Source organism: Olea europaea, unplaced genomic scaffold (assembly GCF_002742605.1).
Source record: "Olea europaea var. sylvestris unplaced genomic scaffold, O_europaea_v1 scaffold2877, whole genome shotgun sequence".
In the NCBI taxonomy this organism is placed as follows: domain Eukaryota; kingdom Viridiplantae; phylum Streptophyta; class Magnoliopsida; order Lamiales; family Oleaceae; genus Olea; species Olea europaea.
This window is the reverse complement of record NW_019247309.1, coordinates 12,407-69,935: the sequence shown is the minus strand read 5'-3', so window position 1 is coordinate 69,935 and position 57,529 is coordinate 12,407. Positions and strand designations below refer to the sequence as shown.

At 36.0% G+C, this 57,529-nt stretch overlaps 8 protein-coding genes and 1 long non-coding RNA gene across 10 annotated transcripts; 3 read left to right on the top strand and 6 right to left on the bottom strand.

Moving 5' to 3' along the window:
* Positions 1 to 10,284: 10,284 nt before the first annotated feature.
* LOC111384240 (aminopeptidase M1) lies at positions 10,285 to 19,400 on the bottom strand. The gene is made up of 19 exons (XM_023008500.1): positions 19,126 to 19,400; positions 18,877 to 19,022; positions 18,129 to 18,231; positions 17,424 to 17,610; positions 17,244 to 17,337; positions 16,951 to 17,104; positions 16,700 to 16,804; positions 16,461 to 16,577; positions 16,228 to 16,341; positions 14,985 to 15,167; positions 14,573 to 14,855; positions 14,374 to 14,495; positions 14,187 to 14,284; positions 11,530 to 11,707; positions 11,328 to 11,442; positions 11,178 to 11,245; positions 11,015 to 11,089; positions 10,792 to 10,869; positions 10,285 to 10,672 (listed from the first exon to the last, which is right to left on the bottom strand). Exons 1-19 carry the CDS (start codon positions 19,354 to 19,356, stop codon positions 10,487 to 10,489), a joined length of 2,637 nt encoding a protein of 878 aa, XP_022864268.1. The 5' UTR covers positions 19,357 to 19,400; the 3' UTR covers positions 10,285 to 10,486.
* A 164-nt stretch (positions 19,401 to 19,564) lies between these two features.
* Positions 19,565 to 20,415, top strand: LOC111384241 (uncharacterized protein At4g33100). The gene is made up of 3 exons (XM_023008501.1): positions 19,565 to 19,709; positions 19,841 to 19,925; positions 20,022 to 20,415. The coding sequence occupies exons 1-3, from the start codon at positions 19,618 to 19,620 to the stop codon at positions 20,124 to 20,126; spliced, it is 282 nt and encodes a 93-aa protein (XP_022864269.1). The 5' UTR covers positions 19,565 to 19,617; the 3' UTR covers positions 20,127 to 20,415.
* A 165-nt stretch (positions 20,416 to 20,580) lies between these two features.
* On the top strand, positions 20,581 to 21,935 carry LOC111384239. The gene is made up of 2 exons (XR_002700866.1): positions 20,581 to 21,499; positions 21,713 to 21,935. It is a non-coding gene; the product is annotated as an uncharacterized LOC111384239 (long non-coding RNA).
* Positions 21,936 to 24,024: 2,089 nt separating this feature from the next.
* LOC111384236 (protein PLASTID MOVEMENT IMPAIRED 1-RELATED 1-like) lies at positions 24,025 to 28,476 on the top strand. Its single transcript, XM_023008497.1, has 3 exons — positions 24,025 to 24,296; positions 24,859 to 27,088; positions 27,215 to 28,476. Exons 2-3 carry the CDS (start codon positions 24,882 to 24,884, stop codon positions 28,227 to 28,229), a joined length of 3,222 nt encoding a protein of 1,073 aa, XP_022864265.1. The 5' UTR covers positions 24,025 to 24,296; positions 24,859 to 24,881; the 3' UTR covers positions 28,230 to 28,476.
* A 456-nt stretch (positions 28,477 to 28,932) lies between these two features.
* LOC111384244 (probable WRKY transcription factor 50) lies at positions 28,933 to 31,077 on the bottom strand. 2 transcript variants are annotated; one of them, XM_023008504.1, is made up of 3 exons: positions 30,627 to 31,077; positions 30,359 to 30,503; positions 28,933 to 29,258 (listed from the first exon to the last, which is right to left on the bottom strand). In XM_023008504.1, the coding sequence occupies exons 1-3, from the start codon at positions 30,874 to 30,876 to the stop codon at positions 29,132 to 29,134; spliced, it is 522 nt and encodes a 173-aa protein (XP_022864272.1). In that variant the 5' UTR covers positions 30,877 to 31,077; the 3' UTR covers positions 28,933 to 29,131. The 2 variants fall into 2 exon arrangements, with proteins under 2 accessions (XP_022864272.1, XP_022864271.1); XM_023008503.1 differs by having other exon boundaries at positions 30,359 to 30,506; positions 30,627 to 31,065.
* A 3,494-nt stretch (positions 31,078 to 34,571) lies between these two features.
* Positions 34,572 to 35,439, bottom strand: LOC111384243 (17.3 kDa class II heat shock protein-like). Its single transcript, XM_023008502.1, has one exon. The coding sequence runs from the start codon at positions 35,251 to 35,253 to the stop codon at positions 34,780 to 34,782; it is 474 nt and encodes a 157-aa protein (XP_022864270.1). The 5' UTR covers positions 35,254 to 35,439; the 3' UTR covers positions 34,572 to 34,779.
* A 2,137-nt stretch (positions 35,440 to 37,576) lies between these two features.
* On the bottom strand, positions 37,577 to 38,472 carry LOC111384245 (18.8 kDa class II heat shock protein-like). The gene has a single exon (XM_023008506.1). It carries the CDS (start codon positions 38,288 to 38,290, stop codon positions 37,820 to 37,822), a length of 471 nt encoding a protein of 156 aa, XP_022864274.1. The 5' UTR covers positions 38,291 to 38,472; the 3' UTR covers positions 37,577 to 37,819.
* Positions 38,473 to 49,154: 10,682 nt separating this feature from the next.
* Positions 49,155 to 51,038, bottom strand: LOC111384238. Its single transcript, XM_023008499.1, has 4 exons — positions 50,795 to 51,038; positions 50,579 to 50,683; positions 50,171 to 50,416; positions 49,155 to 50,086 (listed from the first exon to the last, which is right to left on the bottom strand). Exons 1-4 carry the CDS (start codon positions 51,036 to 51,038, stop codon positions 49,155 to 49,157), a joined length of 1,527 nt encoding a protein of 508 aa, XP_022864267.1.
* Positions 51,039 to 54,716: 3,678 nt separating this feature from the next.
* On the bottom strand, positions 54,717 to 56,830 carry LOC111384237 (ankyrin repeat-containing protein BDA1-like). Its single transcript, XM_023008498.1, has 2 exons — positions 55,748 to 56,830; positions 54,717 to 55,614 (listed from the first exon to the last, which is right to left on the bottom strand). Exons 1-2 carry the CDS (start codon positions 56,372 to 56,374, stop codon positions 54,808 to 54,810), a joined length of 1,434 nt encoding a protein of 477 aa, XP_022864266.1. The 5' UTR covers positions 56,375 to 56,830; the 3' UTR covers positions 54,717 to 54,807.
* Between the last annotated feature and the right edge of the window lie 699 nt (positions 56,831 to 57,529).

The following is a 57,529-nucleotide window of genomic DNA, read 5'->3' as shown; positions in this document are numbered from 1 at the left end:
TCATCAAGCTATCAAAGCAAGACATTAATCAATCAAGCAAATAATAAAACTGATAGCAGCCAACTAAACGAAATTGTTCTGCTGGGCAAGATAAGACTGCCCATTTATTGATGCGGCAAGGGAACCTTACTAATTGTAAGTATAGTTCTCTCCAAGTGGGCAAGATAAGACTTATCACTATGGGCAGGATAACATTTCCAACCAACTACAATACGTAGACCAAGAAATGTAAAGCACTAATTTAAAAATAAAATAAGCAACTATTTCGAGGGAAACTGAAATTTCTTCCTCCTCTACCACCTTCCTCTCGGTGCACCCTTAGTGTCACATAAACCATGTTCTTCAACCTATTAATTCGTAAGACATACTTGATAATTTAAAACCATCAGAAGAAATAAAAAGAACCTTGGGATGTTGATGTATGATAGAGTTGGTATTCCAACAGAGAACTTATAAGCAGTAGTAGAGGAGTAGATAAGCAACAGAGGAGAAGATAACCATAGCAAGAAGAAGTATGGAAGAAGAGAAGAAGAAGACAACAATAAATGGGGGAGAGCTGGAGAGAATGGGGGAGACGTCGGAGAAGAAGAGATCAAAGGGGAAGGAGATAACATTGGCTGCAAGCCAAAACCAATTTCAATAATTCATATTCATCGACTGTTTTTCCATGTTCAATACAAGCCATATATAAATAATATTATAAGCCCAATAACGAAACTTAAAAATAAAGGATGATATCCGCATCAACTCTCCCAGGGTGGAAGAAAAACTCCACTTAAAAATAAAGGATGATATCCGCATCAACTCTCCCGGGGTGGAAGAAAAACTCCACTCCGTTGAGTGGACAAAACATAAAAGGCTGCAGTCGACCTGATACCAAAAAGGTTCTACATCATGTCTCCATTTAGTGCTATGCGTCTGAACTCGTACCACAAGGGGACGATTTTTTTGAAGAATCAAGTATCGAAATTCAACGGATGATAACAGTGAAAGCTATTGCTTATATTCAAGGATATGATCTACCCAAGGAGGATGATCTCTCTTTTTAATCAAATACCGATATTGATCTTCAAATAGTAAACGCTCATGTAACTCATCTCCAAAATCTTCATGTGATTGTGCATAATGAGGAGCGTAAGAAGTCAGCACCAAAGACGGGTGATGAGGACATCACATATTTTGGGTTTCTACTTATATGTTATTTACTTTATGTTTTATTAGTTGAATTGGGCTGTATTTATGGGTCGGCCCAAGGCCCTTTTATGCTGTAGGTTTGGTCTTTTTTCTAAGTTTGCTTTGGGCGAGTTAGTGTTTTGGTATTGGGCTTGCAAGCCTCTGTATATTTTGCACTATATAGGTAGGCTGGCCCATGCCTTTTATATTTTAGTGTTGCTATATATTCAATCCTATTCTGTAAATGGAGACAGATATGATGGGAATGAATTGAAAGTTGCAGACTTTTCCACCGCCCTCTTCTCTCCTTCTTCCTCTTTCTTTTATCTAGTTTCCCTCCTTCTTCCTCTTTCTTTTATCTGGTTTCTGTTTCGCCCTCTTCTCCCTCCACGTGGTTGCTTTTATGTCTATGTTATGCTACATCAAAGTGGTATCAGAGCCAAACTTGGGAAATATTTCAACTCCTACAGCCCCTGCTCTATCTGCTGTAATTTCCACCAAGATATTGTGAAGAGAATAAACTAAACTGTCCACTACCATAACACAATCGGCCTTACCACCACCTGACCATCGATTTCAATCCAAACACCATTAGTCACACCAATAACCGCTGTTGAAACTCCAACCCAAACAATTTGACATACCCAATCCTACAATTAATCCGTTACAACAGCCGGCAGAATCTTCATCATTGGCATGTCAACCACAACAACCGACCCCACACTCACCTCATACCACCGTATCGGGAACAAAATATAAGCATCCCAAACCTGAATTCAGATACAACCCAAAACCCAGTAACCTATTAATTATGCCACAGTCCATGCATAGAAATCTCTAATCCGCCCCAAAATTCCTCGACCTTCTTCGAGCTGCGCCACTCATACCCACCAGCGGCTTCCACCCTGTAGACGCAACCACCTTATTCCGTCACCTCCCCTACAAATAAAGTCAACAGGCAAGTTGACATAAGATTGGGTATTTAATTTCAGTTGGGCTCTACTTATGGTTGATATTTGGGCCTCAGTTTGTGTATTTTGGAAGAGTGGGCCTCAATTGTTAGTTTGGGCCTTAGTTATAGAATGTGTTTGTTTGTTGATGTAGAGTTCTATTAAAAAATAAATAAATTTGAAGGAAAAGAAATAAAAAAAAGGGTGAAAAAAAAGAAAAAAGAAAAGAAAAGAAACCAAATCAAAAAATAAAAAATCGAGAATTTCCTAACATTGTTTTGCAGGTATATTTTAGTTTGATTGATCATTACCGCGTCTCGATGAACACGGAAATTTTCTATCTTGGCATCTCAACGAATCAACACAGCATCTCTATGAACGAGAAAAATTACTATTTTATTTATCTTTGGTTTATATTACTGTTCATTTTAAAATATCATTGATTAATTTCTTTGTGCTTCGGTATTCCTCACTTTTACCTAAAATTCACATAACCGACACCCTAGACCTATTTAAACTCTTGTCTTGTTCACTTTTCATTTTTTACCTTTTACGCCATTACGGTGTTGACTAGTATTCGACCCATGCTTTGTTATTTTACATAGAATAGCAGTATTAGCTTGCCTCATTAGGATCTACATAATCCCACAAAAAATAATAATAATAATAATAAAAAAATGCATAATTGCTCAAGTCTATATTATCTTTATGTGCAATTGTTGTTCATTGATCTTCTCATACATTGCATTTAGTCGTTACTACATTGCATGCAATTGCGGGTTGTCATCTTGTCATCCGTAGTGCTAATACTTTGACCATGGATCCTTTCCAACTTGATGCACTATCACGACAATTAGCCCAACTTGTCACTAATCAACAACAGTTTCAAACTCAATTAGCGACTATCCAATCCGATATAGCTGCTGCTCGTGAGAAGAGAAAGAACCTAGCTGCTAAAATGAGCCATTTTAATCAAATCCCTTATTCGATTGACATTCATAAATCTAAAGTGATCCGTAATAGACAATATCATCATCGACAGAGTGATAAAAAATGCTTCCGACACGATCGTAGGGATAGGGATCAGGTTTGTGAGCGAGAACGAGGTTGTAATCGTCATAGTACTCATTCACTTTCTCATTATAAGGAGAGTTTCTTTAGAGACATTAAATTAGATACTCCTACTTTTGATGGTTGCTTAGATTTTGAAGTTTTTACTCAATGGACTGCCCTTAAACAAGGGAATCAGTTAGTGACCAAGTATATTGCACAATTTGAGGAATTTCGAACCAAATGTCATGTCATTGAGGATGAGACCACGACTTTGAGTAGGTTTAGCCAAGGTCTCAGAGATGATCTTAGGCATGAGCTTTTCCTTCGAGGTGTCACTACTTTTGATCACGCTTATTCTTTAGCCCGAGATTATGAGTTAACTATTAGTACTCCATATGAAAAGTGTGATCACCATCATTCACCATATCATTAGAGCCACCTCAACATAAGTCTGTCATAGAGCCTTCCCCGTCTAGTGTTCCTTCCATTTGGGAAAATAGGTGTAAAGGTTGTGATAGTCCAAGCCCCCCTTCTCCATACAAAAGGCGTATTGACAACCATTCCTCTATTTCATTGGCTCTACTTCCTCTCGTTAAATCCCTTCTAGGACCTCCCCCGTCTAATGTTCCTCGAGTCTTAGAAAATAAGGGTAAAATTTTTGAAACTCCAAGGACTTCTTCTTCTCACTTGCTATGCATCAGCTGGAATGACTTTAGCCACATCTCTTCCAAATGTCCTAACCAAGCCTTAGTCATAGAAGAACGAAAGAATGTACTAGAAGAGTCATTAGAAAATCTAGTATATGAACCTAAACTTGAAGATGTTAATGATGATAGTAAGGAGACCTCCTTAGGTGGCATCCAAACTCTTCCTAAGACTCTAGATACTATATCCCATGATTTCACTAGTCACTCTTGGAGAATCCAATCGCATATGGTTGGCACTAAATCGAAATTCTCCACTGCAAACCAACCTCAAACTGATGGTCAAAATGAGGTCGTTAACCAAAGTCCTAGCAATTTATTCAAGTCTCTAGTCCAGAAAAATCTTGAAAATTGGGACTTGATCCCCCTAACTGTTCAAATTGCTTATAACACTTCTGTGAATCGGTCTCTAGGTCTAAATCCATTTGAAGTTGTTCATAGTTATAAGTCTAGGCGGCCGTTAGATCTTATTTCCATGTCCCCGCATGCTAGTGTGTTGTTGTCAGCTGGAGTATTTGTATATCATCTTCATGACTTGCATACTAAGATTAATAAACAACTTGAAGCAAGTAATACATCATATAAATTTCGAGTTGATTTGCATAAACGATATTTTGAATTTAATATTGGGGATTATGTTATATTGCAAACCCGTAATACTGGTCCTTATGAAATTTTAAAGCATGTTGGTCCAAATACACATGTAAATGATCTTGCATTACATTATGATCACCATCCTATTTTAATTGTTAAGGACTTCGTTGCTTATAAAGGCTATTTTAACCATTTTGATGACCATTTTCTATCTCCACATGGGAGCTCCTACACTGAATCTTTTACTATGTTTATTCGAATACCATCTATTACAGCACAAAACGATAAAATTGATGTTATTTTAGATGAGCGGATTGTTTTGACCAATGATAGAGAGATTCGGTGCTTTCTTGTTCGTTGGGTGGATCGACCTGAGGTTGACTCTATATGGATTGTCAAAGCGAAGCTCCAACAAATCTGGATCAAGCTTGAGTTTCGATATTTGGTTTTTCAAAAAGATCGTCCGCCGTGGTTTTTTATGATTTATCCACTCGACAGAGTCAAGTTTTTCCTCCCATTCTGGGAGAGTTGATGAGGACCTCACATATTTTGGGTTTCTACTTATATGTTATTTATTTTATGTTTTATTAGTTGAATTGGGCTGTATTTATGGGCCGACCCAAGGCCCTTTTATGCTGCAGGTTTGGTCTTTTTTTCTAGTTTTGCTTTAGGCTAGTTAGTGTTTTGGTATTAGGCTTGCAAGCTTTTTTATATTTTGCATTATATAGGTAAGCTGGCCCATGCCTTTTATATTTTTGTGTTGCTATATATTCAATCCTTTTCTGTAAATGGAGACAGATATGATGGAAATGAATTGAAAGTTACAGACTTTTCCACCGACCTCTTCTTCTCTCCTTCTTCCTCTTTCTTTTATCTGGTTTCTGTTTCCTTCTCTTCTCCTTCCATGTGGTTGCTTCTATGTCTATGTTATGCTACATCAACTGGCTTATAGAGACAAAAGATTGCAATATCGAAGGCTCGAACAGGCCTCAATTAGGAAACAATTCTTCTACATTGAAAATATAACTTTTATTTAAGTGGGATGACCAGTCAAATAGGAAATCCTTATATGAGCGATCAACAAGCATTTTCTTCACATTTTTGGGAAATCGGATAAAAGAGACGTGCAATAAAGTATACCATTCATCATAAGAATACCCTAACTAATATAGCAAGTTGAAAGTATGTTAAAAAATTTGATGATTGGAAATGATTTGACCTTTTAACTTATCATGAGATTTAGGAACATTATCAACAGAATGATAAGCTAATACAACATGTCGATAATTAGTGGGTAACCTCCTAATGTAGCAACCCGTGAAATCTCATGTAACTGAGGGAGAACTTAAACAAATTCAACATGAAAGTCGTACAACATAGTCGGCACAAGATCTAGGACATAAAAAAATGTTTGATTTCGATGGCATTGCTTTAGGTACTTTCTGAATTATGTTAATGTTGAATGTATCGACTGCAGATGTGGTCACGATAGGGGACACAATACACAGTTTACGACTCTCAACTTCTATGAAAATGGAGGAAAGAACTGCACTATAATCATCTAAACAAATCCCTAATGATTTTATAGATTGTGACATGTAAGGTTTGATTGTGTCAGCGCACTTCTCAAATATTCTTTCCACTATACTAAATGCAGTCGGAGAAACCTCCTTATATTTATTTTGAACACAACCCAAAAGAAGGATAATCAGGTCTAGCGGAATATTGTCAATTTCCTCCAATGTAAGGGCCATAATAGTCTCTATGGACATGAAGACATTCTCTAAATGAGTTCTTTTTAAAGCTCAAAGAAAGTGTCGGAACATGTCAACTATCATTTGCTCACAATCTAGGTCCAAACTGATAAAGAAGTACTTCGCCTTAACCATAAAATTTAGTATCCTAACTACCATAGCATACGAATTAATGGATGTTCCCATAAGAAATGCAAATGATGATATAATCACGGGAAAGATATCTTGCATTAATTCATCGTAGAAGGGAGGATCGGATGCAGTAATGCGGAATATTTGGCCAAGACAAGAAACTGCTTTTTTCATAGCAGAATCAAGATGTCATAATAACTTATTTGAAACCAATGATGTGCTAAGTGTATTAATAGACATAAGCATGGAAACGACAGGCAATTGATCCACTCGTGAAAGTAAATACTTAGTGTGTTCAAACGACGACGAGAGCTCATTAAAAGGCAACAAAGATTGAATAAATTTTCTTCCATTTGTTAACAAGTGGACTCCTAACGCTCAGTATTCATGCCACAACATTTTTTTTTTTTAATTGTTAAGCCAAAACATTAAAATAAAAGTAAATGTTCAACATAATAAAATTGTTACCTTAAGAAACTTAAAAGAATCACACAATGCCATAATAACAATTTTCATATTAGCACGAGTATGGTGGCAAAACGGCAACGGAGTCGTCTGTGTAGCTATCAATCACAGGAATAAAAGATTACGTATAAATAATGTCAAAATATTTCCCTCATTTTTTTCTCATTTTTCATTTTTCATTTTTTTTTTTTGCCTTTTTCTTCTCTTTTTTTTTTTTTTTTTTTTTTTTTTTTTCACTTTCAACAACTAGTATTTTATATTCAAAATATCGAATTATAAACCAAAACGAGTCCAGCAGCAGTTGTGGGTTTAGTATAATGGGCTACTACTGGGCTTTTGTTTATGGCTTACTTTTTGGCAAAAATAATAAAGAGTGGCTATTTTATATGGACTTGAGAACAGTAATGAGGGTTACGGGAAATGGCTGGCTATTTGCTGCATCTGTAGCTTTTGTTTTCCCGTAGATTGATATATATATAGTGTAGGCAATAGAACTTTAGGTGGCAGTATGGGTGTCGTCCGACGACGGTGTGGCTAACAGTGTGGGTTTCCTGTGGTGGCGAAAATGCAATCAATGAGATTTTTGTGGGTTTTTGTCGATGTTGGAAGGAAGTCGACGACAGGGGGGGTCAGTCGGGATCAAGGATGATTTTATGGTTTCCATGGATGAAGGTATGTGGGTTATTGAAAGGCAACGGTTTCGATGATGGACTTATGATGAATAGGTAGTTGGGCGGTGTTGTAGGCTTAGTGTATATGGGTTGTGAATTTATAATTGGAGAATGGTTGAGGTTCATAACTGTCTGGGATGATTGTATAGTAGTGGGGGCTGGCAGTTGCAGACGAAGGCGGTTGGGTAGTGTGTTTCCGTGTATTGGGTTAGATGTTTGTGTGTGGTTTGGAGAGGATGGATGGGTCACCTTCTAGGCAGGGATTTATGGTGTGGAACAGCAAGCTGAGGATAGCAATTTGATTGAACTTTTCATCACTTCTATGACAATATTTGACTCCAAATTTCAGTTAAGTATGTTGAAAACCAGGTTAAGCACAGACACCAAATTTAATGTAGGATATATTTGGTATTCCAACAGAGAACTTATAAGCAGCAGTGGAGGAGTGGATAAGCAACAGAGGAGAAGATAACCACAGCAAGAAGAAAAAGCAGGGAAGAAGAGAAAAATAAGATAGCAATAAAGGAGTGGAGAACTGGAGAGAATGGGAGAGAAATCCGGAGAAGAGATCAAAAGGGAAGGAGATAACATTGGTTGCAAGCGAAAAACAATTTCAATAATTCATATTCATCAACTGTTTTTCCATGTTCAAACAGGCCATATAAATAGAGAAATCAACAAACCTAGAAAGTATATGGGCTTTGGCTAACCCAATATTACAAGCCCAATAACAAAATATAAAAATAAAGGATGATGTCCGCATCAGATGTGGCTGGGAAAACTTCCATTGAAACCTTGATTGATTTTTCTCGAGTTCCAATCCCAAAAAATCTTCACAACTAAAATCCACCACAAGAACCAATCGATCCAGGTAAAAGAAAGATATCAAATCACAACTAACATTTGCAAAAGGATCTCTAGAACAAGAACAGTCATACAACCTTCTTAAACGTTCAATCTCCAAAGATTATCAAAAATAAAACAGTGAGATAAAAGGAATCACTACATACAGCAAGCATAAGTCTATGCTTTACCCCCAATAAACTTATGGCTGGCTACATAAATTCTTTTTCTGTATTCCGTCCAAATTACATTCAACCCCAGAAATACAATTTAAAAATAATGATAGTCAGCTATAATCAAACCTACAATGTAATAATATAAGATGTAATGAGTAGTTAATTCGATTTAATCAGCACTTCAATCAGCTATAATGGAATCCTAATAAGGAGGTAATAATAGATACAACCAGCTCAAATACACTTGTAAACCAAATAAACAAAGTTAAACCCTGATTTATATAAAAGAAAAAAAAAGAAAAAAAAAAAGGTGCAATTGAATGTTCCCATTATCAGGAATACTGCCAATACAAAAATTAAATGATTCGTACTAATTAATTTGAAAAAAAAAAAAGAAGAAAAAGAAATAACTCAAAAATTCACCTGCATGCAGGTTTCGTCCCAGTCGTGGCCGAATCGGATGATGACAAGGCGTTCCTCCTCAGCGAGGATAGCTTGATCCACCGCCCATCCCGAATGGAGGTGTGGTAGCATATACGACATAGTTTCACTCTTCGAGAATTCTTGTTTGGGTACTGGTATTTTTATTGTCAGGAAAGACGCCCTCGCGTTTGTTCAACCTTTTCCTTGCAACTTGCTCCTCTCTTGTTTGTTGCACTGCAATTTTCTCCAATTGAACTTAACCATTTTATTTGTAATTTCAAAACTGTCTAATCTGATTTCAAACTGCAGTTAAGATACAAAAACCTAAACAAAACCATTTTACATACTGCCCTGGTCTGATCATTCTCGATTCTAAGACTCAGATTTAGATTACTTTCAACTAGAACCAAAAAATCGACCTTTTCGTTCCGATTTTGACGTGGGTCTTTCATTTTAACAATTCCCAGCTACTTAGGCCCTGTTCTCTTTACCGTTTTCGGGCCGTTTTCTGTTTTCGATTTTTCAAAACGGTGAAAACGTGTTCTCTTTCCCGTTTTCGAAAACGAATTTTCGAAAACGAAAAAAAAATTTGTGAAGAAAACACAAAACGACTTTTTTGTCATTTGGGCGTTTTCAGTGTAAAACTTGAAAAAACTGAAAACGCGGGAAACACCTTTTTTTTTTTCGGAGGTGGTATGGTGATTCTCAAAATTTCAAAAAAAAAAAATTTTAAATTATTATATATATATATATATATTCTTTAAAACATTTTTTATTGTTAAATTTTATTAAAATTCATATTCATCTCAAAGTTAAATTTTATTAAAATTCAAAATTTCTCTATTATTTTCTACCACACAATCTTCCATAAAATTATATTCCACGTAAATCAAAATTTTTTCCTTCCTTTCCAACCACTCATTTTTGAAAAAAAAATACTACTCCACCCATTTTTATTTCAAAAAATAGGAACCAAGGGGTACTATATTAGTAGAGATGTAAATTGACAAGTGTCAAGCCAATATGGTCAAACTTCACTTAGCCCGAACATTTTTTTTAGAGGCATGCAAGGCTGGTCTAGATTGACTCTCATGGGCATAGGCTGCCAGCCTCTATAGTTGAGCCTGGCATAACTTGACCGCAAGTGAGCCCGCCACAGCATTCAGACTTGGCCATCCCGACACATTTTGGCACATTCATTTGAAGGTACTGAACCTCGAGTAGGTTTTCCAGCACGCTATCTGTTGCGGGTAGTATGCTTCCCGCGGCCAAGGTATTCGAATTTGACAAGCCTTGATAACAAATTATACGGCACTGCTAGATTTCACAACAAAATGGAGAAGGTATTGCACAAAACACAGTTCTGGGCGTATTATTTCACTTAGAAACACAAGAAGATGCAAACTCGAGATCATAGATGAGAAAAACCAATTACTGTTTGTTGCATGCCTGTTGGTTGTTCACGATTCATTCTCTTAGGCTTCAAATTATAACAACTTAATAAGAAAATTTCACGACAAAAACACAAATAACAAGCCATTGCCGGTTCTAGTATTTCCTGTATGCTAGCTCCTGCACAGCATCAGCAAGATGTTTCTCCTTCTGAATACTCTGCACCCACTTAGCATTGATGTGAACCCTCTCGATGCTCTGCTTCAAGGTCCTAGCTATATAAGACTTCATGCGGCTTGCAAAATATTGTTCTACTTCTTCTGCCTTCTCGTAGGAAGAAAACTGAGGCAGAATAGGAAAATAGAAAGGACGACTTTAATCAGTTATCATCATAACTTCTGATGTAGCTTGGTATTAACAAAAAGAACAAAATTGGATGCAAAAAGAGAGATGTCACAAACCTGTGACACAATTGCACTGATGAAGCGGGTTATTAGGAAACCCGAGCCATATGTTTTAGAAATGTGGTCCCAATTTTCCTGCATCATAAGATTATGGGTAGGTAGCATTTCTTTGTAAAAAATATACTTCTCCGACACAAACAGCAGAAGTATATGTATCAGAATGACTAGTATAATAAAATCGATACAGATAACGTCACGGACGGCAATTTGCTGAACTTACTTTCAACCAAGTCCAAGCCGTTTCGCGTCCATCCCTAGTAACGGAGAGTCCAAAAACAACATCTTGACTTCGAACCTATATTTAGAAAGAGGGCAGCTCAAAAAGGTCTGAATAATATTCTATGGAAACTCAGGTCTAAATAACTCAGCAAGACAAATAGTACCTCGCTAGACAACAAAAAGTTCAAAAATTCATGAATAATTTCAGGATCCCGACAAGATGCTAGTGAACCTGTAGCAAGGATGGGAATCCATTTAGTTGCTACAAAATGATTCTGATTTTGATGCAGATGAATTAAATGATAACTTTATACCCAGAATTCGTGTCTTTTCCTGGCTGAGATCGGTTTCTCTATAAACTCTCAAAAGAGAATCATAGCCAGATCTGTTTGATTTACTCACATTCTGCATTATAGCCACATATACAGTCTGGAAATGGGAAAAGAAGACGAGTAAGTGAAACAGGCAATTTCACAGTAACATTTAAACTTATATATTTAAGTTAATCTGTATTACTCTTCTCAAATCAGGAGGAAGAACAGGCGTGTTACTGTCATCCAAAAACATGTGGAAGCGCCTGTTTGCTTCATTTAGCGTTATTTCATGTCCATACGAAGCCAATGCAGTCAAAAGTTCTCCTCTTAACAGGGAGTCAAGGTGACCTTCCCCTTGTTTAGGATCCCAACCAAGTGTCCTGACAAAGAAATACAAAAACAGCCAAAAGAATTATAAAATATTAGGATACAAAAGAATTAAAATCATAAACACAAAAAGGAATGCATTTAGTATGTTATAGTTGATTCTAAGTATGCACCAGTTCCGTTGCTCTACACGACTGATATGCCACAATCTCATGGGGAGGAAAAAAACAATATTTTTTTTGCCAACTGTTGATGCTCAATGTATTCACTAATGATAAATACTAGGAGGAAAAAAATTGCATGGATCTCTCTACTTGGGCTATAAATGCCTAAATTTTAGGCTAAATGACAACCCAAACATCTGAAAAATAGGGACAGCTTTGAGCAAAGAAAATATCAAACAAAATAGTCATTTTTCTTGACTGTCATGAAAATGCAAAATTGGGATCCATTTCTGCTCAATATCTGGCATCAAGCCTCTTTGCCAATCGAACCCCAACAGGCAACTGGAATCTAAGAATATTTATTGTAAATTTGCCCAACAGGCAACTGGAATCTAAGAATATTTATTGTAAATTTGTTTAAGTTCTTAATATTACTGTTGTAAATTCACAACCACAACCAAGTTCCCTAGGATTGGGAGAATTCTGCCACAAGAGCAATAAAAACTGCATCTGGTCAATCACAATGGTGCAAGACAATAGCAGCCAGTGTAGGACAGCATTGGGCATCTGATATGATACTAGACAATGGACCAAGGCTGAACAACAAAACCACCAAACCCCAAAATCGAACTGAAATCGCTTTTTTGAAATCGTTGGTTTGGTTCCATGTAGATCCGTCAACATTTTGGTTTTGAACCAAATCAAACCGCTTTAAAGTGATTTGGTTTAGATTCAATCTTTGTAAATCATTTCAAACAATTTAAAAAAAAAAAATGTAATAAATTAATTTAAAATTTTTTCCAACCTAATTAAAATTAAACACATCTCAAATAAAAAGATACATCCATAAAATACATAACCCAATTAAACCCAATACCTAAATAGACAAGTATTCATCCTAATTAATTAGTTAAATCATTTACAAATACACATCAGTCATCCTAACTGTGAATGCAAAACCCCCAAATTGAGTGAAGTATTGAACAACTGTTGTTGAATCATTCATCGATCGTCCATTACAATTGAACAGGCAATTAAATTTAGATTTTAATTTAAATTCACACATTTCTTTTTCTTCAACTAATAATTTTCTTGAATTTCATCCAAAATTTCTTATTTATTGGTAATTATTTGCTATATTTTATTGATATCGTGTTGCTATATTCTAAATTGTGTCATGCTCTCTTAAATTTTTGGCAAAAAACATTTTTCGTTTATTCGCGTCTTAACTTCCTAGTCAAGTAATTCAATTAATTATTTACATTTGAACTTAATTTTTAGATTTTATTGTTGATTTCTAGAATCTAGCAATTGATTTAGTGGATTACTTAAATGGTTGTTTTAAAGATTTGACCAATGAACATTTTGACGTATTATCTTGGTGAAAATTGAATGCAAATAACTACAAGATTGTCCCCCTAAATTGCATATTCACAATTGCTAGTAGTCGAATTTGTGATTCCTTTAAGAATTCGTAGAGTACATGTATGGTTGAGACGGTGGTTTGTCCTAAAATTGGTTGCATATAAAAAAGGAACACAGTGATTCGTCAATATTTGGATGAGGTAGGAACATTGAATGATTCACAATAAGTTATCGAAGTTATTATCGTATTTGATCTTTTCTATTCATTTTCTTTTATTAGTTATTTTAAATCATTTAACTATAATCAATGAATTTATGGACTATATTCTGATCTTTGAGAAGAGAATGAATAATGTATTACAATTGTAGATGATGAATAATGTATTACAATTGTAGATGTTGCGCCAATTAGTATCAACTAAAAGGTGAAATATATCTATCATGTTTATTATAATTATAGACTTTGGTTTATAATATTCTTGATGATACTATTTATGTTTTAACGTAAAATTTTAGACTAATATTTATGATATAACATATTCAACATATATATTTTTTATTAAAACGTGATTTTAAAATGAACTAAACCGAAAAAAGTGGTTTAGATTTATTTAGTTTAGAAATTGAAGTGGTTTTGGTTTGAAAAAAATTCAAGTATCTTTAAGTGGTTTGGTTTAAAAATTATCACAAGTTGCCCAAACCGAACCATTTTCAACCCTACAATGGACAGTGGAAATACCGGGTGGAATGTTTTATTATTATACATAAACAAAATTTTGATTATAATTGATCAAGTCATACTTATTTAATGGATATTGTTTGAGCTCTTAAGTATTTTTATTAGTATTATAGGTGCAGCAGGTATTTATGCCACATACTTCATTCATGTGCATACAAAAAGCAACTGAATCTAGTAGAAGAATATCCTAAAATTGACGTATCAGACCAACGAAACTTTTAACAATCTCATTAATAATCAATAAAGGTTGATTAAAAAACATACTCTGCAGGATACTGGAAAAGGTTGACAAAAAACAGCTTGACGTCCTCTAATATTTCAGGAGCAGCATCAGCCACAATTCTTGAAACTTTATAACTTATCTGTAAACAAAAAATAGAGTCCAGGGAAGAGATTAGAAGTGGTGGCATGCTTGAAAGAAACATAATGAATGCAAAATACAGAACATTACACTGATCAAGTTAGATAGAACAATGTAATCACGTTCCTCCCTGTAAGCACTCATCAAGGTAAGCAAAGAGGTCAAAGACTGATGACATGCCATGGACAATGCATAATAATCATCCAATACTCCTGCGAAGGAGAATATAACATTACTAATTTAATCTCTTGTTGAACAAGATGAATATCCAGTCAAAAATTGGAATTACCAAATTTATCACTTGTAGACAGGCATTTTCTCTCTATTGCAAGTCTAAGTCTAGCCAATAAATCCTCATCGTATTTCACCCTATAAAAACCACTCTGATCCACATTAACTTTAATCCAAGAACTGACATTTGAAACTGAGGCACAAGAGAGCTCCTTTAAATCAAGACTTTCAGATACTGTTTGCAGCAGGAAACTTTTACGAGAATCATAAGAGCAGCAGCACAACGTTAAAGGAACTATCCATTGCCCATCACCACGGGAAGCACTCAATAAAAATTGAGTCTGTCACCAATGGATAAAAAGCTGTCAGAACTTCTAAAAGTCATCCAATATACGTCATACATGAAAGGAAATTGACCTTGGAGAGGACATGAAAGTAAATAACTATAGGATCTCTGAACACGAGATAACCTGCTCAAACTCCAATTTTTGGCCTTTGACTCTCACTGAGACAACAGGATAACCTTTTTGCTTTGTCCATGAGTTCATTAGCTTGTTCACCGGCTCACCAGATTCTTCTTGAAGAACTGACCATAAATCTTCAGTCTTTGCATTTGAGCAAGCATATCGTTTTATGTATGAAGCAAGTGCCCGCTGGAAGAAGTCCGATAAAACATTCATAAATTCTCAAATGAACTGATAAAGAGGTAGAATGAAAATCTATAAATGGTAATAAAGGAAATTTTTAGAGAATTAGAATAGATAAAAAGAATTAATTAAATCGTTGAAGCATATCTTACATTGACCTACATGAATCTCATACTTCCAGGAACAATGCAATCCTGGTAAAATAACATTGAAGAAGGAGATGGAGAAATATACTATTGTTGCAAAACATTCTAATTCTTTGGAGGTGACAAAACATGTAGGGCTAGATGCCTAGATCAAATAATGTGGCAAAAAGGGATATACGCCGATCCCACATTTATTATTGGGAACAAGGTTTAGCTTGTACCTTTTATGATATTTTTAATTCAGTTCAATGTCTAATATCTCAGACAACATATTAGTTTTATAAGGTTTTTAACCATCTAAGCTAACAAATAGTTGTTATGTAGTCGACAACGAAAACAAAAACTCATTCAATAAAAAAATTACAACTATATTTTGAACTTCTTGTACTTTGAAGTTCTATCAAGTCACTGGACTTTGCAAAGGTCTACTTTGTAATTGTAGCATCCAATTCTGAAAAGGTGGGAATTAATTGGAGCCATTCAGGAAATTGGATTGGCTTCTACTTGGCAATGAGTAATGAATTGTTTGGAGACCTATTTATGGCTTTGGCCAGTGGTCTAAAGGCTGATGGCTGCAGATATGATATCAAATTATAAGGACTGACCAAAAGTAGAGAACATCAACATGCACAAGAAAGTTAAGAATCCAGTAATGTTAGCAGATTTATAAGGCAATTCCAATCCTTAAATATTGCACTTTCTTGCATTTGAGATGAAATAATTTTATAATATCAATGTCTTGATCCACAGGTCAAGTAGGCATGACAAGAGTACAGTTCTAGGTTCATACACAGAAACACAGCCCAAAACAAATACATAACTAAAATGACAAAAGCACCAACCTTAGAAACATCTTGGAATTGGAACAATTGCACAGGAAAGAAGTTGAAGAAAATGACTTTAGAAAGCAAATAACCAACCTGAAAACATTCGGGGCCAAGATAGCTCTGTAGCATCCGAATGACAGATGCACCCTTTCTGTAACTGATTGCATCAAAAATTTCATCAATTTCATGTGCATGATTTATATCCACCTGAATAGAAGATTGTTGTAACATTTAATTATTAAAAGAAAGACTAGTGATGAGAAAATTGATAATGTCATCGTCATTTCTAGCGGGCACCAACTAATACTAAAGCCACGATTGCTTACCTCAATGGGGTGAGATTCTGCAAGCCCATCTAGTCGAAGCCCTTCAGTACTTTCCTCAAGAAACTGAGTCCAAATTTGCCATTCTGGGAACAAGCTATCAGTAGCTAAGTAGCTCACCTGAACGGCAAAAGGCCAAAAACAAATAATTATAAAGCAACTAATAATGTAAATGCATAAGCATGCATGAGTACCCAAAAAATAAAAATAAAAAAATACAAAAAAAAAAAACACCAAAATACCCATGTTGCAAATCCCTCGTTCAGCCATAAATGTGTCCACCATTCCATGGTCACAAGATTGCCAAACCACTGGTGTGCAAGTTCGTGGGCCACAACAGTGGCAACCTAAATAGGGTATAATTTTTATGATTAAAACACGAATCATATAAGAGAGCTCCAATGACATTATATTAAGTTCACTAATTAAATTTCTGGAAATTCACTAATTAAATTTCTGGAAATTTGATAAATGTCGACATAGTTTGTTTCACCCTTTGCTTGTTAACAGCTGCAGAGTGCTTATCATCATAGAGCAAAGCAGTTTCCCGATATGTAACTAGTCCGTAATTCTCCATAGCACCAGCAGCAAAATCAGGAATTGCAATCATGTCCAATTTGGGCAGCGAATATGGCACTCCAAAGTACCTATAATTTTTATTAAATGAATTTGAAGAGGAATCAATAATTTCATTCTGTTGTAAGCATCTAAGTTGTATCCACTAATGGAAACTGAAAATATAACTGTTATCAAGTTATGAGCAATGATAAATACAAGTACACTTACTCCTTGTAAAGGCCAAGTGTTTTAACAGCAACATCCAGGGCAAATTTCCCTTGATTTCCCTTGCCGATTTGGCAGTATACCCTAACAGTGATTCCTGTAAAATGTGATATTGTTTGTGATTAAGAAAGGACAATACACATGCAGAAAAAATACAAGATAGAAGGGTAGTAACAAATATACCATCAGGGGTGTGATCTTCGACATAATCAAACAAGCCAACAACAACTGCTACCAAGTATGTGGACATGATAGGTGATTCTTGATAATATACTGCCTTCAGATTCCCATTGATTTTTTCTTCAATGACTGGCATGTTGGAAAGAGCTACGAGTTCTAATGGCACTTCCAATGTAATCTTGAAAGTAGCCTGAATTGCAAGTTTAGAATGAAGCAGAAACAAGGGTCAAACTTTCAAGATTTGTAGAGCAATTTGAACAAAAAATGCAGTTAGTTAAATAACAACTCCATTCAAATAAGCTAAAACTAATTCAGTAGTTAATGATGGGATTGGAATTGGGAGGAGTGAGATATCTCAATCAGCAAGTAAACTGAACAGTTCTATATTGTGGTTGTCTTATTAGATTAAATGAATTTAATATTATTTATTACTGAGTATTACTCAGACTTCAGATACAGTAAAATACTATAACGTATAAAGAAATTATCTAACCATTGTTGTCAAGACGAAATTGTCATGGCTACTATACTTGGAAAACTAAAGGACGGCCTTTATATTTCCTTTTGGGAATTTCTGAAATGTTAAGGGCAGCCAGGTTTATGCATTCCATGATAAGCTTATAAGTATCAAGTGTTTTCTGAAATCAACTCTATAATGGTAACCACAAGTACCAGTGCACATGCTTGGCAGCAGAGTAATGGCAATACCTTACAAGCAGGCTCATCCCAACATGGGAAGCAACGCCTTGCATCGGCTGGTTCAAACTGGGTAACAGCCATATTTTTCTTCTCCCCATTATGCTCATAGGTGCTGGACAGACACAAGTAAATCAAGTGAAAACCAAAAAATTATTTTCTTGTCGATTTTATAACTAGCAAAAAGTAAAATAAAAAATAACACACACATGCACACCAACATTTTTTCCCGTATTATTTGACAGGTTAACAAGTTATCAACTTGCAAGATACCTATATCAATTATCAAGAACACTTTTAATCAACACACTGTGTGCCTCTCCATCATATAATGTAACTGAGATTTTAATTTGAGAAGGTAGAAACCATTCTTGACTAATGCTGGTGGGAAGATAATATACTGCCATTTCAGAATTGTCCTGAGAAAAGCACGGGCATGCATTTCTTCGTATCCACTTTTCAAAGGCCAATTTAATAAGAAACCAATAATCGGCTGTAAATCTCCAATAAACCTAGTAATCTACTAGACATATATAATCTGTCGCAAGCACAATCAAAAAAATTAAATTGTACACAAGGCAAATCATTTAAAAACCTCAATACATGCCACCCTAAACTGAAATTACAACTGAATCTAGCCGCAATTAGGATATCTAACAAAAAGTACCCGAGAAATGTCCTGCTATAGGTTATTGACCACACTAACATAACTATGTATACTATATTCATCTATGCATATAAATAAACCATAAAAATATACCTTCTGTAAAATCCTTTCATCCTATCATTCAGAGTCCCCTCGAAATCCATGCTTAAAACTCCAACTCCAAGCGGCAAACTCTCCTTAAACTCCAACACCATTATCTCATCCTCCTCACACATCTCCACATCCACCGCTTCCACCACCTATTCAATTAAATCAAATCAAATCCAAATGGAATAAATAAGAAAAAGAGAATTCCACATTATTCGAAATAATTAAAGGAGGGCATTTTGCTTTAGCCACGACCTTATCATTGGATGTGAATTTGACAGAGTCAGGGATGACTGAGAGTTCGGCGGCGTTAAGAATTAGGAACTGAGTGTCGGATACAACGTCCACAGAGATATCGACCGCGCCGGTGAAATTGCATGCGGTGAGGTCGGGTTTCAGTTTGAGATCATACCGTTTGGGGAGTGCGAATTTGGGAAGCCTTGGCTGGCCTTTGAATTGGGAGAATTTCTGCTTCTGCTGCTCCATTTTTGTGCAAAGTGAATTGTGAATTCTACGGCAAATTCTGGATTGATATGTGTTTATATAGAGTTGCGAGAGCGAGCGCGTGAGGACTGATGCATTTTGCGTGCAAGTGAAAATTTTTTTTGCAATTAAAAATGTCATCTTGGGTCCTCTATCTATAAAAAATATATCAATTAGGTCTCTAACTTTAAATTCATGTCGTCCTTAAAGATTGCTTGGCGTAACGTCTTCAAAGATGATTTTTGTAATTAATTGTCAGTAAAAATGGGTATTATGAGAGAGAAGAAAAGTCCATCTTCTTCAGCAACTTCCCCTTGTGCCCATCTCAGGACTGCTTACCACAACTGCTTCAACAGGTGAATGATTAAATCATTTTCTTTTTAGTATCCCCTCTATTATTTAAGTTTTCAAGAGCAGTTTTTCTGTCAATTTAATTCTCCGGAACCCTAATTAAACCTCGGAGACCTGAAATCGATGTTATATGCAGGTGGTATGCAGAGAAGTTTTTGAAGGGTGAGTGGAACAAACAAGAGTGCGTTTCTGAGTGGGAGAAATACAGAGAATGTCTATCTGTAAGCTCTTATTAACTGAAATTTGAAGTGAATATCTATTTGCAGATTTTTAGAAAAGAAGGATCTTAGTTTTCGGGTTTTTCTTTTTTATACAAGCAACATTTGGACGATAAGCATCTGAGCCGGTTCTTGGAAGCAGAGGGCATTATCGATTTCACCAATCAAGCTGAGTATAAAAACCCCACGGGTGTTTCCAATTGATTTTTGCCAAGATTCTACAAGAACTTGATTAATTTGTATACTACATTACATATGAGAGGATGCATATTTATATTTCTACAAGAAAATTTGTTCTTTACATGTTTCCATTAACACTGTGCATCTAGTGAATGGCAAGATGAGAAACCCCGGCCACAGGGGTACTTCTTATGTAGTTCAAAGTGTTTTTTTGATAGATGGCATTTTAAGGATAAATGCTGGGACCTCAACTACCTTTCCTGCTTGAACTCACTGTTAAATTTATGACAAAAGTCATCTATTATTTCGTTGAGTTGCTTGTTTTCTGATCCTTCCTGTGGACGGAATATAAAAGTGAATTACAATACACGCTTCTTTGTCCATCTTGGAACAGCTGATATACGTTATTATAGATTCTGCTAGATGTAAAATGGAAACTGGAATTTCCATTCATGTTCTTTTTTTCACACTGAACTCACTGTTAAATTTATGACAAAAGTCATCTATTATTTCGTTGAGTTGCTTGTTTTCTGATCCTTCCTGTGGACGGAATACAAGAAGTGAATTACAATACACGCTTCTTTGTCCATCTTGGAACAGCTGATATACGTTATTATAGATTCTGCTAGATGTAAAATGGAAACTGGAATTTCCATTCATGTTCTTTTTTTCACATGTCTGCAAATGAAAATCTTATTCTCTTAGGTTATTGAAGGGAACCAGAACCCATGATCCAAAGTCTAATATAATCTCCTAGGCTATTGAATGGAACAAGAAGTCATGTACATGAGATATCATTCTTACACTTTTGACAAATATCTCTACTTCTTAAGACGTGCTTTATCTTGGATTCTCTGTGATTTGCTCTTTAAAATCATATTTTTTTGCCATTTGCGTGTTTGCAGTAGTTTTTGTTCCTGGACCTGAGAATACCTTCCTCAACCATCGTGCTAACTAACTTTATGATGTTTAAATGAGAGATAATTATCTTGTTCTTAAAATTTGTGTCGTTTCTCTTGTTGGTATGCCATTAACCATTGTAAAAACAATAAAGAGTGATGCCACGAGCTATAATTATATCCACTTAATTTTTACAAATTTCTCTGTTCTCTCTCCTTTTGGTTTTTGCATTCTCTCTCTGCATTCTTCTCTACAAGCATTTATACATAGTTCTTGTTAGATCTCTCAGTTTCATTACCAAGAAAACACCCACAAAAGAAAATCACAGACTAGTACTGATAAAATTTAACCTGTGCTACTTTCAGAAGGAAAAAACCATAGATGAGAGCAAAGCCTTATATGTGGTGGAGGATGAAGAGCAATTTATTGAAGATTGGTCTTAATTCATGTATCCAAAATGCCATCCAAATTATAATTTTCAAGTAGGATTGGGAAAGGTTGGATCATTACCAAGAAAACACCCACAAAAGAAAATCACAGACTAGTACTGATAAAATTTAACCTGTGCTACTTTCAGAAGGAAAAAAACCATAGATGAGAGCAAAGCCTTATATGTGGTGGAGGATGAAGAGCAATTTATTGAAGATTGGTCTTAATTCATGTATCCAAAATGCCATCCAAATTATAATTTTCAAGTAGGATTGGGAAAGGTTGGGTTTTAAGATATTGGGCTTGCAACAGAACCTCTTAAGACTTACTATTCTGAATTAAGATTAGATTCATTAGTGGCTCTTAGAAGGTATATATTTTCTCAATAATTCGTTGATTTGCCAAGCTCAATCCTAGCGTAAATGGAACCAATACTGACAATTAGTTTGTTTATTTTTTTCTGTTACAAAAACCTATTCTTTTCTTGGTTCTAGCGTACTGAAACCTGGCCACAGCAGAGAGTGCATTCTAATGTAAAACCTTCCTGGGGATCTAATACTTAAGCCACGACGTATTTTCATTTTATTCAGGCATCCACTGAGAGTAAGTTCTGGGGATCTTGTAATCTTATTTAATGTAAAACCTCGTTGACTGTAAATCTTGTAAATCCTCGTTGGCTGTAAATTCTAATGTAAAACCTTCCTGGGGATCTAATACTTAAGCCACGACTTATTTTCATTTTATTCAGGCATCCACTGAGAGTAAGTTCTGGGGATCTTGTAATCTTATTTAAAAACTTTCTCGTTGGCTGTAAATCTTCTCCCTTCCCCTTTCTCATTTATTTTTTGAAGTCTTTGCTCTTGTAAAGGCCTCGAAGATTTGACTTTGGCTTTTCATAGGTTTACAGTAATTATTTTTTATATTTGCTCAACTTTCTTTCAGAAAAGCTATTAAGTTGAAATCTTGTTGTTACAGAATTATGTACTGTCTAAACCTTGATTCTGGTGGCACTGCAGCTTGCGTTGCTTCATTTGATATGTTCAACTGGTCTTTGACACATGATTGTTCATTTACGAAAAATAAATTTTGGTTTATATTAAATTTTTTGTGTTCATAATAGAGTGGGTGGATAAACAATACCGTGAATCGCCCCATCCATACTCACAAGGAGAATTTTGGTTTCATACCCCTGTTCTAACACAAGGAGTACGCAATTCTAATATGTCAAGGATGATCCCCACATATCAGGCACTGTTATCGAGCACATTGAACTATCTACATGGTTGAAAGTCCTCATTGTTCAAACACAATGGCACAATTATTAGAGGCTTGCGCTACATTTGAGTTAATAACCCGTCATGTGAGCCTCCAAGGGGGCTGCTAGGCCAAAAAGGATAGATATCTCATCCCTCTCTTTCCTTTTTTCGCCCCATATAGCCACATGGGATTGGGGAAAAAAAAAAAAAAAAAAAAGGAACCTATCAACTCGTTGCCGTTGTGGTCGTTAAAAATCTAATAACATTGGTTCTTCATACAGATTAACTGTTGCATCGATTAAAGCTGTTTTCATGTATCCAATCTCAAATTTATCAAGAACACGATCTAGCGATAACTTTATCCATGCATGTAATTTCGACGTGTCTCCATGGTTTGTGGTATTCCTCCAAAAAAGATTTCTTTCATTTTTGTATTATAGGAATGCTATATATTCATGATGGGAGAAGCTTTGATCTGAATGGAGAAATACAGAAGTTAGAATATGTTGTGCCTTTCTTGTTTAGTTTAAATAAATACATTTTCTTAACGAATAATGTTATTTATCTCCATTAAATATAATCACCTGTCGACGTGGCAGTTGACTGAAAACCTCAATTATATGAATAAGAGATTCATGCTATTGATCTTATTATTAATGTCATATGTGATCAACGATTAAAGATAAATAAAAATTTTCTTTCTCAACGCACGGAACTTGTGAAAAAAATTAGGAAATAATTTTATCAAACCTTTTTCCGTTAAAATAAGAGAATATTTTTTTATGCAAACTAAGAACAAAACTGGCATTGAAAAACTTGAAACATTTTTCTTTTAGTTTTCGGAAAGTAAGGAAATTGATATCTAGAAATATGATTGGCTAGGTCCATTCATTAACAAAATTAAGATAAAAACTTATAAAATCCCTGTTATATTCAATTAAAAATAATTGAACATGGGAAAAACATGATAAAATTTTTCATATATCGAACTCTTATTCAATATGACATATTTTGGAGTGTTGCAATAATTTTTTGAATAACATTACTCATCATGCTTTCATCAAAATAGCTAAAAACATAATATGCAAGTGAGAACTTCTTTCATTACTTGGGGTAATTACATGAACAAGATTAGAAATAAATTTTTACGTTCGATTTTGAACAAGAAATTTTAGAAGTATTTATTTCAGATATGACCAAAAATCCTAATTTCTCGTGAATATTATACGAATATGAAATTCAACTTTGAAAATGCAAAACCCGTCTACTCAAAACTTCAATGAAATTGTGAAAGATCCGATAGAAATAGAATTATAAGTTTTTTTCAATTATGTTTTACGTTTTTCCAACCACAATGGGCAATGGTCCCAGGTAGCCTATAGCACAAGACCACCATCATTTCTTCCTTTGTGAGACAGGACCTAGAAAAAAGAATAGAAAACTCCTCCTTGCAGCAATCCAGTGGTGGCTCAGCCGTGTCGACAACGCCATCCCCGATAACATACCGGCCTAGCTCAAAATCAGTGCCAACAAATTCCATTCTTGCTTCTGCTGAACGCTGAACCCAGTACCCAACCTCGACTTTGCTGATTGAATTTGCTGATTTCTTGTGAGTTTCAAGTTTTTTTTCCTTTTTCTTTTTCTGTGTTTCTTGTTTTTGTGTCGGGGATATGCACGATTAATTAATTCTTCGTGTTTCTGTAATGGGTGCCTGTTATACGTGCTTGTATATATATCTGTAACGTCTATATGTGTGGTTTTAATCCAAGAACGTTGAAGATTTCTTGACTTTGTGCTTATTGAACTGTTTGGTTTAGTGGAAAATAAAATGTTGAGCGAAGCATGAATGAGGGATTTTGACTTGAATTTTTCAATTTAAGTAACTATGTGAATCGACCAAATTATCTTCACTTTGCTTGGGAAGGAAAAAAAAGGGAGGAATCTACTAATTTTCTTCTAAAAATCATTTACAGAATTCTTGATTTTGGAAATAAAAGATCCCAAGCAAAAGAAACGGATTCAAAAGGCCTAATTTAGCTGCTATCTGGACTTGCTAAATCAGAATAATCATTTTTCCATTTTATAATCTTTCTATGGTGGTTTGTCCATTAACAATCAATTGTGCAGATCATTTTGAACTTCTGACTGTTATCTATAATTGTTTCTTAAAGATTTTGCTTTGGGATTAAAGAGGATGTCATCTGAAGTTGAATCCTGGAAGAATTATGCTGAAGAATTTAACAGTGGACATTTATTGCGTGATATTGAGGAACTTAGCAAAGCACTTTACTTGAACCAAACTCTGCCTAAATCATTAAATTCATCACCAAATCATCGCCCTGACGTGGCAGCTAAAACTAGGTCGCCGGAACGAAAATCTGAAGTCGTTATTCGGGATTTGTCATATAAGGACAAGAAATCATCAATATGGAATTGGAAGCCCTTAAAGGCTTTGACCCACATTGGTAATCGCAGGTTCAACTGTTGCTTCTTTCTCCACGTGCATGTTATTGAAGGTTTACCTTCAAATTTTGACGGCCTTAGGTTGTGCGTAACGTGGAGGCGCAAGGGGCATCTGTTGACAACTCGCCCTGCTCGGGTCAGTGAAGGAATGGCTGCGTTTGAAGAGACTCTAATGCACCGGTGCACAGTTTATGGTAGTAGAAATGGCCCTGAACATTCATCAAAATATGAGCCCAAGCTCTCCTTACTTCATGTCTCTGTGATTGGGGCACCGGCACATGACATTGGGAAGCACTGGATTGATCTAACAATGTTGCTTCCTCTTACTTTTGAGGAGTTGGACGAGGACAAGAGGTGCTCAGGTAAGTGGACTACAAGCTTTAAGCTCACAGGCAGGGCTAAAGGTGCCATGCTAAATGTTAGCTTTGGGTTTTCTATTATGGGGGTTAATTCATTTAAACCAGGTTGTTATGTAAAAGTTCCTAATATTGTGAGAGAAAGAAGACCACTAGCAACAGACCATCTTGCTGATTTTGATGGAAACAGCCTACATATGCTCAGTAGTGTACAAAGAAATTCACGTCAAGGATCACATCGTCAGTCCCGGTCTTTAGATCTTCAATTTCTTGAGGAAATTTCCCCAAATTGGAATCCTCCCCAATCTGTTAACCTATTGTATCGGACAACAGATGAGGTGAAGATGGGAAACTCTGAGGAGTTTGATTTCTTTCATGGAGATATAGAGTCCCTTACCTCAAAGTCTGGCCTGTGTTTTGAGTCTGGTGATGGAACTACCATAAATATGTTTGATGATACTGAGTTTACTGTAATTGAGCAGGGTGTGGAAGTATCTTTGAAGGATCAAGAGAAAATGGGACAATATGCTTGTCAAAGTTTTGACAGTTCAGTAATTGAAATCATTGATGTTGCTGAGATTTTGGAGGAAGAAGGCGTCGTTTCTAATGAGAATGCAGCTCGGAATTCGAAGCTTGCAGTAAATGGTAATAATTGTAATAAAAATGCCAAGGATTACGGTGATTATAAAGAAAGTATCATGTGCTATAAAAAACCAACTGGCGAAGAACTTGATTCATTGCTATATATAAGCAAGCAGGACGAGCTAGGGAATTACAGGAAGACAATGTCTAGTTACAGAGGAGGGAAGTTTGTAAAATCACATAGCTTGGATGATGTTGCAGAATCCATAGCCAATGATTTTCTCAGCATGTTGAGCATTGAGCAAAATCCAGATGACGAAGTTTCTGATAGTGGGCCCGAGTCTCCAAGAGATCGCCTTTTGCGACAATTTGAAGAAAACACCCAGGCTTGGCAAAACTCCATATTTGATATTGGCGTAATGGAAGAACATGAATATAGTTGTCTTGCTCCTAACGGCTGTTCAAATGATTTTGATTTGTCATTCACTATTCAGGAAGGCGAAAGGAAGCATGGTAGTGGAAACCAGTCATTGATGAGTAAAAGAAATGCTAAAAGGCTCGAGAACTTGGAAACTGAAGCTTTAATGCATGAATGGGGTCTGAATGAAGAAGCTTTTCTGAATCCTCCACGCACTAGCTCTGGTGGATTTGGAAGTCCTGTCTATATTCCAGCAGAAGAACCACTGAAATTACCTTCTCTTGGAGAAGGCCTAGGTCCAATTATTCAGACAAAGGATGGTGGGTTCTTACGGTCAATGAATCCATTGCTTTTCAGAAATTCCAAAAATGGTGCCAGACTAATCATGCAAGTGTCTGCTCCAGTTTTGTTACCTGCAGCAATGGGATTCAGTATCATGGAGATACTTCAATGCTGGGCATCTGAGGGAGTTGAAAAGATGTCTGCTCAGGCAAATGAATTGATGCCTTTGGAAGATATCACAGGGAAGACAATACAAGAAGTGTTGTCGGAAGTTGAATCTAGATCAAACGCATTTAAGAGGTCGTAAATTTCCGTTATTGACATTGAGAAATTAAATTAAATTCTGCAGCAATTCTATTCTTAATATTCTGATTCTAAAGCATTTTTTCCCTGTGTTTCTCTTCTATACATTTCTACAATGTGCAGATGGACTTTGCAGCACGAGAAATGGCCACTTACACAGGATTTGAATACCCTGCTCTCATGCTCAAATTGCAAGGATATAGAGTCAGATTATGTATGTTATGAAGATCTTGTTCCCTTGGCATTAACAAATATTGAAACTCTTTTAATTGAAGGGCTCAAGATTCAGTCCAACATGCCAGATCAGGAAGCACCTTCAAGCATTAGGGTCCAATGTGCTGGGAAGTTGGCTTTCTTAGGTAAGAGTGTTCAACTCAGCAGGGACTTTCTTGATGTTGATGAATTAATGAATTACTCTGTGTCAATGGAAGAATGGTTGAGACTGGATGCTGGAGATTTTGATGTTGGAGATAAAATTAACGAAAGAATTGTGAAAATCTTAGCAGCCCACCAAGCCAAATCCATAGAATGGTGTAGTGGACAATTAAGAAGGGATAACGGAAGTTGTGGTGTTTTTGGTAAAAACTTCACAATAGGTCTAAAAGTGCAGCTTAGGAATCCTTTTCGTAATTATGAAATGGTTGGTTCCTCAATGCTTGCTCTAATTCAAGTAGAGAGGGTTTATCCCCACCTGCGACGAGAAGAGAATGGAGAAGAAGATGGTCAGGACAATCAATTGATTCAAGAAAGGATCAATTTCGAACAAAAACAGAAGGAAATCCATGAACACCACGTTCCTTGGTTTAAAATATTGGACGTCCATCTTGCCGGTCTGAATGTTGAGCTTAACGATAAACAGCTTTGGGGAACCAGAAGACAACATCAATCTGGATCCCGTTGGTTGTTTTCTAGTGGAATGACTGCTAATAACAAACCATCAATCTCCATTTCAAATGCAATTGTAAAATCATCAACACAGATAACGAGGAAGGCATGCCCTGGAGATGTGTTGTGGAGCATCTCCTCTAATGTTCAAGATGCAGCAGCTACCTGGGACGAAGCTGTTGCACTAAATATTTATGTAAGAAATCCTGATATTCATTTTCCAAATGAATTTGTTAGATCTCCGAGATGGTAGAATGAGCACAACTTTTGGTGGGACTATTCAAGCTTTTGTTTTTGCCAGACGCTTTAGTCTGGGGTTAATAAGTTAATAGCATTTGTACTTTGTAAAAGAAACTGTGCAAATTAGCTCAACATAACAGAACTGTACATCCATTTTAGGAATGTAGTCCAGTTCATTTTAGCATTCTTTTATACAACGAAAAAGTTTTTGCTATGGTCATAATTTTTTCTTTAATATATACTCAGATTTTGTTTATACATCCACTTTGAATTGTTCTTGTTGGATTTTATTAATATGAATGCTCTTTAGTTTTTGTTTATATCCATGATATATGCCAATTCTGCATTTTGTCTCCTATAGCTGTAAACTTGTGGCCAAGACAGTGTGAGGCGATCATACATGCGTTTTCGTTAAGGATGGATACATTTTGGCTGGAGATAACTAAGCTTTTGTCTAAATAAGTATTGAATTAAGCCCGTCTGGTACGAATTAAAATTTGATTTTAATTTAAGTTTAAATCAAACAATCAATATTAATTACATCTTTCATGGATCCCACAACTTTTCGACCACACATTTCAAATATATCTATCACAATCTATTAAAAAATTTAATTTTAATTCCCGTCAAGCACCCTATTAAAATTCGAATTAGTGAACTTTTTAGCTTGGCCGAACATACTCCCTGTGAAATTTTTTTATCAGCCCACTAAAATCTGTTTTTATATTATATCTGATAAATATTCACTTGGAATTTACATAAATTCTGCAGGGATCTAACATTACCAAATGCCCTTCATACATTTTCTTATCATCCCATTACCTCTTAAATACTAAAAGATAGCTTGGAGTATGGCTAAAGAAGGATCAAGTTCATAACTAGGAACTCCTTGTGAAGTTATTTCAGAATTTTCTATTAGAGCTGCGGACCTTGGTGGTTGTGGATGCCCTCGTACGTTGTTACTACGTACCTCTGATCATCTTTGTCTCTTTCAACTCGCTTCTTTACTGTGCAGCCTTCAACTGAACACTTATAATAGTTCCTGTTTGATTACATGATACGGTAATTAGAGCTCGACTCTTTCACAAACGTTCTCAAGTCAACACAATAAATAGAGAGTCCAACATTTTTTTTTCCGACTAATCCCTGTCCAATTTAAAAAGTAGTCTGTATATAATAGTTGAAGCCCAAAACGAAAACTTAATGAGCCCATTTCACTCAAACTCAAACCTAACCCAGACATCCGTCTCCATCTATTTTCTTATTTTTGTGTCGTTTTATCTACCACCACTGAGCAGTACTCATTGCCAGGTTTATTAAGAAAAATAATTTGCATTCCCTTTCAGTTGAATTTAAATCTTTTTTCGTTTTTTTTTGGAGGATTTTGATTTATTTATTTATTTCGGAGGTGGATTTGTGATTTTTTTTTCGAAACTGAGCCCCTGTTTGATTTTCATTCTTTTCTTATTAAAAGGAAAAATATGACCGTTATCTATCACATCAAGCCATCAAATTTTAATTTTTATCTCTTGTATGGGATCCGTAACGACTATATTTTTTATTCTCATTCTTCTCTCATTCTTTAAAAAATGAGGAACAAACGGGAGCTGAAATTCGTTACAGTATTTGAAAAAGAACTAGAACCCTTTCTACGAAGTCTTACAACGTACTCTTCATCTTTCACTTTATCTTAGAGCTGTAAATCATTTTTCCGCTTCTTTTTTTTTTGTATAATATTTATTTGATGAAAAGTACCAGAACCCTATGTGAAATAGTGAATTAGAGAAGTAATGACTGATGAAGGTGTTTTGAATAGAAAAGGATTAGTTTCGGCCTCATTTTTCTTTATTCTGATATAAGCTCATGGTTCAAACAGAAAACATAGTTCTGGACCTTTCGATCTTTAATCTTCACTTAATTGTTTCGAATTTTTGGATGTAGATATCCATTGTTGCACCAGTAAATGTTTATATCTTGAGATGCATTTGTATCATATGTCTATGTTTGAAATTCTCGACCCAAATAAATAATATCTTTTGATGATTTTTTTTCTCCCGATAAATTTTATTACATTGATTTTCCTAAATTTTAGCCCCCTTTACCAAAATCTTGAATCTGTCCCTGATAGAGATAGTTGAATACCTTGGATTTGGGCTGTTTTTCACCATCTTTTTCCCGTACTTCCTCCATTTGAAGCCATCATCCAGTATCTCAATCTCTGATTTCGTTTTGAAAGCAACCTTGTCTAACTCTTTCAATTCTTTCTTCTCCCTGCGACTCCCTCCACCTGCTAGTGACACAAACCCAATACAATAAAATAAATAAATAAATATATATATATATATATATATATACACACACACACACACACACAAGCATTTTTAAATAATGACATTCAAGACTTGCTTACTGCTACTATCTCCTTCAAGATAGACACTACTGTTTCCACTGGAGTTAGCAACTTCATTGACTGTATAACCTGGATTCTGAGGTTCACCCGACTCAACAAACGCTGGATCTTCCTCAATCCAGTCATCGAGCTCGAAGAAATCAGAAACTTCGAAATTCGTCTCGGGGACGGTGTACTCACTCATCGGAGTGTCACCGGGAATGTTTGCGTTGGGATTTTGTTTATCCATGCTTATCAACTGAACTTTCATGCTGTTTATATATCAGCTGGGGACACTTCCTGCTTCCTAGTATGTCGAAAGAAACTTCGTAGGAACTTCTTGTTGCTTAGCAGCGGTGGCCAAGTCACTTAAATGTGTAACATCACAAAGAGTTGGAGGCATGTGCGAAGACTTTCAGATTTTGGTGTGAAATCAACCAACACTCTCGTGCTTAGACCAACCCAATCCCAACGGGTGTCGATATTCCGTTCAATTCTCATACTAAACATTTTATTTTAATTTTTTTTTTTTGGGAAACCGTACGTTGAGGTTCATTGTTTTAGATCTTATGTGAAATGAAAGAGACATCCCTGTGACTTAAGGCAAAGTTAGCAGACTCAGTATTGGACCACATTTTTTGGTCGAAATGATTAAGGATGACAAGTTAAAATTTTAAATAATATATCATTATCTATGGATTATGGTATCAGGAAATAACCTGGAAATCGAAAGTTTGGGTCCACTTTTGATCAGCCGTGACGTAGCGCAATACTAAAAGTAGTGCATTCCCGTTGAAATAAATCAGATTATGCCGTTTTATGGGTTTTGAGAAAGATGCTTAGCCCTGTTTGGTGGGGTTTATAATCAGATTTTTAATAAGTTTTTTTGATAAAAGTTAATGAAATATACTATTGAAAAGTTATGAATTATATAAAATATGTGTTTAAAATTAATGATTGACATTGATTTAGATTAAAATCGTGATTTTAATTCCTACCAGACAGGGGTTTAGTGTGAATGTTCGACTTTATAAACATAAGAGTTTGGACTTTCTTTTACGTCTTCGATATTATTCAATATTTAGTATTTAATCCTTATGCCAAACATAATGGTGGTGCTACCTATACAAATTAATTTTTGTGGCTAAATTGACTTGCGTATGTGCACATCAAGTTTTCATGTGTACATTATCTCAAGTGGTTAATCAAAAAGATTAATTTTTTATTTTTTCTTTGGCAATTTTCGGTTTTATTTGAAGCTCAAATGTCTTAAATACTTAATTCGAAGATTGAAACTCCATAAAACGGGTCTATTATGATCATTTGTTTTATATTTTAAATTATGAACATTGCCACATATATATCAAGGTTTACATAATGTCACATGATACTCTATCATTTATCAACTTAAAACGCTGTCAACTTTTTCATCCAATTTTTTCCGTCCACATTGTTTTCGGTAACGACTTATGTAATATTTTTATGTACAAGTAGCAAAATCCAACATATTGTCCAATTCTTTGCTCCATTATGAATAGGATATTTGATAAGCTTCTAGGAAGGAAGACGAGGCCAGATTTCAATTAGGAAGTCCAGTCAACAAGTCAATAGGAGGTCAATTGGGCAACTTTTATTAATTTACGAATATTCTGTTTTCTACCGGCACTAGAATTATACATCAACGACTCAACGGAATAACGTATGGGTTCTCAACGACTCATTCTTCTGTTTTTAAAGCCGCTAGACCCAATATCCACAAAGAAATTTTTATTTCTGAGCCAATAGTCACCTTAAATATAAAATGCTTTATATATATATATATATATATATATGAAATTCAATAGACTCTTATTTAACTTTTTAGCATAGAAAAATAAAATTATATTGATTACATTTTATAAGAGGAGAAAACAATATGTTGTTGAAAAAAGGCAAAATGAAGGGCTAATTTTTTGGTGAATTTTGAAGATGAATATATTTTGTCAACTGACTGCCGAGTGTATTTCACTCGTACTTTAGAAACCGTCTAAATTTGATATTTAGCTCATTTCTATGAGTTTTAGAGCGTTCTAATGTGTTTTTTGATTTGTGATATAGGTTGATGAAATTGAAGAAAATAAATAAAGTTGGCAAAATTGGAGAGGTCTAAAGTGCAAATACTCAGAAGTTGTGTCGGACCTCACAATGAAATTCGAGAGTGCTATGAGTCAATTGGATAATGAAAAAAGACAGAGATTAAGGGGGCGTTTGTTTCCTATTCTTGTAAAAATAAGAATGAAAAATATATCAGTTATGGGTCCCACACAAGAGATAGAAATTTAAATTTGGTGGTTTGATGTGATGGATAACGATCATATTTTTCATTTTAATAGGGAAACAAACGGGTGCTAAATATAATCAAAATATGATCATTATTTTAAGTAATCTTTCAAACTTGTTTTGATATGGTTGAATTCGTCACCATATCCATCATTAGATTAGTTTAAAATCATTAATCTTATAATTCGATTTTCAAGATAAAATAAGAGTTATTGAATTATAGTACTAGTAGAATTTGAATTACAGTCCATGTAGGTTCGACATTCTTAACTCCATTAGTATATTACAAAACATGATACTGTACACTTGCAGCATAAATCACTATCTAGAAAACGCGTTACACTGACGGATTTTTGAATTAAATCGACTAGAAGTCCGCCCACATTTATTAAAGATTTGGAAGCTTGCAAATTTCCCTTGTTTTAATTAATTGAAAGTTAAACATACTATTTTGCTATTTTAAAATTGATTAAATTATGATTAAGCGTCTGACTTCTAATTAATTAATTTTTGAATTGAAACCATTTGAGGACCCTTCAATCTCACAATTTTGAAGGGTCTTCTTGATCACTCTCCCTTGAACTTGAACTGGTCAAGAGATATGAATCCGCACTAGATCATGTCCTCTTCCCAATAGTTTGACATTGTCTTGGGGCGATTTTTGTTTTATGAGAGATTATGAGCTATGTTAATATTTAAAGGACTGAGTACAATCTGCATTGTGTTGAAAGGTTTGGTCTAAAAATTTCCCAATTTCATTTGGAGAGAGAGAGAGAGATGGCAGTCAGATGGAATGGTTTGACAACAATGATTCGAGCCCCACGTTTATTACAAACAAAAAGTTTTCAAAAGACCAAATCAGCCAAGCGCTAAAAATCAAACCAAACTCTCTAGACCAAACACCAAGATGAGTAAGAGGCTGCAATGCTGTATATGTATGCCAGGATAGGAAAATGCTTCTTGTATATAATTATTTATATAATATTTTACATATTGATGATGTGTCAAAATGTAAGTGAAGAAACTATTTGATTAATGAGATTTTGATCCACTTAAATTTCATCATATCATATATTGATAAATAGTAGTGTAAATTGTTATATACATTTAGCAAACCCGCCATGATGCTTTAGGATGTATCAATTGAAAAATAAATGATCCAATAAACTGTCTAACCCTCATATTAACAGTCACATGTTGACCGAGTCTGGGCACGTGACTAAATTACACAAACTTTAAATCCCACCATTTAACGATGTCTTATGAGTTCAGGCCTGTTTAGTGAGAATTAAAATCAAAATTTTGACAAATTTTTCATAAAATTTAATGGACTTTGTGGTTTAAAAAATTGTGAATCCCATATATTAAAATTAATTACTGATTTAAACTTAAATTAAAATCTAAAATTTAATTTCTAACAAACATTGTTCTAAAATTAGACTAAACTTCCCTTCTACATCGAAGAATATTTAGTTTTTGTACTAATGAATTTATTCCAGCAATTTTAAAGTGTTGAATTGTGTTTTGAGACGAAAATTATGTCAACTAGTAATTTACAAACTTTTTCAAACTTCAATGATCAAAACTCGATATTTTAAATTTAAGAAAATAATCGAAGACATAGATATAAATTAAATTCAGGAACCATTGAAACAATTAACTCCATAAAATCTCATTACTCGGGCTTAGAATTCAGATAACACTACCGGGCAAAACAAACATAAAATCTCATTACTTCCGCTTAGAATTCAAATACCGTACATAGACCACAATCCACATTATTACAATCCCAAACTTGGACAACTACTAGTAGCACTCATAATTAAAAATAGAAGACCCAGCTTAATTTCAACTTTCAAGCAACTTTAACCTCAATAGTCTTGGGATTCTTGGGTTCAGGAGGCGGCAATTTCTCTACAGTCACACTCAAAACCCCATCTTGACAAACGGCTTTAATGGAATCTACATTAGCATTTTCCGGCAGCACAAATTTCCTCATCAATTTTCCTACTCGCCTCTCCATTCTCACATACTTGGCGCCCTCTTTTTCCTCCTCCCTTTTTCTCTCCCCACTTATCACAAGCACATTTCCATCCTCAATTTGCACTTTAATGTCGCCTGATTTCAACCCCGGCATGTCGACCAAGAAGACGTAAGAATTTGGGTACTCTTTCACGTCAGCCGGAGTCGCCGCCATGGCCTTGGCGTCTCGGACGTAGGTTCTGGTTGGCCCAGTCATTGACTTGTCGGATTCTTCGCCGGTGGCATCGAGCATGTCGTGGACGGCGTGTAAGATGGGAGCGTCAAATCCCAGGAACCTGAAATCCATCGTTTCTTGTATAAAGACTAATCTGCTGTTCCTTGGTGCCTTTGCTTATTTTGTACTGCTGCTTCTGCTCAGAACAACTTGCATTGTTGGGATAGATGACTGGGTATATATACGAGAGGGATGAAAGAAGAATGAGAAGTTTCTGGAGGGTAATGGAATAACGCAGTGACGTTTCTAGGAGATTCTGTAATTTTGTTCTATACGCTTCCAGAAAGTGGCAGAATGCGATTAAAATCGCAAAGAAATCTCAAATGTTTTTAGAATTATATTGATGCCCTTGAAGTTTTAGCAATTCAGCATTGGCTCCTACGCGCTTGTCCTTTCTTGATTCACATCCTATGAAAAGTAAAGCAAAAATTAGGGCTGAGCTCTCAACATTTCCTTTATTGTAGCATTAGATCCGTAACCTTTAAAAGTAAAGTTTTGGCTCCCTAACTTATTCGGCGTTGTGAGGTCGTATCTTCACATGATGAAATATATTGAGGAGGCAACGACATATTAGATCTTCAATCGTCGAGATGAGGATTATGGCAATCGGATGAGAATGGATGGTAAAGAAATTCGGTTTTTTATCTTTAATTTTTCTACACAAAATTCCATGAAGCATTCGATTCCCATCAAGATTCGACCCTAATACTAGATAAAATATAAGCCATTTCACCCCTAAAATCTTTCTAACCAATTGATATCCTTGAACATAATAGTTACCCACTTGGCATGAATTGCCAACAAATTTGCTTTCAACAAAAGTCCCACCGAATAGGATAAGCCTCTTGAAGAATGACCATGTTGGTTGCACGATTTTGTCGTCCTTGGTTAACGAGGCAGTCTTGGAGCCTTGTTGCTTGTGAAATTTTACACCCTATTACGCTCTATAGATAAATGTATTAAGTCCATGTTTGATTGGCCTTGAATTCTATGGAAAATGGAAAATGAATTCCATTTTTCAATTTTTTTGGTGTTTGATAGAACATTTTTTTCACAAAATTTGATTTCTTTGTTTGTCTTGAAAATTGTGATTTTCCTGGTTTTTCAACCCATTGTTCATGTTTTTTAAACTTTTTTTTTACAATGGAAACAAATTCTAAGAATTATTGTAAAAAAATATTTCCTTTTAATTAACAATTTTCATGTAAAATAAAGTCAAATGAACAACAAAAAATAGATGATTTTCTCGATTTTTTTTTGTTGGTAATGTAAACAAATTTTATCTCCAATACCAGTAAATTTTATCCTTTTAATTGACAATTTTTCATGTAAAATAAAGTCAAACGAACACTAAAAATCACTTTTATTTTAACATTTTCCACGCGAAAAATTATAACAATCAAACACAATAATTTACAATTCACAGGAAAACAATTTCTAAACAATTCAATTCCTTGAATTTGTTTTGTTTTCAATTCAATTCAATTCCATCTTTATAATCAAACGGACCCTAAATAGAATGGAATGTCAAAACTTAACTTTTAAAGATTAGTGAATAAATCTCACGCTATCAAAGGGTTGGGAGCCCAACCTTATTTTTTCCAGAAGTGAAAGTAAATTAAAAGTTAACATGTTTGTGATACTTAGCTTGATACACAATGTGGTTTGAGGATTTAAAAAAATAATAATAAATAAAATAAAATAATAATAATAATAATAATAAAATAATCAATAGAGGAATTTCACCACCTTCGAAAACTCTAATCCACTTAGATAGCAATGGGCCATTTTAGGCAAGAACTTACTTGGATGATGTTATTGAAATAAATTGAACTTCAGTGACCAACATGAAGATTTTGCAATGCAACCTCGAGGTTTGTTTGACCTGTCATATATGTTGTTTGAATCTTTAAAAAAATAATAAATAAAAAATAAAAAAAATAAAAAATGAAAAATGTTGAACCCCAATCTTGTCAACCTCCACGGTCCTAAAATATTAGATGTATATATGTTGGTGATAATCAAAGCTTAATAACTCACATAAGGCAACAAAAATGAAGAAAAAAGAAAAGAAGCTTAATGACTATTTTTCGAATCGCGTGAGAGTAATTATTTAAAATATGATTTCATTTCACATAAATGTATTTTCAAAAATTAGGAAGAAGTTATAAAGAATACAAAAATAATTTATTTTTAAAATATGTGATTAAAATGAGTGCGAAGGAAAAATAATTACAGAAATTAAATCTTAATTACTCACAATAATATGATATTGTAAGATGTTAATGAATTCTGAGACAAAACTTTGACATTAGTGTTCTTTGAATTAATAATGTCAAACTATATAAATTTTAGTAATTATTTGAGATATGATTGGTTGATAATTAAAAAAAAATAAGAAAATGATAAAAATTCTGTCATTATTCAAAACTCGCTTCACTGGATAATCTAACAAACCTTTGGACATCACCGTCATTCAATTGTACATAAATTGAGCACTGATCAACCGTACATTAAGATTGCACAACTTAGGAAAGAAAAAAACAGACAAATGAAAATCTTGATTCGGCATAAAAGCAGATAGAAAGAGCAGCAGCAGAGAAAAACGGGTTTTAAGCTCCACTAGTTAAGTGTTCCCTTAACCAATCTTGACGTCAATGGTCTTGGGCTTCTTCGGCTCCGGCGGCGGCAGCTTTTCAACAGTAACAGTCAGCACACCATCCCGCGAAACTGCAGAAATAGCATTAGTATTCGCATTTTCCGGCAGCACAAACTTCCTCATAAACTTCCCCACTCTCCTCTCCATTCTCACATACTTCACTCCATCCTCTTTCCCTCTACGTCTCTCCCCGCTCACCACCAGCACATTGTCGTCCTCCAGCTGCACTTTGATCTCACAGGCCTTGATTCCCGGCATGTCCACAATGAAAACATAAGAACTCGGGTATTCTTTCACATCCGCCGGTGTCGCCGCCATGGCCTTGGTGTCACGGACGTAGGCTCTTGAGGGGTTGTTCTGTGTCGGTTTTTCGTGGTCTTCGCCGAAATCCATCATCTCTTGGAGGGTTGAGAGGAGGGCAGAGTCGATCCCAAAGTTCCTCAAATCCATTTCTGGGGAATGAATGAACGGTTTTGTTGAAGTCGAGAAATTGTCGGTTTGTATGTTAAAGTGTTTGATGAATTGATACTGCGAAAAAAGGAGAGGATGTTTCGGATTATATAGTGGTTTGTCGGACGATGGAATGTTACCGAGAGTTCTAGTTTGGGAGTATCATTATTTATGAGACTACATAATTGATAATTCTATCCTCTTCTGGAATAATCAAGACTGATTGAGACTTGAGACCTTATGAGTTGGACCCATAAAAAAAATTGGGTGCGGTAGTTGGGCTGTGGGCAAGTCATGACTCGATTTCATCCTATCATCTCTATTTTTGATATGCCCGTAAAAAATGACGAGCATTTGAATTGCATTGTGGGGGCTTGTGAATGACCTCAATGTTTCAGATGGAGATAGAATAGCTCCTTTTTAACGAGTATGCTTTGAAAGGACTTTACATTATGGATAAGCATGATGACAAGATATGCATTGCAAATAGGCTAGCGCTTTAGCACAAAGTGCAGCACATGGATGCGTTTTGAGTGTTTACATGTTGTAGGTTTTGAAGGCGATATATTTAATGGTCATGTCTGGATTCGTTGGAAATTGACAGAAGGTAGTATGGTATAAGTATGAAAAATTGTCCCAATACAAGATTCAGAGAGTTGAGTCGTGTCAATTAGGCTTTGTGTAATGGACCGTCAATTCGGCCCTTGAGGTTCTAGTACACATCAAAGCAGCCTTCCCCACACATGTGGCCTGCAGGCTAAGATATACAACATAAGCCCAATATAAGAAGGTAGAAAGCTTGTCATCATACTTGTACATGGGATGTCATTAGAGCACTTTTCAGTAGGGCAGATTGAGGAAAATTTTTAAACTGGGCTAATATGTTGAAAAAAAAAAAAATTACACACAAAAAGTTTGTTTTACTTATTATTATTATTATCATTATTATTATTATTATTTTGAACAATGGTGGGTTTACTACCAACACTCACACCAAGTGAATCCCACACAGGACCTATCTGTATAAAAAAACTAAAAAAAACCTCACCAACCAACGGTGTTGTGAGTGTTCTGTAAATCCGTACCTGTACATGAAGCACCTCTTTTACTTTTTCCTACAAAAAAGGTGACTTGGTCTAAAGGGGGAGTGGGGCCCTAAATAAGCCAATGCTTTTGAAAATGTGGAAATTACACCCAACTAGATATCTTAGGATCCAACTTAAAATATCATACCTAAAGTTTATTTATATAAAAATCAAATATTAATTCAAATCTTTAATATTAATGGTCGTATCTGGATTCATTAGAAATTGACGGAAGGTAGTCCAATACAAGTAAGAAAAATTGTCCCAATTCAAGATTTAAAGAGTTGGGTCATGTCAGTTGAACTTGGTGTAATGGACCATCCGTTCAACCCTCGAGGTTCCAGGACACACAAAGGCAACGTTCCTCACACTTGCAGTTGACAAACTAAGATATACAACATAAGCCCAATATAAGGAGGTAGGAAGCTTGTCATCGTACTTGTACATGGGATATCGTTAGTGCACTTTTGAGCAAGGCGGATTGATGAAAATTTTTAAGCCGGGCTAATATGTAAAAATAATAAAATTACAAATAGAAAATTTGTTTTTACTTAATTTTTTTGCCACACGTTTTATGTAACATGATTTAACCGCAAGTGTACGATGTCAAATTTTATAGTATACTAAGGAATTGAAAAGTTTCGAACCTGTGACGCCCCGAACTTAAGTTTCGAGTGTCACGTACAAAACATAATAGCTTCTGCCTTTGGTACATGTAAATACTCTTAAATAGAAGTATTACATGTTAGAAACTTATTTTCAACTTGGTAAAATGTCTCTCATAGATTTTTAATGGCCCGCAGAAGCGCATGTCGACAAGAAATTATACTTTACATATACAGACTCTGCACTGCCAAGGTTAGTTGGGGCAGCAATTTCGACTATTTTTATAAAATTCATTCCAACTTCGTTTTCTATGAAATTCACGACATTAGAAAGATATTTTCGAGTAGTTTTCTAGGTTAAAATATGAAAAATCTCCAAGATCATATAATATGGGTGTTTTTCTGAAAACAGTGAGGTATTGCACAGAAATTTCAGATTTGACCCTCCAACGTTTAAAAATTCATATCTTAGGCTACAGATATCCAAATTGAGTGATTCTTATGCCCATATTAAGACAACTCAATGAGGAACGCAGTAATATTTTCAGAGTCTCAAATGGATGTTTATGGAGTCAAAAATAACGTGTTGAAATTGACCCAAAAACTGTCCTGTTTCTACCTTTTGTCACTTGCAAGGAGAAGTTTTAAAAAAAAAGGTCTCTTAACACAACATAGCAGATATAATTGCATAATTTACTTTTGGTACCATATTACATCATGTCTCATACATGTTTTTATACAATACCATAAGAAAACATATGGAAAGCAGTCGAACAAAACATGCAAAAACAAAACTTCGATGCAAAACAACCTTGTCCCTAACCCATCATCGATTATGCCGACCGACTTCCACCAACTCCGCAATTATGAATCTGAGAATTTAGTATAGAACACTATGAGTATAAAGAATACTCAGTAAGATACCATGCTTGGATTTTAACATGTTAATACTACACAAAAGAATGCAATCAAACACATACTTGCACATTCCGGCTTGCCGGTGCCCTTTAGACTTGTCCTAAGGTATAAATAGATATCTAACTTTGTGGACTTGTCCACAACATTCATATTATGGTTTTTCATGCATGGCTTAAACATAAATATTACCATGAAATCATACCACTTAAGCATAGAAAGTATCTTACAAAGAAATCTTGGTTGAAAAAGAATTGAGAAATGCTAGGCTAGTCCTCTTCTTCCCTCACGTTTTCTTCCCTTTTTCAAACAAGTGATAAGTTGTTTTTCGTGCAAGGGAAATAAAGAGCAACAACACATCTATTTATAGGTGAGAAAAATGATAAATTTTGGGTGACCCTTCAAGAAATTCAACATGTGTAGGTTGCATGGTTTCACTTTCTTAAATTTAAAACACCTCATGCTTAAATTTAAAACACCTCATGCATATATGTTTCATCAATTTTCGGCCAAGTTGGAAAAACAATGTTTAACTTTAGTAATTAGGTGTAAAATGGACATTTATCCCAAACCCCTAATTAACAAATTATTTGGAAAAACTTTTAATAAATCAACCAATGCAAAATTTGACAACCATAAATATTTTTTTGGTCATACTAAATTTTGAAAAGTTAAATTGCTATTCTAAAAATTAAATGAGCACAAAATTCGAAGTATTACAGAACCCACAGGGATTGATGTTCGACTTCTACTGAATACTATAATTGTGTCCGCATTTACTTTATCTAGACAATCGGATGTTAAATTGATGTTTGAATGCTAAACTAATGTCGATGAATTAAATAATGCAAGGAAAGTGAGGCAATTTCTAAAGATTAAATTAGAATTATGTAATGTCTAGAGAGTGATTTCACCGTATTATCGACATAATTCTCAACCCCTATAGAAATTTCTATCAACTATTTCCCGAATGCATAGGCAAGAATCCTAAATTAATTCTATTTCCCTCTCTTGAGCATCAAATAGAACACATCTCTATATTTTAACCTGATATCTCTATTCCGAATTAAATATATATAGATTATCAAGCACTTGATTCTTGTTTTACCCTCAAAGATTCGCACTTTCTCTCAAAACCTACAAATCTAGGTTATATTGTTCTTAGATCACACCTAAATTTTCCTTTCTTGAGCATCAAATTTAGAGCATCAATTCATTCAATTGGTGATCAGGCAACTGAAAGCATTAAGCAATAACAATACAAATCAATTTTGGAAAAATAAACAGAAATACTATAAAGAAATTAAATTATGTCTCAAATAGGTTACATCAAATCCTAGATTTAAAAGTTTAATTCATGATGGAGAAGAAAAACGCAATGAAATACAAACTAAAGTGCATGGAGAAGAGAAAGATAAGAAAAAACTCAGTTTGCTGCTTGATCTCTTCTCCAAATCGAGTCAATCTTCTCTCAATTGGTGCTTCCTTTGCCTCTTCAACTGTCTAACCCCCTCATCTAGGTCTTCATCTTGGTATTTATATTCTCGAGGAGTCTTCAATGGTTAGGGTACTATTTTTGGGCCAAGAAATAATTAAAAATTCGAATTTTATGTGTTTCGAGATCCGACAGCGCCGCGATGTAGTTATGGACTGGTGCTGCAGCGCCCAAGTCTCGCGCCGTGGCGCCAGTGCTACTGCTTCTGTTTCCTCTCGTTGGGCGACATGGCGCCCAAGTCTGGCGCCGTGGCACCAAGCCCACTGCTGGATCATTGGTTTCTCACGGCGCCCATTTTCGGCGTCGTGGTGCCCATGGTACTGCCATGCAATACTCTCATTCATTTTTCAAGCATATTTTCCATTCCGATCTTCTTCACTACTTGCTTATTCATGCTTCATTTCAATGATCATCATTTCTGCTCATCACAAGCTCCAAATTGTGATATTTTCTCGAGAGTTGTCCAAACTACAAAACAACACGAACACACACATCAAAACTTTTAAAAGTGCCCAAGAACAAATCAAAATACGTGATTTAGAAGCTTTAGTTTAATGAGTGAATTACACTCATCAAACACCCCAAACTTAGTTCATTGCTTGTCCTCGAGCAAACACCAAACTAAAGAAAATCATTAACAAACACACTAGCACAACTAAAACAAACAAAATTACTTAAAAGACACATTATGTTAGACATCTTGTCTTTATAGCTCAAGATTAAAAACAGTGTCAAATTCATGAATTACTTCAAAGCTATAATGCACAAGTCAAATTCTCGCTTATTCAATGGAAACGGGTGTGTGTGTGTGGAGAGAGTTAAGCGCAACGCTGTACAATAATAAACTGACCCAATTCCTGACCTTAAAAGTCAAATATTTCCTTGCCTCGCTCGTGGGATTCACACACCCCCAAACTTGTTTTCTTTTCTCTTCCCAAGGTGTATTCTAAAGTTGATTTTTCAATACTAATTTCTTACAAGCTCAAATTTAGTTAGATTTCACTATTGCAATTCAACATATCAACAGATGAGGATTCTCCTTATTTTTTACTGCTTCAACCTCTAGGAATCAACCAAGTTACTAACCCTTTATCGAAGGTCTAATCCTCTAAGACAAGTGTTTGGGACTTAATCGAGGCATGTGATATCAAATTTCTTTTCTTTATTATCATTATCATCATCATCATCATCATCATCATCATCATCATCATCAAATATAAATTTATTCTTTAAACACCATTTGTGTGGACATCACTCCCTTGAACTTTCTAAATGACCCTTGTAGGGAACTTTAGGTCGATGATTCCCAAATCAAACGACTTTAGGGCACTAGGTTTTAAATCCTTACAGGCTTAATCACTCGAGTCATAAAGGCTATGGAGAGACGATTCACAATGAGATTATTAAAGTTGTTCTCATTGGGATCTTTTTTATACAATGATTAGTGCAATGCTCCTTATTAAACACATATTCTCGAAAATCGACCTCTAACTTAAGGTTTTCACCCAATTTTCATCCTATTAGTCTCAGACAATCCACACAAAATTTAGCACACACGGAATCCACATTTATCTCCAAGTTTTTCTACAACAGTTTAATCTACCAAACATCCTATATTTGGTTTAAAGGTAATATGATGTTCAAATGTTGTTTGGGTTTAGCATCTAAGTTCTCTAATCCAACTTATAAACATGAATCAACCTACTCATGCATAACGCCACAATCAGCTCACGTGCAAAAATAATTTTCGTTTTACATAAATAAGCAAAAATCTAACTCAAACACATAACTTATCCATAACCCATAAATCAACGCATGTTCTCAATTACACAAATCAATATCGATAAGGCTATCTAACTACCACAAGCATGCAAAACACGAAATGGATTTTTTTTAAATGCACACAAATAAGAAATTAGAAACAAAACACACAAATAAAATAAAATAATAAAAAAATGTAAACAAATTAAAAAAAATGCACACAATCACACAAAATAAAAAATTAGGCAATTTTAGACAATTTATAATACACTCCCCCAAACTTAAACTACACGTTGCCCTCAATGTGAAAATGGAAGAAGGGGAAGAAAAATACCTCAGTGAAGACATCAACTGTCTTTCTCGCCATCAGATGGAGCAGGAGGGTGTGAATGAGGTGAAAACTGCGGTGGTGTGGAGAAAGTGAGCTCGGGGTAGGCAGATGCTAAGACCTCCATGCAAGTGTTCTGATACTGAAATTGGTCATAAATGGCATATTGTAGTTGGTTCATTTGCACCTGCATGCCATCCTGCCATTGGGTCATGTGCAAATCCATAGTCTCAAGACGCCGAAGAATGTCACCTGTAGTGTCAGTAGATTGTGGAGGTGGTGTAGGGGAAGATGGACGAGATGACCCAGGCACGTCCCGATGGCCTACACGCCTATCACGGATATCCCGCGTAAGTGGTTGTCTCGGGTTTAACGCTTTGTCAGTTTCCCACGTGGAAACACCCCCGTTTATGAAAAGGTCATGGATCAAAGAGGGGTGACCCAAACTGCCTGTTACCGACCCTACTAGGATGCGAAGAATGCTGTTGTGAATGACCTTGCCGAAATACCCCTCCTGAATAGCAAAATTCAATAAAGCCCGTTCCTTTATGACCTCGTTGGTGTTGCTACTGGGGATCATTTTTGCTGATATAAGTAGTGCTAAACTTTACAATTAGGTTTCAGGCCAAAGGCAGGGAAATGAGTCACATTACTAGCCGATCTTTTCCATTTAGTACCAGGGTAAGTGAGAGTGCGGATTAACACATCGGAATCGACCCTTTCATTACGTAGGCGGGAGTAGTCATCATCGGGTATCTCCCACGTGTGGGAGAACCTGTTAATGGAAGCACTGTCAAACTTAATCCAAAAACCCCGGACAAAAGCTTTGAAATTCTCATGTTCACTGGCATTGACATAAAATTCTTTCACCAAAGGAATAGATGCAACTGTTGGTTGCTTGGTAAACTTCTCCCATCCCAAACTGCATATTTTCTCAGGCAAAAAGTTTTCAAAGCCCCTTTCAGGAATACAATTCCGGTGAATGACACTTTGTTTAAATTGTTCCTCTGCTGCAGAACTGATAAAGCGTCGTCGATCAAATGAAGCGGAGGAAGAAGTTTCAGTGACCTTGGACTTCTTTTTAGGAGGCATGTGTCACTAACCCTGATGGAGGATATCGAAGTCACACTGATATTAGAGATAAGTAACTGCCAACTGACCAATGGAAGCCCAAAGTGTGCCCTCTATAAATCGTGTAGGCAACCAATCCTTTAAACCAAACCACAATTGCAAAATAGCTTACACGAAGTCATTTAGGCAAATTCACAAACACCTTGCATACACAAAAATCAACTAAGCCCAATGCAATCTCCAATGGTAGCATATCATACCCAAGCAACCTTGATTTCATTTGTTCAAAACCATCCAATCAATTGATCAAAAATAGCCCCCACAGAATCAAGAGCAGGCTACTGAAGAAAAAAGATTAACTTCGCAATTAACTCTTACCTTAAGTAGAAGATTCCATAGCTAAACAACCATAGTCAAGGGGATGATCTATGGAAACATTAAAGATGTAGAGGATTGTGCTAGGGTTATAGTAGGGGGAATTCGAGAGATAGAGAAACAATGTTTTGGGGATATGGATATAAATGAGGAGGGGAAGGCCGTGTTTTTTAAAGAAAAGGGTTTGAGCGCCGCGGCGCAAAACTGGGCGCCACGGCCAGTAGCTCTTTGTTTAATTTAATTTTTTATACCTCCAATATACTCCCTTCTCCATGTCGACTCTAGTTTTGATGTGGCCATGTTTAAGCATGACCCTACAAAATAAAAAGAAAACGAATTTACCAAACTTGCCTAAGAAGAAAAGAACATGTCTAAGTAATGAAAAGAAAATTAAGGAATATAACTTGGGTTGCCAATAAGCGCTTCTTTTACGTCTTTAGCTAGACGTAAATGTGGTGTTAAGTTGGTTCATCAAGGGTAATTTCTTCCACATCCCAGTTTTCCTCTCCATAGTAATGCTTGAGGCGTTGTCCATTTGCCTGAAAGGTAGACCCATCCATGCTTACTAACACCACTGCACCATAAGGGAACACCTTACGAATTACAAAGGGTCTCGACCATCGGGATTTGAGCTTGCCAGGAAAGAGTTTCAAGCGAGAATTGAATAAAAGAACTCGTTCTCCTGTCTTGAAATCCCTCCTTAGGATTCTCTTGTCATGCTACATTTTTGTCCATTCCTTGTATATCTTTGCATTTTCATATGCATCATTCCGAAATTCCTCCAACTTATTAAGCTGCAACAAACGTTGTGGACCAGCCAGTTTTATGTCTAAATTCAATTTCTTCACAGCCTAATAAGCTCGATGCTCCAATTCCACCCGTAGATGATAAGCTTTCCCGAATACCAGACAGTAGGGTGACATTCCAATTGGTGTTTTAAAGGATGTTTGGTATGCCCAAAGAGCGTCATCTAGTTTGAGAGACCAGTCCTTTCGATTGGTATTCACTGTCTTTTCCAAAATCTGTTTAATCTCTCTGTAAGACACCTCTGCTTGCCCATTTGACTGTGGATGATAACCAAGTGCCAACTTGTGCTTGACATCATACTTAGCTAGAAGAGAATTGAACAACTTGTTACAGAAATATGTACCTTCATCACTTACTATTGCCCTAGGCATGCCAAAACAAGTAAAGATATTTTTTTGTAGAAACCTCGAAATCACCTTTGCATCATTTGTTGGTGTAGCAATGGCTTCAACCCATTTAGATACATAGTCAACTGCAAGGAGAATGTATACCTGATAAAAAGAAGGTGGAAACGGACTCATGAAATCAATACCCCACACATCAAATAATTCCACCTCAAGCATATTAGTTAATGGTAGCTCATGATACCTTGAAATGTTTCCAGTACCTTGACAACGGTCACATGTCTTCATAAAAGCATATTAGTTTTTGAACAGATTCGGCCAATAGAAATTGGATTGCAATACCTTGCAGCAGTACGCGTAGGATCGAAATGACCTCCATAAAGTGAGGAATGGCAATGCTGCATGATTGATTGTGTTTCTTCCACAGGGACACACCGCCTGATTATTCTATCAGCACACCTTTTGAACAATATTGGATCATCCCACAGATATGACTTAATATCATGGAGGAATTTCTTCTTTTGATGAAATGTCAAGTCAAGTGAAAATCTTCCAGACACTAAATAATTAACAAAATCAGCATACCATGGGATCTTTGTTGATACAGCTAGCAAGATCTGGTCAGGGAAAGTTTCTCGAATTTGACTGTCATCCACCACCTTTTCATTCTCTAACTGTGAGAGATGGTCTGCAACGACATTCTCACTACTTTTCTTATCCCGAATCTCTACATCAAATTCCTGTAGTAGCATTATCCATCGAAATAGGCGTGGCTTGGCATCCTTCTTTTCAAAGAGGTAACAGATTGCAGCATGGTCCGTGTAAATTATCACTTTGATGCCAACGAGGTAGAATCTGAATTTGTCACATATAAGCACTACTGCTAGCATTTCCTTCTCTATTGTGGTGTAATTTAGTTGAGCTCCATTAAGAATTTTGCTGGCATAGTGGATTGCCCGAAAAATCTTATCACGCCTTTGTCCCAAAATCGCCCCTACTGCGTAGTCACTGGCATCACACATAACTTCAAATGGCTGATCCCAATCTAGTGCTACCATCACTGGAGCAGTGATTAATTTTGCCTTTATAGTTTCAAAAGCCCGTAAGCAGTTTTCATCAAATACGAATGTTGTGTCCTTCTCCAAAAGATTACATAGGGGTTTTGCCACTTTTGAGAAGTCTTTGATAAATTTCCTGTAGAATCTAGCGTGCCCTAAGAAACTTCAATGCCTTTGACATTGGTGGGTGGTGGTAGCTTTGCAATTGAATCAATTTTTGCCCTATCCACTTCCAGTCCCCTCGCTGAAACATGGTGGCCTAGCACAACTCCTTATTGTACCATGAGTGACACTTTTTCCAGTTTAGAACTAAATTCTTTTCCTCACAGCGTTGCAGCACTAAGGAGAAATTGGGAAGGCAGTTATCAAAAAAAGTACCAAATACCAAGAAGTCGTCCATAAATACCTCCATGATGTCTTCAACCATGTCTGTAAAGATTGCCATCATGCATCTCTGAAAAGTGACCGGTGCATTGTATAACCCGAATGACATTCGTCTGTAGGCAAAAGTTTCATAGGGACAGGTGAAGGTTGTCTTTTCTTGATCTTCTGGTGCTATAACATCTGGTTGTAGCCCGAATATCCATCAAGAAAAAAATAGTAAGAGTAGCCAGCTAATCTATCCAACATTTGATCGATGAACGGAAGTGAAAAATGATCCTTTCTAGTTGCCTTGTTCAGTTTCCTGTAATCAATGCACACCCTCCAACCAGTTACTGTTCTTGTTGGAATTAGCTCATTGTTGTCGTTCTTAACTACTGTCATCCCTCCTTTCTTTGGTACTACCTGCACTGGGCTGACCCATTCACTATCTAAAATGGCAAAAATGATTCCTATCTTCAATAGCTTTAGTGTCTCCGCTCGAACCACTTCTTTAATTGCTGGGTTTAACCTCCTCTGATGTTCGATGGATGGCTTGTAAAAATCTTCCATGAGGATTTTAAGCATGCAAATTGTAGGACTTATCCCCTTGATGTCAGCTATCGACCATCCCAAAGCGGCCTTATGATCCCTCAACACTTACAATAATATGTCCTCTTCGTCTCTGTTGAGTGATGAAGAAATGATCACTGGAAATGCAGAATTGTCCCCCAGAAATGCATAGCGAAGGTGATCTGGTAATTGCTTCAGTTTAATCTTACTGTTTTCATTGCTTTCTTTGTCATCTGATTCCTCTGACTGCTGAATATCCTCACATTGTAACAGGTTGTCTACAACTGATGTAGACTCAAGAGCCAATATGCAATCAACCAAATCCTTGCTCCCTATGTACTTTCCAAAAGTGATAATATCATCCTTTGTTGCACTAAACATCATACATTGCACTAAAAGATCTTCAATACATAATTTCTCATCTCTCACAGCAGAATCAATGAAGTCAATCCTGTGGCAAGTGTCATGGTCATCTGAGTACTTCATTGCTTGGTAGATGTTGAACCTCACCTCTTCTTCATTCACTCTCAATGTCAAATGTCCTCCTTGTACATCAATTAATGCCCTTCCAATTGCTAAAAATGGCCTGCCTAAAATCAATGGGATTTTCTGATCTTCTTCCATATCCAATACCACAAAATCAGCTGGGAAGATGAATTTGTCGACATTTACCAACACGTCTTCAATAATCCCTCGTGGGTAGGTGAGGGACCTATCAGCTAGTTGTAGAGTCACCGTTCTTGGTTTGACTTCCCCAAGGCCTAACTTCCTGAATACTGATAATGGCATCAGGTTGATGCTTGCTCCGAGAGCACAGAGGGCTTTGTCAAAAGAAGAGCTTCCAATGGTGCGGGGAATAGTGAAACTGCCCGGATCTTTTCTCTTTTGAGGTAGTTTCTTCTGAAGTATAACACTGCATTCCTCTGTTAATTTCACTATTTCATATTCCTCCAATTTTCGCTTCTTTGACATCACCTCCTTCATAAACTCTGCGTAGTTTGGCATTTGTTCCAAAGCATCTGTAAAAGGAATGTTAATGTGAATTTTCTTAAAAATTTCTAAAAATTTAGCAAATTGATCGTCAAACTTTTTTTTTTAAACACTGTGAAAATGGAAGTGTTGTGTGAGAATTGGTAGGTTATCAGGGAAGGATATGGAATAAGGCCTGTGAGTCGTCTTTGTTCCTTTGGCCTGCTTTTCTTGCTCAACTACCACTTGTTCCTCTTCCTTATCAGGTGTGGGGTTGCTCCCTTTTGTGGATTCACTTTCTCCAACTTGTTTGCCATCCCTTAATACAATGGCCTTGCATTGCTCCCTTGGGTTGACTTCTGTATCACTTGGAAATTTTCCTTATTGTTGAGATTTCATTGAGGTAGCCAACTGACTAATCTGCACTTCAAGATTTTTCATTGTGGCTCCCATGTTGGACACATGCGTTTCAGTATTATCCAATTGTGATTCATCTTTGTTGAGGCGCGACCTTGTTTCAGAGATGAATGTCCCAAGTATACCTTCCAAGGATGGTTTCCCTTCAGAATTTTGAGTGTTAAATCCAGGGGGAGGTTGAAGTGTGTTTCTATTGTTGCCATATGATAAGTTCTCATGATTTCTCAGCCCTGGATGATAGTGATTAGCCTAGTAATTTCCTCTTTGATTATAGTTTCTGCTGTTTACATGTTGAGCCTGCTCGTTTGCAACCTCTATTTCATGGTGTGATGAAGAAGCACTCATGACTAAATCTGCCTTCTGTTGATTCCCTTGAGTAGTAAGCGTGACTATCTGATTCGTGAGTGATGTAACCTGAGCTGCTAGTGCTGTGATGGGATCCACCTCATGAAGTCCTGCTACTTTCTTTACGCTCAATCTCTCACTTGGCCATTGGCAATTGTTTGTGGCTATGTCATCCAATAAGGCATATGCATCATTTTCTGTTTTAGCCATCAAAATGCCTCCTGCAGCTGCATCTATCATTGTTCTTGTTTGCCCGTTTAACCCATAATAGAAGGTTTCGATCAGCACCCGTTTCTGAAAACCATGTTGAGGGCATCTTCTAAGCAAGTCTTTAAACATTTCCCAAGCTTCATAAAATGGCTCGAAATTGAATTGTCTGAATTGGCTGATCTCACTTCAAAGTTGAGCTGATTTAGAAGGTCGAAAGTATTTGGTGAGGAATTTTTGAGCCATATCCTCCCAAGTTGTGATTGAGCCATATGGTAGTGACTGAACCAGACCTTTGCTTTATCCCTCAAAGAAAAAGAGAACAGGTGAAGTCTAATTGCATCTTCAGTGACCCCATTCATTTTCACCATGTCGTAAAGTTCCAAAAAAGATCCAAGATGAGCATTTGAGTCTTCTGTTGCAACACCCCAAACTGATTTTGCTGCACCATATGTATCAACCCTGCCTTCAGTTCAAAATTATTTGCAGCAATTGCTGGGCGTGCGATGCCAGAATAGTTGTCATTGACAACTGACCTTATGTAGTCTCGAATAGCCCTTTGTTGGTTATCATCATTGGCTGCTCTAACATCCTGTTCTACCATTGCTTTCCATTCGTTTCTTTGTATGCCTCTGAGAATGTGAAATGTGCGTTCTGGTCCAGGATAGATAGGTAGTAGTTCTAGATTTCTCGCCCTTCACATAAACAGCTGAAAATAACCACAAGGAAGCTCTTAAAGATAGACACAAAAACAATATAACAAAAATAAAAATTACGATAGAAATAAAAATCTAAAGTAAAATGAACATCGATTGGTAATAATATCAATTGAATTCGAATGAATCAATCCTCGGCAATGGTACTAAAAACTTGCCACGTGTTTTATGTAACGTGATTTAACCGCAAGTGTATGGTGTCAAGTTTTGTAGTATGTTAAGAAATTGAAAAGTGTCGAACCCATAGGGATTGATATTCGATTTCCACTGGCTACTATAATTGTGTCTGCGTTTACTTTATCTAGACAATAGATGTTAAATTTGTTAGGAAAATGTTGTAATTGGCAATCTGTGACCAAAAGGACTAATTTGTCGAGTTTGTAAAGTTAAGGACCAATTTGTCAATGTCTAAAAGTTCAGGGACTTGTGTTGCAATTTTGCAATAATTAATGTATAGGTCTAGGGTAAAATTGGTTGCTTTGAAGATGAAAATGACGCAAGATTGGTGCTAGAGTTTCGCCCTGACCTCGCTCGAGCCTAAATAACAGAACCTGCGTCGCTGGAGTTTCGCCACCACTTCGCTCGAGCGAGAGTGCGTCGCTAGAGTTTCGCCGGCACTTCGCTCGAGCTACAGTGTCATCCGGCATTAGGTAATTTTCCTTTCTCGCGAATTTTAAACGGTCCATACTACCAAAAACGACCTACTATATAAACAAAAATTTCGCTTTTCATTAACAATCTTTGACAAAACACATGGCACAATATTTTTCTCTCTACCAAAGGATCAATTAAAAAACTCTTCACCATATGATTCATTGAAGAAAAAAAAACATCAAACATCTTTTCAAACAAAACACTTATAAAAAATCCTCATTACTTCCAGAAGATCAGTTGATTGAAGATCCGGGAAGGAGGTTGATTGAAGAACTGGAGTTCTTGTTGATTCACAGAAAATAGAAGAAATACAAGGTTGGGATTTTGGCGCAGATCTGCAGAATCCAGAAGAGCTTTGGTTGATACAGTAAGGAGGTCAGAGTGTTGTTAGATACAGTTATGTCTGGCATACTGTAAGTTGGAGTCTTCTATAGTGAATCCCTACTGATCTGTGCCCGGAGTTTTTACCCAGTTGGATTTTCTCCGTCAACAATTTTTGTGTTATTTATTGCTTTTTGTCAATTTCAATTCAACCGGCAATTCAACATAGGTAGTTAAATCATGTGAATGAATCTAGACAATGTGACTTGTTGCATAACTTAATTAAATTGTTAAATTCAGCATAAACACCTATTCATCCCCCCTCTAGGTGTTGGTTTCAAAATTGATGTTTGAATGCTAAACTAATGTCGATGAATTAAATAATGCAAGGAAAGTGAGGCAATTTCTAGAGATTAAATCAGAATTATGTAATGTCTAGGGAGTGATTTCACCGTATTATCGACATAATTCTCAACCCCTATAAATATTTCTACCAACTATTTCCCGAATTCATAGGTAAGAATCCTAAATTAATTCTATTTCCCTCTCTCAAGCGTCAAATAGAACATATCTCTATATTTTAACGCCAATATCTCTATTTCGAATTAATTATATAAAGATTTTTACTCTCAAAGATTCGCACTTTCTCTCGAAACCTACAAATCTAGGTTATATTGTTCTTAGATTACGCCTAAATTTTTCTCTCTCGAGCGTCAAATTTAGAACATCAATTCATTCAATTGGTGATTAGGCAACTGAAAGCATTAAGCAAGAACAATACAAATCAATTCTGAAAAAATAAATGGAAATACTATAAAGAAATTAAATTATGTCTCAAATAGGTTACATCAAACCCTAGATTTAAAAGTTTAGTTCATGACGGAAAAGAAAAACGCAATGAAATACAAACTAAAGTGCATGGAGAAGAGAAAGATAAGAAAAAACTCAATTTGCTGCTTGATCTCTACTCCAAATCGGGTCAATCTTCTCTCAATTGGTGCTTCCTTTGCCTCTTGCCTCTTCAGCCGTCTAACCCCCTCATCTAGGTCTTCATCTTGGTATTTATATTCTCTAGGAGTTCTCAATGGTTAGGGTACGATTTTTGGGTCGAGAAATAATTAAAAACTCGAATTTTATGCGTTTTGGGATCTGGCGTCGCGGCCCCCAAGTCTCGCGCCGTGGCGCTAGTGCTACTGCTCTTGTTTCCATGGCGCCAAGCCCACTGCTGGATCATTGGTTTCCACGGCGCCCATTTTCGGCACTGTGGTGCCCATGGTATTGCCATGCAACACTTCCATTCATTTTTCAAGCCTATTTTCCATTCCGATTTTCTTCACTACTTGCTTATTCATGCTCCATTTCAATGATCATCATTTTTGCTCATCAAACTCCAAATTGTGGTCTTTTCTCGAGAGTTGTCCAAACTGCAAAACAACACTAACACACACATCAAAACATTCAAAAGTGTCAAAGAACAAATCAAAAAACGTGATTTAGAAGTTTTAGTTAAATGAGTGAATTACACTCATCATTTTTATTTTTTATTTTTACTACCAAAAAGGTGATTTGGGTTGAGACTCTGGACCCCCCTAAATCCATCCATGCTTTCAAGAATATAGCAATAAACCCACAATAAGCAATCTTATCATGTTACATAGGTAGGAGAGTTCTCTAGGTCCGTGACTTTGGGCTCACGATAGTTTCAAGCTAAGCTTTTCACAAATTGGCCAAACAGGATAGGTTTGGCAAGACTGAACCTTTTCTTTGTTCAACTGAGTTCCAGATACTTCTTTCATAGGTAGGTTTTCTTCCTTCTTATCATAGTGTTGTGGTTGGTGGCTTATCTAAATTGACGGTTGATCGGAACTATAAAACTTCATTAAGGTTCCTGTGTCAAAACAGAGGATGTGGAAAAAACTATGGGTAGTTGGGTTAGAATCCGTGCGATGGTGCGAAAGTAGTTTCAAATATTCTTCGCATCACTTTTAACTACAATCTTTTTGAAGCTAAATGCAGAGACTGGAAGAAAGAATTAGTTTGTACGTACGGAAATTTTAATTACAGCGTATAAAAAATTTAAATCGTTGAAGACATACATGCATTTCTCAGAATCAAAGCTCATCATTTTCCTCTTCTTCTACATAAACTAAAGGCTCTCTTCTCTCCTTTTCCTTAACATAACCATATTTTCTAAGCACATATAACATGGCTCGACTGATATTACCGATAAACACAATGCCCATAAGTGATAGCCAACCCAAAACATAAACCTTAATCACATAATTGACAGTATCTGTAACATGATCAGGAGTCATATTAATGAAGGTGATGAAATATGTTATAGTTTGCGCCGTTATAGCAATCCATATTGTAACCATTTGTGTCCACATCCACCGTCGTCTTCTTAAAGGTAAGCCGCTGACTTGTAACAAAATTATGCTCAATGATGCCAAGAAAGCAATGGTGTTGAAAATCATGTATTGGTTGTATGCCGGAGGAAGAGTATATGCCATTATGGATTGTCCAGCCTCGTGTGGTTTCTGCGCTTTGGTGCCATTGGGAATTCCCTCGTAATCTCCTTGCCAAACGCCGCCTGGTGGAGATAATCCAGCTTGAAAGGCTACTGTTGCAAGTAGGGATGCTACTATCATTAGGGCGTTTCTTTTCCTCCCCAACCAGTCTGTGTGTTTGTGCTTTTTGGGCTGCTTTCTTGTAGTGTCATTTTCAGGAAGTACTGTATCGAATGGAAGAAATGGTGTGTGCTCGGTTCTTGAAACGCTTCTATGTAGAAGACATTGCTTGATTTCCAAGTCCCTCGTGTCTCCCGGGCTTTGCATCAAGACATCCAGTGCTGTCCAACCATTCGCATTTCTTGCCCCTATCTCTACTCTTGTATTGGCAAGCAGGTAATTGATAACCTGTAAATTCTTATGAATATCCGTAAACAAAGTATCTAAGCAAATGTTGCATTGTTCATTTAGCAGTAGGAATTTATCATCAAATCAAATGTACTGTGCACAGATGAATGGAATGGAATGCTATGTTGAATACCTCAATCTGTTTCTTGGCAACTGCTACATGTAAAATAGTATTGCCATCAGAATCCTTCCAATTCACAAACTGATCATCTTTCTTCATAAATGCCACCAAAACTTTCAGGGCTTCAAAGCGATTGTACTTCACGCAAAGATGCAAACAAGTCTCTCCACGCCCGGTCAACTCACGCGCTACCTCCGGCTTAGACCGCAAAAGTTCACCCAAAACAGCCACGCGGCCTTTAATCGCCGCCAGATGAAGCGGATTCCTCCCATCACGATCCAAAACAGAGCAAATATCAGGATTGATTAAAAGTAGATATTTCACTATACCCAAATTCCCCTTTGCTGATGCCAAGTGAAGAGCCGATGAACCGTGTGAATTCAACGAATTTGCCATTTGTAGGTTCCGATTGAGGAGTTCTTTGGTGAAATCAAGGTGCCCAAGCAGCACTGCTGTGTGCAGAGGATTATTGGGTATAGAAGAAAATTTTGAGGTAAGAATTTGGGGATTTTCTTGAATAAGTTGCAACAGAATTGGAATTTCTCCATTTATGGCAGCTTCGTGAAGCTTTTTCTCTATTGTTTTTTCATTCTCAAGCTGCTCTTCTTTCTCACCAGCAAGCAAGCTCCCAAATTTCATTTTCCTGGGATGTTCTACCTGTTATCCTCACAGATCCGCTACAAAAAAACGAGTATTTGTAAAATTATTGAACATTTAAATCCATAAAAATGTTCGTCAATTAAGAATTTCCTTTCTATGGACTACTGATTATTCTTGCTCTGCAATCTCCTCCTCTACTAATGGATGATTTTACTTTTCTATGCAGCCTCCAATCTAGACTGCTGACTTTTGAAAAGGATATAACATAATTTCTTTTTGTTCATAAGGTCAAGGCATGTAGAAACCACAGACTAATTCACTTCTAGAAAGTTGATTATCAGTTAAATTCTCTCTTAATGCAATTCACTTGTGCATTTTGCCTGTTGGTTCTTTACAACTGTTTGCTCCCCATTTATTTGCTTGTTCTGCACACCTTTTCATTGAATTTGTTTCAGAGTGTAGTAATTAGGGTTATGTTGCTTCTTGCTGTTGGGTACAAAAATTGTAGTTGCGAGATTTAAAACCCACTTCGGATTCAAGAACGCGGTTCCCCAGGTGTAAACAGAACGTAATGTCCCCAAGAACATCATCAATCCCTCAAAATAGTGATTGTCTTTTGGGGTTAAAACTCAACGAATCACTCAAAATCAAAACATTTAGACATGTGACACAATTGTGTGGCGTTGTGTTTCTTGGCTAGCCAATAGTCATTAAACCAAGCCGTAATGTAACCCAACACGTTTCTTTTAATAAATTAAAATATTTACTGCTTGCCTTATTTTCATTCTAAATAAAGACAATAATTTATTAGGAATAATTACAACTGTTTTAGTATTTGTTGGTAGATTTTAAAATAAGTGAGTTTTGGAGAGGTGTAATGAGTTTAAACGACTGAATAAAACAAATGCTAATTAACTATATCACCTTGAAGAATAAAAGGTTGAGAAACCAAAAGCTAAGTCCCAGTAGTGTAAATGACAGGAGTGAGGTTATCTCACGCTTTACTACAGCCGCAGTATGGGGGTTCGATTCTTGAGATATGAAATTGGACTCATTGTAGGCACAGTATACAGGCAACTCTTGTTTCTAGCCTGCTGGGACATATTCTGCGATTCACCTCTCTCACAAAGCTCTAGGGACGGGACGGTAAGGACCTTCAAAGTTGGAGTTCAACCATTTTTTTTTTTTTTTTGT

Excerpts from the sequence above, each read along its gene's own strand:
- LOC111384240 (XM_023008500.1), bottom strand. The coding sequence starts at position 19,356 with ATGGAGCAGCAGAAGCAGAAATTCTCCCAATTCAAAGGCCAGCCAAGG. Across the intron at positions 14,285-14,373 it reads TTCTATCTAACTTGATCAGT|ATAAGTTATAAAGTTTCAAG; the intron begins GTAATGTTCTGT and ends TTTTGTTTACAG. Across the intron at positions 11,708-14,186 it reads CTTTTCCAGTATCCTGCAGA|GACACTTGGTTGGGATCCTA; the intron begins GTATGTTTTTTA and ends TTTCTTTGTCAG.
- LOC111384245 (XM_023008506.1), bottom strand. The coding sequence starts at position 38,290 with ATGGATTTGAGGAACTTTGGGATCGACTCTGCCCTCCTCTCAACCCTC.
- LOC111384237 (XM_023008498.1), bottom strand. The coding sequence starts at position 56,374 with ATGAAATTTGGGAGCTTGCTTGCTGGTGAGAAAGAAGAGCAGCTTGAG. Across the intron at positions 55,615-55,747 it reads TTGCCAAGAAACAGATTGAG|GTTATCAATTACCTGCTTGC; the intron begins GTATTCAACATA and ends AAGAATTTACAG.
- LOC111384236 (XM_023008497.1), top strand. The coding sequence starts at position 24,882 with ATGTCATCTGAAGTTGAATCCTGGAAGAATTATGCTGAAGAATTTAAC. Across the intron at positions 27,089-27,214 it reads AGATCAAACGCATTTAAGAG|ATGGACTTTGCAGCACGAGA; the intron begins GTCGTAAATTTC and ends TACAATGTGCAG.
- LOC111384244 (XM_023008503.1), bottom strand. The coding sequence starts at position 30,876 with ATGAAAGTTCAGTTGATAAGCATGGATAAACAAAATCCCAACGCAAAC. Across the intron at positions 30,507-30,626 it reads TCTTGAAGGAGATAGTAGCA|CAGGTGGAGGGAGTCGCAGG; the intron begins GTAAGCAAGTCT and ends TTGTGTCACTAG. Across the intron at positions 29,259-30,358 it reads AAAAACAGCCCAAATCCAAG|GAACTATTATAAGTGTTCAG; the intron begins GTATTCAACTAT and ends GTAATCAAACAG.
- LOC111384243 (XM_023008502.1), bottom strand. The coding sequence starts at position 35,253 with ATGGATTTCAGGTTCCTGGGATTTGACGCTCCCATCTTACACGCCGTC.
- LOC111384241 (XM_023008501.1), top strand. The coding sequence starts at position 19,618 with ATGGGTATTATGAGAGAGAAGAAAAGTCCATCTTCTTCAGCAACTTCC. Across the intron at positions 19,710-19,840 it reads TACCACAACTGCTTCAACAG|GTGGTATGCAGAGAAGTTTT; the intron begins GTGAATGATTAA and ends TGTTATATGCAG. Across the intron at positions 19,926-20,021 it reads AATACAGAGAATGTCTATCT|CAACATTTGGACGATAAGCA; the intron begins GTAAGCTCTTAT and ends TTTTTATACAAG.
- LOC111384238 (XM_023008499.1), bottom strand. The coding sequence starts at position 51,038 with ATGATAGATGCAGCTGCAGGAGGCATTTTGATGGCTAAAACAGAAAAT. Across the intron at positions 50,684-50,794 it reads GAAGGCAGATTTAGTCATGA|GGCTGAGAAATCATGAGAAC; the intron begins GTGCTTCTTCAT and ends ACTATCATCCAG. Across the intron at positions 50,087-50,170 it reads ACAACACTTCCATTTTCACA|ATGCTTTGGAACAAATGCCA; the intron begins GTGTTTAAAAAA and ends TTCCTTTTACAG.